The 72,089-nt window shown below is 42.0% G+C and overlaps 1 long non-coding RNA gene across 1 annotated transcript; it reads right to left on the bottom strand.

Moving 5' to 3' along the window:
* Positions 31,283–42,957, bottom strand: LOC108636648. The gene is made up of 3 exons (XR_001918507.1): positions 42,748–42,957; positions 39,717–39,759; positions 31,283–31,302 (listed from the first exon to the last, which is right to left on the bottom strand). It is a non-coding gene; the product is annotated as an uncharacterized LOC108636648 (long non-coding RNA).

The raw sequence follows: 72,089 nt of genomic DNA, 5'->3' as shown, positions 1-72,089 counted from the left end.
ACCCCCTTCCCATTGGTCCATGTAGAATGGAAGAAGAAAGAGACTCAGTCCAACAATTTTGAGATGTTTGAGAGAACTATCTACATTATCTGAGATCGGTGACTGTGGCCTGCCAATAGGGTAACTTAGCCCAGCTTTGTTAGGTGGGGTGAGGGATAGTGCAAGGGGCCAACAGTGTTCACAGTGGACCGCATCCAAGAGGACACAACCTGTGACACTCAGACCCTGACTGAAGCCAGGCTGTACCTGTCTCGGGGGTTGGGCCTTCCCGTCAGCCCCCCACCACTGCCAGGATTCAGTTACTGCAGCAGTTGCCGCCAGTTCACACCCTTGCACAGAAAGGAGATAGATGAGCATACTGAAGGTGCTCATTCTGCCTGGAGTTGTCGCTTGGACTCTTTCTTGTTCCTGGTTTCCTCCTGTCTGCCCAGCTGGTATTGTATCGGTGTTTTGATTGGCTCTTAATGAGGCTTCTGAATAGTTCTTGTTATTACACTTTTATGGATGGGCTGTTCCCAGTTCGCTTTTTCTCACAGCTGAGAGCTCCAACCTCCCCATGGGAGTCAAGAAGAGATCAGTGGATGAGCTGCCTGAGTTCCCACTAAGACTGTGGGAAGTCAGAGTCACCTGGCCTCATGGATTGCCTGTCAGAGCCCCGGATCGGAAGGAGACAGAGACCTCTTCCCAAGCTGCCAAGTCGGGGCTCAAAGCTACACTTTGCCCTTTGTTGGGAACTTCTGTGATGACTAACCTTGGGCTGATGACTTTTGTCCCTGGTTGAAACAGAAAAGGAAAGGTCACAAGTGCCTAGAGTAACTCAATGTTGAGTGATGGAATTTCTCCTTCAGCTAATCAGAATTTTTTCCAGGAAGAAGAGTCAGTAATTAGAAAGATACTTTATGTAGTGACTTAAGAACAGAACCCTGCATTTTATATTATTGAACTGTCAACATATGAATGAGGCTCTTTGTGTCTTTTTCAACCTCTGTTTTAATCAGGTAGCAGGATATAATTAATTTCACAGTTCATGAAATTATACAAGGTAGACTATAGCCTTTCAACGAAGCCTTGACTTGAAAGCGTCATGTGTCCTTTGTAGAGAAAAGTGATGGAAAATGTAAGCAGAGAGAGTAGAGCATCTTAGAGATGGAGAAGGGCTGTATGTCCAGTGATGAGCTCGGCTCCTGCTCCACCCTGTTTGACTGTCTAGGACGATGAGCAACCCTGAGCGTGGCTGGCTTCTTGGTGCGCTTAGAAGGCAGAGTTCTGGGTGCCAGAGTGCCAGAGTCCCACGTGGCATGGAACCAGCAGGTTTTCAAGGGGCAGCTTCGGGCTCAGTGAGGATTCCTGATGACCAGGATGGACTGGGAATCAGACAGCTCTCCTTCTTTGGAGGACTCCCAGATTTTGATGTGGCTTTACGAAAAGAAGGGTCTACCCCTTGTAACTGAAACTGGATTCATGCCACCCTGGTAGAATGACAGCTCAGTGTCATGTTTAACTTGATTTAAAGAGAATATAGAAGTTTTTTATTTCTTATATGCCTGGAGATGCAAGCTGAGATTCATACTTTCATTTATAAAATAAGTTGAGCCTTTAGTGTTACCTACTTGCAGAAGGGCCCTCAATAGGAATGTTGTACATTGGTAATTTTATCCTTAAAAAATAAGAGTTTGATTTTTTTATCTTGTTTTAGCTGAAATGCCAAATTTTCTTCGAAACCCCATCGACTTTAGCCCACCAGTTTCCTCTGTCCATGGAATTCTCCAGGCAAGAATACTGGAGCTGGTAGCCATTCCCTTCTCCAGGGGATCATTCTGACCCAGGGATTGAACCCAGGTCTCCTGCATTGCTGGCAGATTCTTTACTGTCTGAGAGCTCGGGAAGCCTTTTAGGCACTATGTCAGTATATGATTCAGGTGAAAGTGTAAATGTCTTACATTTACACTTGGTTGGCAGTGTTGGTTGGGTTGGTTGCCCACAGAGTTGGTGGGCAGAGCCCTTCTACTTGGCCTGTCTCTCACACTGATTTGGTATAAGTGAAGCCTGTGGAGTACGAGGGCTCTGACCTTCAGCTTGGAGCCATCCTGTGGGTCACAGGCTTGCTGTGATAAGTAGGTGGCTGAGATATCAAATAGCTGACTTCTGGGTCATGCGAACCTTCCTAAGCATTTTCCTCAAGGTCCTTCATCACGTGGCCCATTCCTCTCTGACAGCTCTATCCTTTGCTACTTGTATCCATCTTTGCATTCTGAGGGACAGCCCTGGTGTCCAGCTTAGTGCCTGGCGCAGGTGGGTACTAAATAAATGAAAATCAATGATGTAATACCTATCATATGAGAGACGTCATCTGGCAGCCCAGATTATTCAGGGAAATGGAATAAAACTTGGGGGATGACAGAGAGAGAGACAGAAAAAAAGTTAAACTTTACTTTTTTTTTTTTTTTTTACTCTTTTAGCTAAGGATGACATCTACACAGTTATACCCACATTGGAATTTAATATACAAAAGCTACTTGCATCTTTCCCTATCCCTCTTCCAACCTCATAGGGCATGGCTACACGCACGTGCACACGTGTTTAAAACCAACTGAGGGATAGAGAAGTCAGAAAGAAGGTGATCAAAATATTGCTAGCAATGCTAGATCAGAGAATGTGTTTTGAGTATGTTTCCTCCTCCTCGTCCTTAAATCTTGACTTTGGAAAGAGCTGCCTTAGCTCAGTAATTGGGCTTGTTTAACCAGCCAGCTTAACCTCAGGGCTCCAAAATCACTGCATATGGTGACTGTAGCCATGAAATTAAAAGACGCTTACTCCTTGGAAGAAAAATTATGACCAACCTAGACAGCATATTCAAAAGCAGAGACATTACTTTGCCAACAAAGGTCCATCTAGTCAAGGCTATAGTTTTTCCCGTAGTCATGTATGAATGTGAGAGTTGGACCATAAGGAAAGCTCACCGCCAAAGAACTGGTGCTTTTGAACTGTGGTGTTGGAGAAGACTCTTGAGAGTCCCTTGGACTGCAAGGAGATCCAGCCAGTCCATCCTGAAGGAGATCAGTCCCGAGTGTTCACTGGAAGGACTGATGTTGAAGCTGAAACTCCAGTACTTTGGTCACCTCATGCGAAGACTTGACTCATTGTAAAAGACTCTGATGCTGGGAGGGATTGGGGGCAGGAGGAGAAGGGGACGACAGAGGATGAGATGGCTGGATGGCATCACCGACTCGATGGACATGAGACTGGGTAGACTCTAGGCATTGGTGATGGCCCAGTGACCAGGGAGGGCTGGCGTGCTGCAGTCCATGGAGTCTCAAAGAGTCAGACACCACTGAGCGACTGAACTGAACCTCAAGGAATCATGGCCATAGCACACCTGGACCTCAGGGTGAGAACAGAAAGATTTGAGTCTTCAGAGCTACCTCTGGGCTCCAGTCCAGATATACTTCCATTTGGAGCCGATGCAAAGTACAACACACACACACACACACACACACACACACACACACACACACACACACACACACACACAGAATGAGAAAAGAGAGACTTCTCAGAGAAGTCTTTCCTACTCCTTGCAGTTTGGGGTGGGAAGTAGACAGTTAAGGATGGGGGAACTACTTCCTAGTATTTATGATGGGATAGTAGACCTCAGTCTGTGGAACAGGGGAGAAAATTCAGAAGATATCCTTAAGAGTCATGTCCCACTACATTAAACCCTGTTGCATTCATGAAAGGCCCCACGTGGATCTTCATGTCAATCAGACATCTTGAAACGTGGCTTGTATGTTTATTGACTGGGACAAGCCCTAAGCTCATTTCTGGCAAGGCGACCATACTTGGTGGGTACTGCACAATGGACGAATTCTACAAAAATGAAGCAAAACTAATGCAAAAGATATGAGGACTGTGTTTACAAATGTATAACGAAGCTGTACATTAAATGCCCTAAAAGAATTTGGCTTTAGCCCTAGTGTATACAGTTAAACCCTAGTATACACCAAACATGATATGTATGAGTAGAAATTAAGAACTGTAAACAGATGGGCACAGACGAAACACAGCTATGCGAGTGAAAAGACACGGGGCCAAACAGCCTGTTAGGTCTAGGAAAAGCAATAACACAGTTAAAGATCAACATATAAAATTAATCATCCCGTTCAGCACCCCTGCTAAGTAAAGTCTTTAACGCCAGCAGTTTTCAAGGGGAGAGGCCAATGGAGACTATAGTCTGAGACGAGGTTGAGGGTAATATAAAAAGAACCTGGGTTGGGCAGGTTCCACAGAGAATGAAGACAAAGGTGTCAGTGATGGTTCATAGGGAGATAAATGGTGTGCCAGCCAGACTCCTTGGTTGCAAGCAGCATCCAACTCTCTTGGAATAAAAGAGAATTTTTGTAATTCATGGAAGCTTGAAGAAGTAGATTTGGCAAGCAGACAAGATTCCAAGAACGTCTGGAAGCCAGGCGGCAATAGCAACCCGACCAGGGTCACAAACCACCCTTGCTGGACTCGACTGCAGCGGAGGCGTGTGGCTTTCACTGCTGTTGGTGTTCTGCACTGTGGGTCATCACTGCCAGTAGCAGACACTGAGCTTAAATGCCGTGGATCTGTGTGACACCATAATTAGTTCCACCATCACTTCTTTTTAGCATCTCTTGCTTCTGATTTCAATTTCCTAGTAAAAATGCGTCTTTGGCTCAATCTGGGTTATAGGCCTGTGCCTCTGACTGTCAAAGGGAGAGTAGACATTTCCCTTCATTTGCTATTAAGAAAACATGCCATAGGAAATGTTCCCCACTTCCTACCCACCAATGGAAGGAGGACTGAATGATGGGCTACTCTCCTGCCCTAAACACATTCACATATATAACTAATGGAATGTTAATTGTCTCTTGAGTAGATTAACATTCAAGTGCCAAAATTAAATGCACATCTGAAAGTATTTAGGTACCAGAAAACAAACAAGCAAACAAAAAAAGTTTTTCTAGTCACAAGAAGTAATATTTAGTTAGTTTTATGATCACTTTTTAAAATTAAAAATCAAGTTATATGTCATCTTATATTGACAATTTACAAACTACCTTGCCTAGCCCACACCTTCTCTCTTATTATTTCTTCTTTCCCTTTTCTACCTATTTGCCCTTGCAATTGTCAACATATATACATTATATGGGGAGTTAGGCAGTGGCCAATAGAAGTTACTACAGAAAAAGAGAGAAAAATCCAAATGGAGCAATGACAAAGCTTACTCTTTTTGGACACATATGTTGACTCATATGCTAACAGATAGATTGTGCTAGTTATGCCTGCTAAATAAAATATCTGAGATAATAATAATAGATAGTATTTATTGCGAGCTACTGAGTCAGATGCTTTGGATATATTATCTTGTTCAATCATCATAGCAACTGGGTTGAAATTATGATTACCATTTTACAAAAGAAGAAACTAAGTCTTAGAGAACATAAATGACTTTGGTGAAGGTTTTAAAATTGAGCAAATGGCAGAACTGAGGCCTTAACCCCTTGCCTATGTAACCCAGAAAGTCCTTTCAGTCCATGCCTCCTCTGAGTTTTAGCACATTTGAATGGACCTGAGTCAGTGCTACTTCGATAGGTGTTGGCTTCCTGCACAGGCGCATTCCTTCAAAGATAAAGGCATTGCTGTGCTCACAGGTTTCTTGGCAGGAGAATGGGAATCTCAGCTGCAAACTGAAACTGAGGATTTGTTTTAGGAAGTGGAGATTGGCAGAAAAGGGAGAAAGAGGGTCTTGAGTTGCAAGAGGCAAGCACTGGCTGGATAAGACTGCCTGGAAAAGCAGTGCTTTTTCTTGTAGGATGTCTTGGCCAGTGAAAATAATTTGGGCCAGAGATGCCTTCTTCACAGCACATGGACACTCATGGCCTGCCCAGTATAATGTGACACAATTTGCCTTTATTTGATGGTTCTTTCTACCTGTAGGATGTTTTCCAGGCTTTTTTTTTTTTTAATTCAAGCATTGATTTTATAATTGAAAGAGAAAAAAATCATGACAATTTTGCCTTGGCATTGGATTAAAAAAATATACCCAACTTCTGTAAGTAAAAATAATCAGAGCAAAGCTTTAAATTGTCAAAGTGTGATGGAAAGACTTTATCAAGTAATAGTCAATAGAAAGTTAAGAATCTGTCTGAGTGGTTTACTCAGTGTCGCTTCTTGCCATCATTTTGAAATTTTTAAACCGGCGTAGTTCAGAAGGCAAACCCAACGCCTTTTGGGGAGATGGAGCCACATTCTTGCTCTGGGTAAGGGTCACTCTGCAGGAAGGCAAAATACTTGTAGGTTTTGCCTCTTCATTTTGTCCTCACATTTAGAGTTACAGTTGTTACAAAATTCTATATTTGGGATGCTTTTTCTGTAATTTTATCATTTGTTAAAAAAAATCTCCAAGCTGAATTGCAGCTAAACTGGAAGTACAAATAAATTCATAAACATCAATATGCACTTCTTATTAAAAGTTCCAAATGCATGTAAAACCCATTCAGTTCAGTTCAGTCACTCAGTCGTGTCCCACTCTTTGCGACCCTATGAATTGCAGCATGCCAGGCCTCCTTGTCCATCACCAACTCCTGGAGTCTACCCAAACTCATGTCCATCGAGTCGGTGATGCCATCCATCCCCTGTCATCCCTTTCTCCTCCTGCCCCCAATCCCTCCCAGCCATCAGAGTCTTTTCCAATGAGTCAACCTTCGCATGAGGTGGCCAAAGACCCATAGGTCTATACTATATACTATGTGCTAAGTCACTTCCTCACGGAATGGGTGAATTTAACTCAGATGACCATTATATCTACTACTGTGGGCAAGAATCCCTTAGAAGAAATGGAGTAGCCATCATAATCAACAAAAGAGTCCCAAATGCAGTACTTGGATTCAGTCTCAAAAACGACAGAATGATCTGTTCATATCCAAGGCAAACCATTCAATATCACAGTAATCCAAGTCTATGCCCCGGCCAGTAATGCTGAAGAAGTTGAAGGTGAATGGTTCTGTGAAGACCTACAAACCTTCTAGAACTAACACCCCAAAAAGATGTCGTTTTCATTATAGGGGACTGGAATGCAAAAGTAGGAAGTCAAGAAATACCTGGAGTAATAGGCAAATTGGGCCTTGGAGTACAATGAAGCAGGGCAAAGTTTTGCCAAGAGAACGCACTGGTCATAGCAAACACCCTCTTCCAAAAACACAAGAGAAGACTCTACACATGGACATCACGAGTTGGTCACTACCAAAACCAGATTGATTATATTTTTTGCAGCCAAAGATGGAGAAATTCTATATAGTCAGCCAAAAACAAGACCAGGAGCTGACAGTGACTCAGATCATGAACTCCTTATTGCCAAATTCAGACTTAGATTGACAAAAATAGGGAAAGCCACTAGACCACTCAGGTATGACGTAAGTCAAATCCCTTACGATTATACAGTGGAAGTAATAGATTCAAGGGATTAGATCTGATAGAGTGCCTGAAGAACTATGGATGGAGGTTTGTGACATTGTACAAGAGGCAGTGATCAAGACCATCCCAATAAAAGAAATGCAAAAAGGCAAAATGGTTGTCTGAAGAGGCTTTACAAATAGCTGTGAAAAGAAAAGCAAAAGGCAAAGAAGAAAAGGAAAGATATACCCATTTGAATGCAGAGTTCCAAAGAATAGCAAGAAGACATAAGAAAGCCTTCCTCAGTGATCAGTCCAAAGAAATAAAGGACAACAATAGAATGGGAAAGACTGGATATCTCTTCAAGAAAATTAGAGATACTAAGGGAACATTTCATGCAAAGATGGGCTTGATAAAGCACAGAAATGGTATGGACTTAACAGAAGCAGAAGAGGTGGCAAGAATACACAGAACTATACAAAAAAAGATCTTCATGACCCAGATAATCACAAAGGTGTGATCACTCACCTAGAGTCAGATCCTGGAATGTGAAGTCAAGTGGGCCTTAGGAAGCATCACTATGAACAAAGCTAGTGGAGGTGATGGAATTCCAGTTGAGCTCTTTCAAATCCTAAAAGATGATGCTGTGAAAGTGCTGCAGTCAGTATGCCAGCAAATTTGGAAAACTCAGCAATGGCCACAGGACTGGAAAAGTTCAGCTTTCATTTCAATCCCAGAGAAAGGCAATGCCGAAGAATGCGCAAGTTCAGTTCCATTCAGTCGCTCAGTCATGTCCGACTTTTTGCAACCCCATGAATCACAGCATGCCAGGCCTCCCTGTCCATCACCAACTCCCAGAGTTCACTCAGACTCACATCCATCGAGTCAGTGATGCCATCCAGCCATCTCATCCTCTGTCGTCCCCTTCTCCTCCTGCCCCCAATCTCTCCCAGCATCAGAGTCTTTTCCAATAAGTCAACTCTTCACACGAGGTGGCCAAAGTACTGGAGTTTCAGCTTTAGCATCATTCCTTCCAAAGAAATCCCAGGGCTGATGTCCTTCAGAATGGACTGGTTGGATCTCCTTGCAGTCCAAGGGACTCTTAAGAGTCTTCTCCAATACCACAGTTCAAAAAGCATCAATTCTTCGGCACTCAGCTTTCTGTATAGTCCAACTCTCACATCCATACATGACCACTGGAAAAACCATAACCTTGACTAGACGGACCTTTGCTGGCAAAGTAAACTACCGCACAATTGCACTCATCTCACACGCTAGCAAAGTAATGCTCAAAATTCTTCAAGCCAGGCTTCAGCAATACATGAACCGTGAACTTCCAGATGTTCAAGCTGGATTTAGAAAAGGCAGAGGAACCGGAGATTAAATTGCCAACATCTGTTGGATCATTGAAAAAGCAAAAGCGTTCCAGAAAAACATCTATTTCTTCTTTATTGACTATGCCAACGCCTTGGACTGTGTGGATCGCAACAAACTGGAAAATTCTTCAGGAAAATTCTTCAAGGTCAGGCCACCTGACCTGCCTCCTGAGAAATCTGTATACAAGTCAAGAGGCAACAGTTAGAACTATACATGGAACAACAGACTGGTTCCAAATCGGGAAAGGAGTACATCAAGGCTGTATATTGTCACCCTGCTTATTTAACTTATATGCATAGTACATCATGAGAAATGCTGGACTGGATGAAGCACAAGCTGGAATCAAGGTTGCCGGGAGAAATATCAGTAACCTCAGATATGTGGATGACACCACTCTTATGGCAGAAAGCGAAGAAGAACTAAAAGAGCCTCTTGATGAAAGTGAGAGAGGAGTGTGAAAAAGTTGGCTTAAAACTCAACATTCAGAAAACTAAGATCATGGCATCTGGTCCCATCACTTCATGGCAAATAGGTGGGGAAACAATAAAAACAGTGACAGATTTTTTTTGGGGGGGGGGCTCCAAAATCACTGCAGATGGTGACTGCAGCCATGAAATTAAAAGACACTTGCTCCTTGGAAGAAAAGTTATGAGCAAACCTAGACAGCATATTAAAAAGCAGAGACGTTACTTTGCCAGCAAAGGTCTGTCTAGTCAAGGCTTTGGTTTTTCCTATAGTCATGTATGGATTTGAGAGTTGGACTATAAAGAAAGCTGAGCACCGCAGAATTGTTGCTTTTGAACTGTGGTGTTGGAGAATACTCTTGAGAGTCCATTGAACAGCAAGGAGATCCAACCAGTCCATCCTAGAGGAAATCAGTCCTGACTATTCATTGGAAGGACTGATGCTAAAGCTGAAATTCTAATACTCTGGCCACCTGAGGCGAAGAACTAACTCATTGGAAAAGACCCTGATGCTGGAAATGATTGAAGGTGGGAGGAGAAGGGGATGATGGAGGATGAGATGGTTGGACGGCATCACCGACTCAATGCACATGAGTTTGAGTAAACTCGGGGAGTTGGTGATAGGGAAGCGTTGCTTACTGCAGTCCATGGGAGCATAAGGAGTTGGACATGACTGAGTGGCTGAACAGAACTGAAGTCATTTCAGTCATGTCCAACTCTTTGCGACCCCATGGACTATAGCCAGCCAAGCTCCTCTCTCCATGGGATTCTCTAGGCAAGATTCCTGGAGTGGGTTGCCATTTCTTCCTCCAGGGGTTTTTCCCAACCCAGGGATTGAACATACGTCTCTTACATCTCTGCACTAACAGGCAGGTGGCTTTACCACTAGTACCACCTGGGATGGATCTAGGTACTATAATGTTACTATAATATTACATACAAATTTAAATCTTTTTTCCTCTCTAGAGGAACTACAATCTTTGAATAAGATGGAAAGAAAAAAGAATAAACTGATTATAAGACTTGAATAAGATGACACTTCTCAGATGTTTTCTGCCTATTAGGATTTATGTCTTGAATATTCAATAATGTAAATGTATCACAAATCATTTAATAAAGGGAAAATTACTAGTTATTTTGCCACTTTAGTAACTCAAGCATAGTAATTGTTTCTTTTTCATATAGAATCAAAGTATATCTGAGTTTCTTTAACTTTATGTCATAGACATTTCCCAGGAATATGTAAAATTTTGAATTACAGTTTTATTGGTTGCATCAAATCCAGTTGAGGGGTTATGTCCCAGTTTATTTAACCAGCTTCCAATTTGAGAACTTTAAAACTGTTTCTAATTTTTCACTATTATGGAAGGCACTATGATAAATCTAGTTTTCTATTTAATTTTTTCCACTTCTGCCCTTTTAGGGAACTAGTTCCGTAAAATAAATTTCCTGGAATTGAGTCACTTGGTCTTATGAAATGAACTATTTGCTATTCTTGGTAGATATTATAAAATTCCTTTCCAAAAAAGTTATCGATTTACATTGCCACCAGCATTGTTACTGTAAGCCATTTTTTATTGCAAACTTAGCAGCAGAAGGTGTTTTATGTCTTTTAAATTGAGGTTCTTTAGGGGAGATTTCTCTGAGTTGAAGTGTGGCTAAAACCCACTGCTTGGCTATTGTGTGAACTCTGAGAGTCTATGAACTCATAGCAATGCAAACTGAGGATGTCAGAGGCCTTTTCAGTTTGATCTGTCTCTCTGTGGCAGGTGTCGGATTATTACGCCCATGCCAGTGCTTTGGGGGACACAAATGAGTAGAATATGTTTGTCAAACATGTCAGTCAGAATTCCCATTAGACTTGGCCACAAAATGTGGACAGAGCTGGAATACAAAGGCCTAGCTTTTTGCCTGCCATCCCCTGCAAGGCTGGGGAGCCCATGAAAGAAAGGGCATCTCCTAGGTATGCTGCAGAGACTCTCTGGGTTCCAGAACTTTGCTTGGACACCTGGAATTCAAATTTCCACCACCGCTGAACCGGAATAAACAAATGTACCCTAGGGCCTCCTTCTACTATTTCATTCTCTGAATGTATCATTTGTAATGTTGAAATGTATTCTACTGGAACACCATTGGACTTGAAAGTTGCCAAGGCATTGGAAACCATCTGGTTCAGACCCCTCAATCAAAGAGGAGGAAACTGAGGCTCAGGGAGTGGAAGGTTCTAAAGCTTAGGTTTCTTCATTCCCAAAGTCATGGTGGAACTTCCCAGGTGACTCAGTGGTAAAAGAATCCACCTGCCAGTGCAGTAGAAGCAGGAGACTCGGCTTCGATCTCTGGGGTGGGCAGATCCCCTCGAGGAGGAAATGGCAACACGCTCCAGCAGGCTTCTCAGGAAGATCCCATGCACAGAGGAGCCCCATGAACTGTAGTCCAGGGGGTCTCAAAGAGCTGACCTGGCTGAGCACACACTAATGTCACAGTAATGCCCATTTTCTCTATGCGTTATTTCTTGATGATGAGATATTTTCTTACAAAAACTGGTTCAGGACTCTCGTGCTAAATTAATCCATTAGTGGACTCATCCTTGTTACCAGTGACTGTTTCTGGTGTATCAGGCAGTAACTGTAAAACATGTGCTGAGAAATAAGGGACATTAATCTCAGGGATTCGGTATAGCTCAGTTACCATGAAGGTAACGTTTGTGTAGCGCTCACCCTGTGCCAGACTCTCTTCCAAGTAATTGTCATGAACAAACTTATGTACTTCAACAGCTTTCTGAAATATATTTTATCATCATCCTTATTTTGTAGAGAGTTAAGTTGAAATTGGTTTTTAAATAGTATATTAAATAATATAAGCTAAATTAAGCTGCGATAATAAACACCTGCAGATCTCACTGACTTAGAACAGTGAAGCTTGAGAATAGGCTAAAGGAGTCCAAAATGGCGGTGGCTAAAAGACAAGGAAGGGAAAAGCCCACGAAAATAGAACAGAAGAAGGTCAAAGGAAGGTCCGAGGACTAGAGTGAGGACTTCAGGTAGAACAGCACTCCTGACTAAGCCCAAGTTGCATAGGGCAGGCCCAGGGGGAAGAAGAAACATAAAAAGAGGAGCCAAAGGGCCTCCATCTCTCTCCCCCAACCACCCTGCGCGCTGGGGCGTTCTTCTCTTCATGTCTTTGGAGCCTTCTCTTCGTGTCTGGATTGACGTGCCCTCACACCTTGAAGATGGATTTTCCTGCTATCTTCTAAATAAAATCGAGCTGTCACGCTGATTTGTCTAAGAGCTATAACACGGTCCATTCAAGACCTGAGAGCTATAACAAAGTCTGTCCAAGATCCGAGAGCTGTGACACGCCGAGGGGGCTTTAATGTCCGTCACCCCAAATCTTTGTTGTGATGAGGCAGAAACCGAGGAGCACACGCTCGCCTGACGTCTATGATGCCGTGATTCGGGTTTAACCTGGCTGAAATAACCTCCGCGCAGAAGAGGCCAAGCACAGCGGGAGCCCGACTCAGCGAAGCTCCCGCGGTAGAAGCGGAACGCAAAGGAAACCCAACGCAGGGGAAGGCCCATCATGCTGGAAACCGGGACAGCGAAAAACAAACTGAACAGAAAGCTCACGCGGCTCAGTCTCAGATTCCAGACCTCTGGTTAAGGAACATGGAGCTGGTCTTACCCAAATTAAACCAGTCAAGACCATGGATTGAGTGACTGTTCAATAGATGACCTTTTGACATCAGAGGGCCAAAAACGTCACCCTCAGATCATGTTGCTGCTGCAGCTGCAGCTGCTGCTGCTGCTGCTGCTGCTGCTAAGTCGCTTCAGTCGTGTTCGACTCTGTGCGACCCCAGAGACGGCAGCCACTAGCTTCCTCTGTCCCTGGGATTCTCCAGCCAAGAATACTGGAATGGGTTGCCATTTCCTTCTCCAATGCATGAAAGTGAAAAGTGAAAGTGAAGTCGTTTAGTCGTGTCCGACTCCTAGTGACCCCATGGACTGCAGCCTACCAGGCTCCTCCGTCCATGGGATTTTCCAGGCCAGAGTACTGCAGTGGGGTGCCACTGCCTTCTCTGCAGATCATGTTAATGACACCATTTTCTGAACATACATCCCATGAAGCAGCATGTAACTCAGATACATCTGTGCAGAACCCCAATTACTTTACCTTTTAACTTCAGTCATCTTTCCCCACACCTCAGACCACCCTCCTTCCTTATCCCACAAGTATCTTGAGCCCCTCACCTTCATGAAAGTGGATTTAAGACTTAAAGAAAAAAAAAAAAAAAGAACAGTGAAGCTTAATTTCTCATAAGTACATGTGCATTGTAAGTTTGTATGTACACATATCTACTATAAAATACATGTATCTTATGGATATCTTTTATATATTATATTTCGTTATGAAATATGTATGCATTGTATATTTTAGATATTTACATGTATTATACTGTATTTTACATATTGCATATCATAGCTTCATTTTAGATGCTTAGCCCCTGCTTGTTTCAACATGACCACCAGAACTACAAACTACTGAATCTAAATGTTCAGCTATAATTTTATGTTTGAGTTCCAGGTTTGTATCTGTAACTTCCTAATGACCATCATCACTGGAATGTTCTGCAGGCACCACAAAATCAGCACTGTTTCTCCCAGCCAAAAGCAGGTGTCAGGTCCCCCCAGCTCTTCTGTTCTCCAGCTTTACCTATCAAAACATCTCAGTTGCCATTTTTCAAGGTACTTTGATACTTTCCATTTTGAATAGAGGGCTTACTTCCCCTATAGCTCAGTTGATAAAGTATCCACCTGCAATGTGGGAGACCTGGGTTCAATCCCTAGGTTCGGAAGACCCCCTGGAGAAGGGAAAGGCTACCCACTCCCATATTCTGGCCTGGAGAATTCCATGGACTGTATAGTTCATGGGGTTGTGAAGAGTTGGACATGACTGATGGGGTTTGTATAATATTATTCACCCCTCCCCTTTTATTTATACTGTTGATGTTATAACTCCACAAATAAAAATGAATTCTTTAGATTTAATTGTGATTTTTTTCTACAATGAATTAAAAGCATTGAGCATTTTCCATTTATACAAGCCAAGTCTGATATTTAGAATACTCAGAAATGCTCAGAGATGAAGTAAAAATATCCCCAAAGCCTTTAATACACGCTTCAGAAATTATTACAGGATAAAGAATACCTTCCTCTTTTGATAAATAAGATAGTTTTGCTTTCATCCTTATTATTTACTTAAACAACTGGTTTATATGTGAATATAGGGCTTCCCAGGTAGCACCAGTGGTAAAGAACCTGCCTGCCAATACAGGAGACATAAGAGATATGGGTTGGATCCCTGAGTGGGGAAGATCCCTTGGAGGAGGGCATGGCAGCTCACTCCAGTATTTTTGCCTGGAGAATCCCATGGACAGAGGAGACTGGTGGGCTGCAGTCCATAGTGTTGCAAAGAGTCAGACACAACTGAAACGACTTAGCGTGCACACAGAGAATACATGTAGTTTATTTTTCTTCAATAGGTGTTTGACAATTTTTTTTTAATTGGCTCTTAATGTCAGGGAAGCTATTGAAGTAGACAAAATCCAACCACTTTCAGAGATTATCTAAGTTTTTATCTTTATTTCTTTTTTAAGTTTTACTTCCTTTATTTGGTGTCAAGTACTCAAGGATTTGTTATAGTTTTCAACTGTAACATATACTGCATCCCATTGTACAGTTTGTATCTTTAGAATAACATTCCTTTTACCTTATAGAAACTGTGCAGGGAAGGACCACATCTTTCTTGTTCATCACTGTTGCCTCAGTAATTAATATAATGTGTGGTACATAATGGGAACTAAATAAATATTTGCTGAATTAAAAAGTTAAACACAGTGGAGACCTTAGGGCAGTGACTGTATAAAATTTGCTTCAGTTTTGTGCACAGCAGTTATTCATGCTCAAAATATCACAGATTACTATAATTGATCTAAAAGCATTGGTGGTAGGGCGGGAAAAAAGAGATTTTGGATCCATTTAAGAGGTACAGATGACACCACCCTTATGGCAGAAAGTGAAGAGGAACTAAAAAGCCTCTTGACGAAAGTGAAAGTGGAGAGTGAAAAAGTTGGCTTAAAGCTCAACATACGGAAAATGAAGATCATGGCATCTGGTCCCATCACTACATGGGAAATAGATGGGGAAACAGTGGAAACAGTGTCAGACTTTATTTTGGGGGGCTCCAAATTCACTGCAGATGGTGACTGCAGCCATGAAATTAAAAAACGCTTGCTCCTTAGAAGAAAAGTTTTGACCAACCTAGATAGCATATTGAAAAGCAGAGACATTACTTTGCCAACAAAAGTCCGTCTAGTCAAGGCTATGGTTTTTCCAGTGGTCATGTATGGATGTGAGAGTTGGACTGTGAAGAAAGCTGAGCACCAAAGAATTGATGCTTTTGAACTGTGATGTTGGAGAAGACTCTTGAGAGTCCCTTGGACTGCAGGGAGATCCAACCAGTCCATTCTGAAGGAGATCAGCCCTGGGATTTCTTTGGAGGTAATGATGCTAAAGCTGAAACTCCAGTACTTTGGACACCTCATGCGAAGAGTTGACTCATTGGAAAAGTCTCTGATGCTGGGAGGGATTGAGGGCAGGAGGAGAAGGGGATGATAGAGGATGAGATGGCTGGATGGCATCACTGATTCGATGGATGTGAGTCTGAGTGAACTCGGGGAGTTGCTGATGGACAGGGAGGCCTGGCGTGCTATGATTCATGGGGTTGCAAAGAGTTGGACACGACTGAGCGACTGAACTGAACTGAACTGAAGAGGTACAGACTGGTAAAATTTAGTGAATGATGGGAAGATGGGGAAAATTAGGGGAAAATAAGAGCCTAGTAGTGTCTGCTTTGAGTGACTATGAGTGAGTGGTCATGGACTGTTCATAATAGTCTATTCCTTAGCTTTGTTAATAAAGTTTTATTGGATTTGTGCCACATGCATTCATTTACATGTTTTCTGTGACTTATTTTACCCCACAATGGCAGAGTCAGGGAGTTCTGACAAAGACTATATGGCCCACAAGGACAAAAAACCAACTGCCTGGCACTTCAATAAAAAAAGATTGAATCTTGCTCTACAGTATATGGATTTTTTTGGTCATTGTTGTTATTATTAGTGAAAAGAAAGTCACTCAGTTGTGTCTGACTCTTTGTGACCGCATGGACTATACAGTCCATGGAATTCTTCAGACCAGAATACTGGAGTGGGTAGCCGTTCCCTTCTTCAGGGGATCTTCCCAACCCAGAAATCGAACTGGGGTTTCCTGCAGTGCAGGCAGATTTTTCTGTTATTATTAGAAGGGTGGCTATTGGGGCAAATAACTTATCTTTATCAATATGCTGAATTTGTGGCGCCTGTGGAATATTTCAGTGAGATTGTTCATCAGGAACTTGTAGATGCAAGCCTGGACCTCTGGCATGAAATTCTGGCTAAACATACTGGTATGTTTACCTCCTGCAGGGGATCTTCCCTGCACAGGGATGGAACCAGGGTTTCCTGTGGCTCTTGCACTGAAGGCAGATTCTTTACCATTGAGCCACTGAGCCACTGGGGAAGATGGTACTGTTGGTGAGACATCATGCTGAGATGTAGCTTAGGCGGTGAATCAGCAGGGTTTGATCTCATCCTGTATAAGTGCATGAAAAGGCCAGGAGCGGATACAGCACATTAGCTTCCTCCTCCAGAGTGCAGTGCAGGGGGCCTGCTCAGCATGAGGCCCAGGCAGTCTTGTGTTGGCTACCACCCGTTTTCTTCAGAGCGAGCAAGGCTGCTGCACATCCTCACGATCAGCCCCACGCTGAAATCAGAAGCAGTCCTTTCAGTTTTCCAGTGCAGTTCTGCCAGCCCAACCACAGACCATCTCATACTGGTTGATTAAGAGGAGGAAAAACGAAATGTTGGTTATGATTTGAAAATGATGCCAGCCCTGGAGATGTGCAGCTCTGCCGTAGCCATCAGGGTCAAGGCTAACAAGGCAGCGCATGTCCTTTCCAGGCTGTTTTCCAGCTGGTAAGTGCATGTCTGTACTGCATGCGGTACAAAGCGCTCAGCCTAGTGCAAGGACAGTTTGTTCCAACAGAGTTTGTAGGCCAGTTCCAACATGCCTTTGAATCCTCTTACTTCCGGAATGATTCACTTCCATTTCCCCTTTCTCCAAGTAGGGGAAATAGCAATCCCTCTTTCTCATCCTTGGTCAATGTTGAAAGAATGAATATTTTGAAGAAGATGGAGAGTGTACAACCAGATGGATAGTGAGCTTCTGAAGGGAAGTTGCTGCTGCCTTTATAGACTGGAAAAGTAGCAGAGACTCAGGTTGTTGAATAAGTGGGTTTTCAAGGAATAATTTACTCCAAATGTTGTATAGACTTTCTAATGTGGTGATCCATACCACAGACATTGACTGTCTTAAAGAAGCAAGATTATTGGCAACTGTGATAAGATGGCCCTTTTTTTTCCCCTTAGCCACTGGAGATAATGAGCTTCATGCATGCAACTGATTTTTGTTGGTGGTGGTGGTGAGCTTACCTTCAGTTCAGTTCAGTTCAGTCGCTCTGTTGTGTCCGACTCTTTGCGACCCCATGAATCGCAGCATGCCAGGCCTCCCTGTCCATCACCAACTCCCGGAGTTTACCCAAAGTCATGTCCATCGAGTTTACCTTAATAGGTGGGAAATCCTGCTAATATCTCTGAATTTACTCCAGTACACATTCCTGAGCTGTATTTCTGGAAATGTTGCTTCAGAGCACACGTGTTTGAATTTTTCCAATTCCAGCAGAAGCCATTATGTGCGATAATGCAAAGTGCATTGAAAAGTGGGTGGAACAAAAGGGGAAAGAAAAAGACCCTCAATACTATGAGCAGATTTTCCTCCAATCTTGTTATTTTTTTAACCTCATTAAATATTGTTGAATTTTATTTTTAACCTTGAATTTCCATACTCCTTTTTTGGATTTCACGTGTATGTAAGCACGTGCCCATGTGTGTATGAATGTAGTTATGTCCGAATGTGTATATGTATCTATGCACCCCTGCCTGGCTGGAGTAAATTTCTGAGTCTGTGTGCGGGTAAATGTGGGTGTATTTTCCTTGTGGATATGCTGTTCTGATGGAAGGAAATCTTAGATCCCACAAGAGCCACATGCCTATCAGAAGGGATCTTTGTTACGTTTTTCAGCACATGCATTTGCAGAATTAAAGAGTGTAGGCACCAGGACAACCACAGAACCCTCTGTGAACTATTCTGGGTCTCCACAAAGACCTTTAATTTTGCTATTGTATTTAGAGACGATGCATGGCTTTTCATAGTTGCACATGGTTATCTGCTCAGAGGTCTTGAAAGATAGACTAACACCTAGCTGAGATCAACTCAAAGGCTAACCTCGCATCCACCGAACCTTAGTTGAATAATACATTTCACTCGAGAGTTTTGTTTGCTGTTTGTTTTCTTCCTGGCTCACTCTTGGCCCAGATTCAAGATAAACTTTGCTGCCTTTCTGCCTGCTGTGCTTAATTTTCTGTGGTACCTAAAATGCTGGATTTGTAGCCTTTTTCGTTTGGCTGTGGTTTGGCTTCTCCTTTCCAATTCAACATTCAAGTTTCCTTTCTGTGTGCAGGACTCAGAAATGTTTCACTTGAGAGTTTAAGTTTCATGATTTTAATTATTCACATCGTCTAAACTTGGCTTTGAAATCAACCATATCAGGCATGACAATTCACCCAACAGTCTGAAATGGAATAAAGAAAGCAGAGATGAGGGGACATCTGGTGCCAAACCTCCCCTGCGAGGTGCCCATATGTTTATGAAGGGGGTGAAGGAGGTGGAGGGGGCTTGGTTGGAAATGGGAGAGCGAACATGTATGAAGCACATACGATGAAATAAGCGCTAAGTCTGAGATATATCGTATGCACCTCACTGTCCCAAGAATCCGTTTGGAAGTAGGAACTTCCCAAATTATTTTTCAGTTCCTGCTTGCATTTCTATACATGTGTGCTCTAGGCTGGATACTGTAGTTGCAGTGGGGTTAATGAAAAATATTACTCTAACACTGTGAGTTAAACAAAAGTGTGTGTGTTGTGTGTCTTTCTCTTTCTCCGTCTCCCTTTCTCTCTCTCTCTCTGTCTCTCCCTCCCTCCCTCTCTCTCTCTCCCTCTGTTATCCAGAAGTTTTTGTCTCTCTGGGTGTTTTCTGCATCCCATTAACAAATGCCACCCTGGTTTTATGAACTGAAGCTAAAAACTGCCAGCTCAGGTTTTGGGGTTTTTTTTTTTTTTTTGGCTGCCAGGTTTTTATTGTTCAACTGTTTCCTGCCCACGATGTGTGGGTTCTTTCTATAATGAAGCAACAGTCTAACATTAAGGATAATACAGTGTCAGGTTCAGAAAGTTCTGTAAACACAGATTTGAAACTATAATACCCAGGAGAGAGAAGCTTCTCCAGTCTCTTCCCGTCCAAGGCTTTTTCATTTTTCAAACTCTTCTTTAATAAAGCCACATGCTATCAAGACACCAAACATGAGCTTTTCTGCATGGGAGGGTCAGTTCAGTTCAGTTCAGTCACTCAGTCATGTCTGACTCTTTGCGACCCCAAGAATCGCAGCACGCCAGGCCTCCCTGTCCATTACCATCTCCCGGAGTTCACTCAGACTCACATCCATCGAGTCAGTGATGCCATCCAGCCATCTCATCCTCTGTCATCCCCTTCTCCTCCTGCCCCCAATCCCTCCCAGCGTCAGAGTCTTTTCCAATAAGTCAACTCTTCGCATGAGGTGGCCAAAGTACTGAAGTTTCAGCTTCAGCATCATTCCTTCCAAAGAAATCCCAGGGTTGATCTCCTTCAGAATGGATTGGTTGGATCTCCTTGCATGGGAGGGTAGATGCATGTAAAACTTACTTGTTTTATTATAAAGGTGTAAACGTGTTGGAACAAGAAGGCAGTAAAAAATAAAACACGCATCACCTAATCAACTGGAAAGAACTCTACTACATTTTCATGTGTTTCCTTCCCCTCCCTCCATCCCTTCTCTCCTTCCCTCCACCCCTGTCCTCTCGCCTTCCCTCCTTCCTTCTTCACTTCCTCTCCTTTCCACTCCATCCCTTCCCCTTCCCTGTTTTCTTCCTTCTTTCCTTTCTTCCTCTCTTTTTCTTCTTTTCTTTCTACATGTTGTAAAAAAACAATGTAGCCCCTGTCTTGGACAGAACAACTCGAGATTCAATTATAAAGCAAAATTGCTTCACCTCTTCCATTGTCTTTTTACAATTAATTAGAAGAAATAGTTCTTCCTCTGCCCTAAACTAAAAGACTGAGGAATCTCATGGTTATCCCTAAGCGGTAGAGAGCTGATGGTCTCTTTTTCAACAAACACGCAATTGCAATTCAGAGACTACAGTTCCATGTCCCTTATGGTAATCAAAGCTTTGATTTAAAATTGTCTCCTGCACGTCCCTAGCTAGACCAGCTGCCACTGGAAACCCTGAAGAAGGCAAAGAGGGTGCAGTTGACTTCCACTCTCAGTTTTTGCCCTTCGCTTTTGTTCATTTCTGACCTTTCCAGGGTTGGAAGTCAGGGGAAGAAACAGAAGTTCCTTAGTGACTGTCAGTGTCCAAGGTGGACTTCCCACTCCCTGGTCAGGCAAACGCTGAAATCGTTGCTCTCAGTGACCTTTAATGTGTTCCTTAAGACAGGGCTGTCGCCACGTGATGCTCCCTGAGGTCTTCTGTCTGCAGTTTTCTTGTTGCTGGTGATGTCCTCTCCTTCTCCAACTCATGTTGGCTCTTTTCTCAGTCCCTAGTAATCCAGCAGTGCCTTCAGCTTCCCTCTAGTGGGACTGTCTACCCTCCAGGAGTCTTGGTGAGTAGGACTCCAACCCCACACTGGTTCTCTCACTCCCTCTTGATAGTTGTTCGATGAGAAACACACGTTCTTTGCTCCTGCTGGAGTGCTTGCCCTCCAACACAGCCTACCACCAGCAGAGCCAGCCATGCTGGCCCCCTCCATTGAGATTTTCCACTGTGTCTCCCAAAGTCAAGAAACATACGTCAAGTTTCTGGGTGGTTCTGTTGAAACTCTTCTCAGTAGGCTTGAGAAGAGTTTCAGGGCACTCTCTCTCCAACACACACACACACACACACACACACACACACACACACACACACACACTTTGTTGACACACATGGAGAGTACTCACACCACAGCAGCAGTTTTCTCCAAAGACATTCTCCATCAAAGTTCCTCTTTCTTAATTTTCAAAACTGGATATTTTCATATTCTAAAGGTGAATAGGGATTTAAAGAGTAACAGCCTTTTAAACAACCATTTCCTTTAGAAATTTGCATCTAGACCTGGAATCTCACTTTGAAATGTTGTATCTGTCGAATCTTAGTAACAATCAACTCTCATGATTTAACATTTTCACCAGTTTATATTATCCTTGTTTTCAAATAGCATTTATCTTCATTATGATCCTATAGCATTATTTCCCAAAATTTTATTTTTAATGGTGTTTTAGTACTAAAATGAGTTTCCTATTGCTGCTGTTATAAATTACCACAAACTTTGTGGTGTAAAACAACAAAAATTTATTGTCTTGTAGTTTTGGAGGTCAGAAGTCCTAAATCACTCTCAGTGGCCTCAAATCAAAGCATTGGCGAGGCTGTGGCTTCTTCTGAAAGTTTCACAGGACGATATGTTTCTTTGCCTTTTCCAGCTGCCTACAGTCCTTGGCTTGTGGCCCTACATTACTCCAGTTTCTGTTTCCATTGTATTGCTTCCTCTCTCTCTCTGCTTCCACTGTCAGATTGCTTGCTGTCACTCTGAGTCTTTTGCCCATACCTCTGTGATGACATTGTACCCATCCAGATAATCCAGGATAATCTCTCCATCTCAATATTCTCCACCTAATCATATCTTCAAATTTCTCTTTGCTGTAGAAGGTGACATATTCATAGGTTCTGAAGACTAGGACCTGGATGTTTAGAGGGGCAGCCAGGGGTATTATTTCATGGACTACACCCACATTTTGGATGTCTCACAATTTAATTAATTTTGTTTTCAACTCTTTTTAAAAAATATTATTAAAAGTGCTATAGTGAGATTCCTAATAAATGAAAACCTTTTTATGAATTTCTCTGATGGTTTCCTCAGTGTAAGTTCCTAGAAGTGGAGTTAATGGGTAAAAACATTTTGAGGACTTTTGATTCACCTTGCCAAAATCCTTCCTAGAAACATTTTGTAAAATGTTAACTGTTTCATATATAGAAGTCATGCCCTATTTTCAAGATAGTTTAAACATTTGTTATCATTTATTTTTAAATAATTGTTTTCTTTGTTCCACTTAGATCTGTAAAATATGGAATTTGAACTGTTGGCTATGTAAGCTGAGGATCATAAGTATTTTTCTCCCCATCCTTTTAGCCATGTTCCCTAATATATTTTGGTGAATATTATTGAATTTTATTGCTTCCTTTGCTGTGTAGTAAGTCTTATACTATTTTATGATTGTTCTAGAACTTTGTTATTTTTGACTGATACAGCTGTCTAGTCTTATGACAATATGTTCCAGTTTTAATGATAATAGTATTATATATGCTTTGATAGGCGAACTGTATCTTATTTCTCTTGTTTTAAACTTGTTCTGCACTATTTTATTCCTTTAAGTCATTCTCTTCTGAATAACTTTACACTCATTTCCCTAATGTAAAAACTATGATCATAATAATCTATGATTCTGATTCTGATATATTATGATAGAATACTATCATAGAATATTATGATTCTATGATTATGATAATCTGATATATTTATTTAGGAAGATCTGACATCATTGTTCATTCATCTCATCTGGAAACTTAAAATATCTCTTGATTTTGTAAAATTTTCTTTTGAATTTCTATAAAATTTTAAGTTTCATTTCCATAGATTTCACAATTTTATTAAAGCTATCTAGGAGTATATTTTAATATGAATATAATCAATCTTTTCCACTACATTTTTAAAATAGACATTATTGCTAACTAGAAAAGTTATTGATTTTATTTTTAATCTTAATTACCAATTTACTGGCTAATTTACTCAGCTCTCTTACTAGTCCTAATAGTTTTCCCCTGACTTTTTTCCTTTACCTTGACAGTATGTAGTCAATCATTTAAAAATAATAATTCTATGTCCTTCCCCCAAGATTCTTGCTTTATTTTTCTGATTCTTGCTTTATTGTATTGGCTAAGGTGTCCAGAAAAATAATAAATGTTAATGTAATTGATGGTATCCTTGTCTTTTTAAATTAATACATGAATTTTAATGTTTCTGGCATTTCACCATAAACCTGGACAAAGTAGGTTTTCTTCTCATAGAAGCACTCAAATATTGTTCTAATTACATACCCTAAATTTCTTCATTAGAATTATTAGAAAAATGTATGTCAATAGCCCAGAAATATAACAGACAACTTTTGTGCATTTGCAACAGCATTTTAGGACAAAGAAAAAACATGTGCTTTGGAGTCAGGGCACTTGGGTTTGAATGTTTGTTTTAGCACTTACTGGGTGGACAATTTGCACAAAACACTTTCAGCTTTTATTTCTTTCTTTTTTCAGTGTAGGTGATAATATTCCTTTATAAGACTGTACTGAAGATTCAATAAGATATCGGAAAAATACCTAGAGCAGTGCCTGGTAGACAGTAGGGTCTGGGCACGGAAGGTATCCTGTGTACATTGTTTTGTTCTGTAAAACATGGATTGCAAACCTGCAGAATGAATTTTAATAGAAAGGTGAGACCTTGCTGGTGGCCTCAATGGACTTCGTCCTCTGTGCCTGCATGCTAAGTCGCTTCAGTCCGACTCTTTGCGACCGCATGGACTGTAGCCCACCAGGCTCCTCTGTCCATGGGGATTCTCCAGGCAAGAATACCGGAATGGGTTGCCATGCCCTCCTCCAGGGGATCTTCCAGACCCAGGGCTCGAACCCACACTCTCTTACGTCTCCTGCTTTGACAAGTGGGTTCTTTACAGCTAGTGCCACCTGGAAAGCCCTTGTCCTCTACTTACATACAAACTAAACGGTTAGTACAGTCTCTCCTAGTTGGGAAATTTCTGAAAATTCTATTACTCTCTAATTAGAGCCACAATAGCACCCATTTCTCAGATTCTGGGGCATGTGGCTGTCAAAGCAGTCCTTGACCCAGTAGGATTTCTGCAGAAGGAAGAGGAGAAGCCCCTGGGAGCCTGGGTAGCAGCTGTATTTTCCTCGCTGGCCCCTCCTCTGGGAGAACTGCGTGTTGTTGCAGTTGTACTGTACTGTTCTACCGCATGGATTCATAGTTAACATTTTTCTTCCAGGCACATTTAAAACATTTGGCTCACATCCGACTTGAGCTGTTTTATAAGGGCAATAACCGAGACCAGGGTGTGCTCTTGTCAGCAAGCAAAGCACGCAGCAGAGGCTGCCAAAGAGTTTCCTGCTCAAGGGGCCACCCATCCTTGGCTGCAGGACGCATGGCTGGAGCTCATGGCAACTTGCACACAGCAAGAGCTGGAACTTTCTGTTCTCAGGGCTCGTGCTTTGGATTCCATCCTTCAGGCCTGCTGCACTGATCAGTGGAGGCTGTTGTGTTTGCGCTTATTTGGGACTAGCTCAGAACACATGTCACAGCACTGGTTCAAGGCTTAATTCAAAGGCTTGGATCTGGGAACATTCTCTTTAAAGACAAGTGAGAGTTAGCTAGCAGACACAGTTCCCACGAATCAGCTGAAGGGGAGACAGGCATCCCTTCAGCCCACTCTCTGTGAATTAACTTCTGGAATGGGCAGACAGCATAGATGCCAAGTGGAAGGTTCCAACACTGCCACCCCACCCTCTTTGAAGTCCACCTTGGCAGGAGCTGATCTCTTTTCATGTGTTATTTGTTGCCAAGGACTGTGACGGGGAGGACCTTAGCAGATTGCTGAGGCTGTTTTTTCAGGATTTCCTTTGATTGGAAGCTGTTGGCTGTGCCTTCTGCCACTGGCTCCATCACAGAGCAGAGGGCTCGGCATGTCCCCCAAGTGACAGCTGCCTTGCCAACACAAAGGAGGTGCTGGCTGTGAAAGGGCCTTGAGCTCTAAAGAACTGCGCAAGGGATGGGATATTGTTACTGCTTCCTTTGCCAGTAGGGAGGCAGTATAATGTTATGAGTAGAAAGAACAAAGGCTCAAGCCCAAGAGATGCAAGCTGAAATGTCAGCTATTTCATTGATTCGCGGTGTCCTCTTGACCTCAGTCTTCTCATCTGTAAAATGGCCATGAAAACATTGACCTCCCGCCCCTCTCCCAGAACTTTTAGTCAAGAATTAATAAGATAGATATGTAGAGTGTTTAGCTCCTTTCTTCTGAATTCCAAAGTTAGTCTAGAAATTTTAATGCAGTCTGGGTTGCTCTTTATGTTGTGCAGTCGCTGTCAAGTTCGACTTTTTTGTGACCCCATGGACTGCAATGTGTCAGGCCTCCCTGTCCTTCACTATCTCCTGGAGTTTGCCCTTAATACTCTCTTTATCATCTTCATTTATTCATTATTCAGTCAATCAGCATTCAATACAAAAGTTGGACCGCTTAAGTGCCTTTAAAATTTTAGGTGATGTTCTTTCTAAGTGCTAGGAATAAAAAAAAAGTACATATTCAAGACATGTCTATCTCAAAGATAAAAAAATGAAAATGACATTAAAAACGTAAAGGATATTGTGATGGTTGAAGATTCAGGAAGTAAAGGGTAAACAAAGGTATATACCTTTATATGAAAATACTTATACAAATTTATGGAGTAACAGAGATTTTATGGCAGAACGGACATTTAACCAAGGGATGACATCAGTAGATAGAGAACAACATAACGTATTTCAGAATTTAGAGACAAGGACCCTTTGAAACGTGATTGAGAGTGATTCACGCTTAGAGATGGGCAGTCAGTCCAAGGGCTGCTATGGAAAGGATAAAATGTCATCTTATCAAAGAACACAGGTAATGAAATTCAACCAGGTCTTACTCAGCTGAACTGCCTTTGCCAGTTGGGTGCAAGGATAGGCTTACTCAATCATGGCCTGCCTGAAAGCTGGAACTGGGAGTGGACTGCAGAAGGATAGATTCTGTCTCCTTATCCTACTTCTGTAAGACCTGCTTCTGTTTCTCTTTGACTATTTCGTTACTGCATTCACCCAATCTTTAGGTTGAACAAAGGATTCCAGGCTGAGTTAAGACTCTGTAAACCATTGCAGTGTACCCTATTACCCAGGAAGAAGTTTTCTGAAAGATGAGTTTCATTGCTGGTAACAGGAATTTGCATTGTGATTTACAGAATTTCCGTTTCTTCTTCTTTGCCTCCCCCTTCATTGTCGGAGGATACCTGTTGTCCCAGGAGCTCCTTGAGAGCAGGCACTTTGGCTAGTCATCATTTTACCCTGAGTAATTAGTGGAATACTGGACAGACAGTTGCTATTCATGTACTACTCAATACTGCCATCCAAATGATCACTTTAGTATACATATTTGACCAGCTACTTGCCCAATGCTACTTAATATTCTCCAGTAAAAGCTTATAAAGGGTCTGGCACTGGGTGTGGGGATGAGGAAGGAATATTAAACACAGCAGGAGACTAAGAAGGAACGTCTCCTTTCCTTATGATGCAAGTTGCAGTTTAATCTCAAAAGAATTGACCGGACAGCCGAGGTGGACAAGGAGTATACCAGGAGGAGACAAAGGATGGACAATCATTCTAAGTGGACAATAGACGTGGTCTTCCCTAAGTTTTCTGCTCCTACTCACAGAATTTACATATTTTCATCACAGGTTCCTGAAAATATTCCGAGGAGATAAAGATGCTTGGATATTAATCCTTCTTTCTAGTAAAAAGTCTTTTTAAGGAACTCTACTGGGGCCAGAACAATACCAGAATACCCACTTTAATAACACCTTTTATTAGGGAAAAGTCGTGGGAACCCAGGATGGCATAGAATGCTCAAACCAGATTAATAAATAAAAATAAATGCATAGAATGCTCAAACCAGATTAATAAATAAAATTGCTAAGGTCACATTTATGCCTCAGGAAACAGAACTTACATGTTTTCATCACAGGTTTCCTGAAAATATTCCGAGGAGATAAAGATGCATGGATATTAATCCTTCTTTCTAGTAAAAAGTCTTTTTAAGGAACTCTACTGGGGCCAGAACAATACCAGAATATCTGCTTTAATAACACCTTTTACTAGGGAAAAGTCGTGGGAACCCAGGATGGCATAGAATGCTCAAATCAGATTAATAAATAAAATTGCTGAGGTCACATTTATGCATCAGGAAACAAATTCAAAGAAAGGAAATGAGTTGGCCAAATTCTCACAGAGGTTATTGCCTTGGATCAGGGCCCATATTCTTAAACTCCTCATCAAATACTGTTCATACTAAGATCATGTGTGAAATGGCATCTTTTATCTAATTTAAGCTTGAGTTGATCATAATACTGTAGTAGAACAATTTACCCAGTTTATAAAGAAGGTACCTGAGTCTTGCAGAGATTATCTGAGCCTTTATGCCTTCAAGGTCATTTAGGATCAACTCATTCTTTGATTTCACCTTGAATGAGTGTCTCATAGTTGTCTCCTTAGTGAAAGGACAGTGATAGTGATAATAGGAACACTCTTCATGTTCCTGCCATTCCGTCTCAGGGCAACCCAGGAAATAACCCCTGGCTCTCCACCATTTACATATCGTATGTGGTATCAGGCATAATGATTGGCATTTAATCCTCTGACTAATAGACTCCTGAAATTATCTGGGGGAAAATACCATTAAATCTCTTCTTGCGTAGATACTCAACTTGATATGTAATTTCTCTGGATTTAAATCACAAGTATAGTATCCATGTATATTAATGTATATTATTTGAAGTTGAATCAACCTGATCAAAAAGACTATTCCTTTTATAACTTATGATTGATAACAATTTTTTTTGTCCCATCTAATTACTGCCCTTATCAATGTAATAAGAAAGCAATCTACAAGTGTACAGCACTTGAGTGTGCATTGCCTAATTACTCATCAAGTTAAACTTTAATTCTTGGAGGCCATCATGGATACCACAGGAAGTGATTTTGGAAATCAACTTTTTTGCATGATCGTTATTTGTCAGTAGTGGCTTTGTTCACATCAACACCATATCTTACAAACTAGAAAGGTAGTCAGAGCTGGATGAATGTGGAGGAAATGTGATAGCCTGATTGTTTTCAGTATCTGTGGGTATGAGGCACTGGAGGGTGAGAGAGTAAATATGTACACGACCATGTTTATGAAAAAAAGTAGCAAGTCAAATAAGAGGAAGAATTTCTTCTGCGTTAGGTGGCCAAGATGAGGTCAGGGTCAATATTGGTGTTGGCACTGCCAAGTTCAGGTTTTGCATGAAGCTAATTTACTCAAGATGTATTGGTGACAAAAGGCTTATCAAACACAGAATGTTTTATTACATAGGTTGGTTTGTTTGACAAAAGTGACACCCATCTTCTTTCACAATGCTACTGCAAAATTTATATCCGGCCTTGCAAAATTTTATATTGACAGCCAAGACTGAAGTATGCAAATTTATTGAACATTTGACATGCTTCTCATCACTTAAAAAAAAAAAAAGGTGTTTCTTTTCTCAGGAAACAGGGATGTTTATTTTTATCCCACAGAAACAAAATGTATTAATATAATAAAGGCTATGTAGATATATAATCTGGGAGTTCTAACACATATTTATTGAATCTGACAATATTTTATATACTAAGAGAAGTACAGATAGTGTTGTTCTGTTTTTACTGTTTGGTAAATTAATATATAATGAATTTGAGATACTTATCAACTTTTTCTATTATTTTGTGTGCTAAGTTGCTCAGTTGTGTCTGACTCTTTTTGACCCCATGAACTATAGCCTGCCAGGCTCCTTTGTCCATGGGATTTTCCAGGCAGGAATGCTGAACGAGTTGCCATTTACTACTCCGGGGGAATCTTCCTGACCCGGGGATCGAACCTGTGACTCCTGTGTCTCCTGCATTGACAGGTAAATTCTTTACCACTGAGCCACCTGGGAAGCACTTCCAGTGGCATTTTCTGTTACTTTAGGCAACTGTAATAGGCAACCATCTGGTAAAGCCAACCAGCATTAAAGCTTGGAGTTCTAAGAGACCAGCTCAGTAGAACATTTTATGGGTGAATTTACCCGTTTATAATTTATTTGATGTATTTATTCATTCAGTTTCTGCCAAATTTCCCATAAAAGTTTTGCCACCAAAAGCCTTTGAAAAAGAGGGAAATTTTAAAAATGTTAACAAAATTCTATACACAGGCAGTTTCTACAGGTGAGGACCAAACTGAGCTGAGTCTTTTGTTAGTTAATACAAAAAAAAAAAAAAAAAGGAAAGGAAACAGAATGTAAAACAGAATGTATCATCACTATCAGAATAAGAAGTGTGCCTCTACATAGGTTGTGACAAAATTTTCCCACGCAGTAAACCAAAAGAGAAATTCATCTACTGTTTTATGAACACACACACAGAGGACATTTAAATAACAGTCATTATTGTCCACAGAACCATTGAACCAACTATGATACAAATGAGAGGAGCAATGAAGTTCCTTTTTGTATTATTCCTTGAGTTTTCAAGGGTAGTGACTGGTCACAGAAAGGTTAAGGTAATTTGTAGCTCATTTCCAGGCTTTACAAACAGTGAAATACTCTGATTAAAAATGATGGCACTTCCTAAATGAATTGCCCTTCCATGAAGATTGGCTCCTAGTGGGAGAAGTTTCCAAATTACTTTTAAGGTGACTGACCAAGAAGTTCATTCGCAGCCGTATTCTCTCATATGCTCTGTGTACCCCCCTCTGATGAACTCCTACTCATGCTGAACCAGAGCTATCACAGCTTCCTTAGAAATCTACCCACCTGTTGAAATTTTAAACCTGGGCCACACCAGTCAACTCCATTTATTCCTCTTAACTGCAGGCCTTCAACTGTTTGGAGATGGCGGTCATGAGTGGTAGCTCCAAATTTCTGTGTAGACAGGTTTCAGGCGGGGTATTCTGATTGCTTAAGGAGCCAGAGGACTTGGAGCACTACATTTCTGTGGCAAGCATGCTATTCTGACGTCTTCTGTGTGTTGATTTGTGTTGATTTGGAGATGGAGGTGTTATGGAGATTAGGGGTTGATCCTTGATTATTCTCACCCCAGCCTTTCTGTCATCAAGAGGGTTTGGAAACATACAGGCAGTGCCTACTGACCTATGGGCCCACTGGTATATGGGCAAACAAATTAGGATAACTCTACCCCCAACTCCTATCTCTCAGCTACCTGAAGAGAATATCAAGAAAGGCACTTCTGCCTGACTTCATATGTGAAGACAGCTTCCCTCTAAGCCCATGTTGCATCCGAGGGAAGTAAGTGGCTCAAGATTCAAGTGTGCCAGGTTAAAAACCAGCTAATAAAGATTGTTTAGGCAAAAGGGATGGATGGGCTGGCACATAGCATCGTTATGCTCGCGTGTGCTTCTAAGAGACATCTTATCTTATGTGGTTGAGCTATATCACAAAACCCAGGTTTATGTATAGTATTAATATAACCTCTTTGTATTAGGGGTGGAGGAATGAGCTAATCTGATCTATGGCATGTTGACTCTGGAGCATCAGTGTCTTCCTGAGCCTGTTGTTCATTTCAGTTCAGTTCAGTTCAGTTCAGTTCAGTCACTCAGTTGTGTCCATCTCTTTTCGACCCCATGGACTGCAGCATGCCAGGCCTCCCTGTCTATCACCAACTCCTGGAGTTTACTCAAACTCATGTCCATTGAGTCGGTGATGCAATCCAACCATCTCATCCTCTGTCGTCCCCTTCTCCTCCTGCCTTCGATCTTTCCCAGCATCACGGTCTTTTCAAATGACTCAGTTCTTCACATCAGGTGGCCAAAGTCTTGGAGCTTTGGCTTCGAGTCTCTGAAATGGGTAACATAATTCCAGTTAGATTCTTTCTGACCTCTCAACATCTTCCCTGACAGGAATGCCAAAATCTACAATCATAATATTGACAGTAACCATCTTTTACATCTCTCTTGTTTGGCAGTGATTGAGGAAACTTGACATTTGTTCCTTACAGCATTCCTAATATGGTGGCATTAAAAACCCTATTTTACAGCACACAAGACTGTGGTTCAAATAGGTGATATGATTTGCTTTCAGTTGTATAGCTAGTAAGTTTCTGTAGCTTTGGGCAAGTTTTGACTCCTTCACTTACAGATGGGTCTTTTAAGGTGGGTGAAGTTCAAAGACAGTAAATGGTGACTGAGCTTGAGAATGGAACTTTCTCTGTGAAGGAACAAAGGGGTTAAAACCTGAGGCCAGAAAGAGGAGGTGAGGCAAGAAGAGGCAGAGAGAAGCTGCTGCCCTGGGAAGTGATTCAGCACTGTCTGGACTCACTCTTGACTTTCTCATTTTCCCGTTCACTGCTTGCTCCTCTTAGACCTTCCTTAGCAGAATTAAGTAAGGTTAGAAGCTCTTGTCCTGTCTTCAGAAGGTCTGGGTTGGTAGACCTAGATTAGGTCAGCTCCAGGCTTTGGGGAAAGCCCTTTGCACTTGCGTTGACCTGCTTTCTCTTCCTGGGCTGCCTTTTCCTCTGCAGAGGAGTGCTCAGATTTGAGGAACTAAGGTACCAATTTAGGCAGTGACATGGCTGGTAAAAGTTTAACAACAAAAGGATATATAAGACAAGAGAAAAGAAAACCAAGTCCCGATTTATAGCATTTGCCAAATTCTGTGGTGTGAATATCTTTATCATGACCGATATCAAACAACCAACTTGACCTCAGTTGACTCACAGAATTCCTGAAAATTTAGCGATCTGTCCACACAAAGCCAGAACAAGCTTCTCCAGGACAACACTGGTTAGAAAAATGGCAAAGGAAGACAGGAAACTGGCTAAGGCATTTTCCATGCAACTCAGCCTGGATCATCAAGGAACTACAGAGATATTAGGCCTAAGTGGCATAGTTACAAAGACTGTGTGTAGCTTGGACTCTATCCTTGGGATATTTATTTGCCTTAGAAACTGCAAGGCTGACAGGTCAAAATAGGATGTCCAGAATTCTCTAATATTCTTATATTTCTCTCACTCTCAACAGACATCTGTGTATGTGTGTGTATTGGAGATCAAACCAGTCTATCCAAAGGAAATCAACCCTGAATATTCACTGGAAGTACTGATGCTGAAGCTGAAGCTCCAATACTTTGGTCACTTGATGCAAAGAACCAACGCATTGGAAAAGACCCTGATCCTGGGAAAGATTGAGGGCAGGAGGAGAAGGGGACGACAGAGGATGAGATGGTTGGATGGCATTATCGACTCAATGGACATGAGTTTGAGCAAACTCCAGGAGATAGTTAAAGACAGGGAAGCCTGGCTTGCTTCAGTTCATGGAGTCACAAAGAGTCAAACATGACTTAGCAACTGAACAACAACAAAAACGTTTGTGTATATGTATGCACATATCCTCACAAATATGCAAACTCCCCATTGTATGAACCCAATTTATAAGCTCCAACCTGAGTAAAGCAGATGTTGAGACACTGGGCAGTAATGAAATAGCCATGTATTTGATTCCCAGCTCTTTTACTTAGTCAAGTTGCTTAAGCTCTGTCAGTTTCTTTATATGTAAATTAGGGATAGTAAGTACCTGGGCTTCCCTCATAGCTCAGTCGGTGAAGCATCTACCTGCAATGCAGGAGACACAGGTTTGATTCCTGGGTCAGGAAGATCCCCTGGAGAAGGAAATGGCAACCCACTCCAGTATTCTTGCCTGGAGAATCCCATGAACAGAGGAGCCTGGTGTGCTACATCCATGGAATTGCAAGTATCAGACACAACTAAGTGATTAAACCAGCAGTAAGTACCTGATGGGCTTGGTCTAGAGATTAAAAAAGATAGTAGTGGTTTAAAATTTGTTAACATCCAGTAAATAGTAGCTGCAGTTTTTCATCACATACCCACTGTGACAAATTCTCAGCTGTTATCAATCAACATCTTTCCTCCCTGTCCTCTGTGGACACTTCAGGAATAAGCTGCAAAGTACATGATGGCAGAGTGACATTTATTTGGTTCCTGTTTAAACTGAGTGATAGGGGTGTTGATAATCTTTGTGCATTTTTTATTTAAATAATTTTCCCACACATTCAAATAATAATAGTTGTCACCCTTTACAGGCCTGGGAACCGAGCTTATCTGCTTTGCCACAAAATGGTACCTGCCTGAGTAAACACAAATACAGAGTGGAGAGACCAAGTCTTTGCTCAGCATTTGTAACCTAATTCGCTAAAGCAAACAGATAATATGGCCACCAGGCTTAGCCTTCCAGAGCAATTTTAATCACAAAAGCAATGATTTATAAGTCTTTAAGATGCAAATAAAACATTGTTAAATTGTCCCAGGGGGTATCTTAAATCCTTAAAGAAAGAACTAGAGTGTCAGTTAATATGGACACGTATTTAGAATAGTTCCTGAGAACCAAGGATAGACGCTAACGTCTAATCATTCTCTATAACTTGATACATTTATTTTTTAAAAATTAGTTTCCGTTTTTATCAATGAGAGTCACACATGTAGCTTAAAGAATCAAATAATTCTACTCGCAAGTATGTACACTCATTCTTTTAGTATATTCTTTCATGTTTGCTTCATGTCATCTAAATTACATGCTACTTAATTTTTATTTTAATTTAGGGATTGTAAATTAACTTCCAATTACGGAAAACGAGGACTTAAATCTCTTTCACCCTCTGCTACATTTAATCCAGGCACACTTTTAACTCCTTTTTGAGCCCAAGATAACTGCTCTAACAGTTATGCTCTAACTGTGGTCTGACCAACTTTCAGTATTTACATTTCGATGATTATATAAATATTATTCAGAGTTGATTCATGTTATGTATTTCTATTCCTGCACAATCTTTTGGTCTTCCAAAAACTTTTCCTTTTGGCTTAAATTTCTACACACATATCACTAATTTATCCCTCAATTTGTCTCAAGTTATGACTACTCTCTTAATACGGTCTAATACATTAGCTAATACTGATTTCATCTTGAAGAAATACTTCAGAGTCCCCTGAAGTTCTCTCATGTAGACAGGTTTCTCTCCAGACCTCTTGCATGATTGACACTCTGGGACCCTCACCTTTCTCTTGGTGACTCCCCTTTGCCAGTCTCCCATGGTGGATCCACTGTGCCCTGGATTCTAGTTCTTCCTTAATTTTCTCTCTCTTGGTGATGTACATTCTCAAATAGCTTCCTGAGGTGTTACAGTCGGTCATTTTTTGGAGACCTTTTAAGTTTGAAAAGGGCTTCCCTGATAGCTCGGTTGGTAAAGAATCCGCCTGCAATACAGGAGACCCCAGTTCAATTCCTGGGTCAGGAAGATTAGCTGGAGAAGGCGTAGGCTACCAACTCCAGAATTCTGGCCTGGAGGATTCCATGGACTGTATAGTCCATGGGGTTGAAAAGAGTCAGACACAACTGAGTGACTTTCACTTAAGTTTGAAAATATCTTTATTTTACGCTCTCAGTTCATTGATGGCTTGGCTAGGTATAGGGGCTGCCCTGGTGGCTCAGATTGGAAAGAATCTGCCTGGAATGCTGGAGACCTGGGTTCAGTTCCAGGGTTGGGAAGATCCCCTGGAGGAGGGAATGGCTACCTACTCCAGTATTTTAGCCTGGAGAATCCTGTGGACAGAGGAGCTTAGTGAGCTACAGTCCATGGGGTCATAGAGAGTCGGACAGGACTGAACAATTAACACTTTCACATTTGCTTGCCCAGGTATAGCATATTCATCAAGAGATCAATTTTGAATCAGTTCAGTTCAGTTCAGTCGCTCAGTCGTGTCCGACTCTTGGCGACCCCGTGAACTGCAGCACGCCAGGCCTCCCTGTCCATCACCAACTCCCAGAGTCCACCCGAACCCATGTCTATTGTGTAGGTGATGCCATCCAGCCATCTCATCCTCTGTCATCCCCTTCTCCTCCTGCCCTCAATCATTCCCAGCATCAGGGTCTTTTCCAATGAGTCAGCTCTTCGCGTCAGGTGGCCAAAGTATTGGAGTTTCAGCTTCAACATCAGTCCTTCCAAAGCACACTCATGACTGATCTCCTTTAAGATGAACTGGTTGGATCTCCTTGCAGTCCAAGGGACTCTCAAGAGTCTTCTCCAACACCACAGTTCAAAAGCATCAATTCTTTGGCACTCAGCTTTCTTTATAGTCCAACTCTCACATCCATACATGACTACTGGAAAAACCATAGCCTTGACTAGACAGACCTTTGTTGGCAAAGTAATGTCTCTGCTTTTTAATATGCTGTCTAGGTTGGTCATAACTTTCCTTCCAAGGAGTAAGTGTCTTTTAATTTCATGGCTGCAATCACAATCTTCAGTGATTTTGAAGCACCCCCCAAATAAAGTCTGCCACTGTTTCCCCACCTATTTGCCACGAAGTGATGGGACTGGATGCCATGGTCTTAGTTTTCTGAATGTTGAGATTTAAGCCAGCTTTTTCACTCTCCTCTTTCACATTCATCAAGAGGCTCTTTACTTTTTCTTCACTTTCTGCCATGAGGGTGGTGTCATCTGCATATCTGAGGTTATTGATATTTCTCTCAGCAATCTTGATTCCAGCTTGTGCTTCTTCCAGTCCAGAGTTTCTCATGATGTACTCTGCATAGAAGTTAAATAAGCAGGGTGGCAATATACAGCCTTGACGTACTCCTTTTCCTATTTGGAACCAGTCTATTGTTCCATGTCCAGTTCTAACTATTGCTTCCTGACCTACCTACAGGTTTCTCAAGAGGCAGGTCAGGTGGTCTGGTATTCCCATCTTTTTCATAATTTTCCACAGTTTATCGTGATCTACACAAAGGCTTTGGCATAGTCACTAAAGCAGAAATAGACGTTTTTCTGAAACTCTCTTGCTTTTTCCATGATCCAGTGGATGTTGGCAATTTGATCTCTGGTTCCTCTGCCTTTTCTAAAACCAGCTTAAACATCTGGAAGTTCACGGATCACGTATTGCTGAAGCCTGGCTTGGAGAATTTTGAGCATTACTTTACTAGCATGTGAGATGAGTGGAATTCTGTGGTAGTTTGAGCATTCTTTGGCAATGCCTTTCTTTGGGATTGGAATGAAAACTGACCTTTTCCAGTCCTGTGGCCATTGCTGAGTTTTCCAAATCTGCTGGCATATTGAGTGCAGCACTTTCACAGCATCATCTTTCAGGATTTGAAACAGCTCAACTGGAATTCCATCACCTCCACTAGCTTTGTTCATAGTGATGCTTCCTAAGGCCCACTTGACTTCACATTCCAAGATATCCGGCTCTAGTTGAGTGTGAGTGATCACACCTTCATCATTATCTGGGTCATGAAGATCTTTTTGTACAGGTCTCCCGTGTATTCTTGCCACCTCTTCTTAATATCTTCTGCTTCTGTTAGGTCCCTACCATTTTTGTCCTTTATCGAGCCCATCTTTGCACGAAATGTTCCCTTTGTTATCTCTAATTTTCTTGAAGAGATCTCTAGTCTTTCCCATTCTGTTGTTCTCCTCTTTCTTTGCATTGATTGCTGAGGAAGGCTTTCTTATGTCTTCTTGCTATTCTTTGGAACTCTGCATTCAAATGGGTATATCTTTCCTCTTCTCCTTTGCTTTTTGCTTCTCTTCTTTTCATAGCTATTTGTAAGGCCTCCTCAGACAGACATTTTGCTTGTTTGCATTTCTTTCTCTTGGGGATGATCTTGCTCCCTGTCTCCTGTACAATGTCACGAACCTCCGTCCATAATTCATCAGGCACTATGTCTATCAAAATCTAGTCCCTTAAATCTATTTCTGACTTCCACTGTATAGTCATAAGGGATTTGATTTAGGTCATACCTGAATGGTCTAGTGGTTTTCCCCACTTTCTTTAATGTAATTCAATTCAATTTTGAATATATTGCTCAATTTTATTCTTGCTTTCAGATGTGCTTAGAAAAGTGTGCTACTTTGCTGGTTGTTGGTTCTTGTTATTTAGACATTTTTTTCCCTTGCTGAAAGGTTTTAAAGATTCTTTTTGTTCTCAGCAATCTAAGATTTTGTGTTAATGTGTTTTAATATAGATATACTTTCAGCTATTATGCTGAATCCATTCAACCTGAGAACTTCATCCCTCAATTCTGAAATTTTTTCTCGATTTATTTCTTTAATGATGTCTGTCCTTCTATTTTATATCTTGTTTTTTCTGAGTTTCTTGTTTTTCAGATGTTATACCTTATGGAATGACATCTATTTTTCCTCTTCTTTTATTTATTTTTCTTTCTGGACAATTCCTCGGATTTACCTTTAATCCCCTCATTTAATTGTTTTTGGTTTATACTCTCATTTAAAATTTTTTCCTATGTGATTTTTGTTCTCATTTCTTATATATTGTTCTTATTTCATTGGTGTAAATTCATCTTCATCTCTTAGAAAAAAATTGATGATAATTTTCTGAAATTTTCATGTCCCTGCTTAGGCTACATTTCTTGTTTGCTTATTAATTTGATCTTTGCACTTCGTGTTAGTTGCTTTCCCCAAGTAACTCATATTTAAGTGTGGGACACTAAAAAGCTCTATGTACATGGGAGGATGTTCCATGAGTTTCAGCATATGTTTTTCTGTTTGGGCCATCTCATTCCCTAGTGTTAGTATTTGTAGGCTTCTTCCTCTCAAAATGATCAGATTCCCCAGTGAATTTCCCTCCAACCTCCTTCCTGGAGAATACAAGCCTAATTGTTGCATCCCAGAAGCCATATGAGGGAAAAGTCTGAGTAACAACATGTATGTACATTTGTAGTCAAATAACCCCTTTTCAGATGGCACCCACTTTTCAACTCTGTGCAGCGTTCTCTAATCTTAAAATGTGCTGTTTAGTCTCATCAAAGAAAAAAGGCTCCAATTTTCTGCCAGGTGAATATTCTGCATGGTGAAAGGAAGGGTATCTCACTGATTTTCAAATATGCTTTCAAGCAGTCCTCCTGTATTGAACTCTCTTTACAGAGGTACCTAATGCTGCCAAGCCTGGACATTCTGCAGCTTTCTTTACTGCTGGCTTATAATTCAGCTTAACTGGGACTGCTAATTCAGTCCCATCTGCTTTCCATCTTCCAAAAAAAGTATTTCTGTTTTCTCCTGTTTTTATCCTTGTGGATTTCTGTCTTTATTTCTCAATCCCTAAACTTGTACAAGGACTTCCCTGTAGCTCAGATGGTAAAGAATCTGCGTGCAATGCCAGAGACCTGGGTTTGATCCCTGGGTCAGCAAGATCCTTTGGAGAAGGGAATGGCAACCCATTCCAGTACTCTTGCCTGGAGAATCCTATGGACAGAGAACCCTGGCAGGCCACGGTCCATGGGGTTTCAAAGAGTTGAACACGACTGAGCGACCAGCACTGCTGCTCCTAAACTTGCCCAAGTGGAGTTTTGAGACAGAAGGAGAGGAAGACGCGCGCACGCTCAGTTGCTCAGCCGTGTCCGACTCTGCAGCCCCCGTAGCCTGGCAGGCTCCCTCTGCCCAGGGGATTTTTCCAGCAAGAATACTGGAATCAGTTGCCATTTCCTCCTCCAGGGGATGTGTACAATTTATAATCAAAGCTTGTATTTACATCTCAAATAATTTTCCCTCAGTTGTAGTCACTGTATTTTTCCCCTACCTTATTTTAATCATTTTTTCCCACTATATCATCATCTTCAAGTCTGATTAAACATGATGTGTGAAGTAGCTACTAGGAAACAGGCACTATACTGACTGTTGTAGATACACAAAATCAAGAACACGACTCCCCCTTGAGAAGTTTTGGTGATACTGATTGTACAAATATCAAGTTATTTTGAAATAGCCATTCTGCTGAACTTAAATGTATATACCAGTTTCATCTTGATTTTCCCATCTCCCTTTTGGTTAATATAAATGTTTACAATTTTCCCTGTGTCTTCCAATGGCAGCAATGTGCAGATAAGGCCCTTTGCTTTTGTAGTCCGTATATCTTTATGTTTCACCTCTAGGATCCATCAGCCTCTCTGTCATGCCTTGTTCCCGCTTCATCCCTATCATGCACTATACCTAATGGATCTTCTTGCTGCTTTCCTTTTTTTTACATGACACACAATTAGCATACTTACAACATTTAAGAAAAATCCTTTCATTTTAAAATATGTAGTCCCTTTGTTGCAAACTAAGATGTAAAGAGATGGTCCTTGCTTAATGGAAGCGCTTGCTTTGTTAGAGAGATGGATATGTAACCAATAATTTCAAGATAATATATCATGTGCACTACTAAATGCGATTAGAAATGAGTTACTCACTCTTCAGATGAAGGAAAACTTCCTGGAGATGGTAGCAGCTGAGCTGTTTTGAAAAAAGGAATAAAAGTTGATCAGGAACTTCCTGTAACACTTGATCGGGTTATATTCCTCACTATGTTGAAAGCGTATTAATACAGGGCCAATGTTTGGATCACTTCTTGAATGCTTGAACTCTGGTGTGCTGCAGTCTATGGGGTGGCAAAGAGCTGGACACAGTTTGGCAACTGAACAATAACTTGAATGCTTCATATCGAGAGCAGTGCCTAGCACATGGTAGAAGCTCAATAATTGCTGTATGATACAAAGATAAAGTGTAGAAGTCTGAGTTAAATCTATACTGTGCTCAGAACTTTCCCTGAATTAAAGACAAGTAGATTAGTACATAAGACCAATAGTACAACCTGACTTTCCTATTACAATTTTGATTAACTAGCAAGTTATTTACTATTTTATCCTTTTCTTAAAAAAACATATTTTTTTAAATGAAGTATAGTGGTGATTTACAATGCTGTGTTAGTTTCAAGGGTATGCATGTGTGTGGACTGTAACCCCCCATGCTCTTCTGTCCATGGAATTTTCCAGGCAAGACTACTGGAACGGGTTATCATTTACCACTTTAGGGGATCTTCCTGACCCAGGGACTGAACTCGAGTCTCCTGCATTCACGGGTGGATTTTTTTTTTTTTTAACCACTGTGCCACCTGGGAAACCCTTCAAATGTGGGAAACAGCCTATAATGGAAACAATATATATTTTTAAAATCCTATTTACTTTTCCAAAATTACCTTGCATGTACCCACTAACTTGATTGGAGATATTATACTTGATAAAACCTTGTAAGATAATCAGCTATTTCTCCTTCTCCAAAAGAATTCTATCATTGTAATTTTCAAACAAACAGAAAAATTTAGTGCTTTAACCCTAGACTCAGAGCAGACACAGTCACACTTTATCTCCTGTGATCCTCACCACAGCCCTGAAGTGCAGAACCTCGGGTTACAAATGAGGAAACTGAGGCACAGGAAATATAAGTTCCTTGACAAGGCCACATGAGTAGAAAGTGGCAGAACTGTGATTCTCTGGGGGCAACCCCCAGAGTAGATAAAATGTCTCTAGTAAGCTCTTATCCATGCACATGTTGTTGTTTAGCTGCTAAGTTGGGTCTGACTCTTTGAGACCTCACAGGCTATAGCCCACCAGGCTCCTCTGTGAATGGAATTTTTCCCAATAAGAATACTGGAGTGGGTTGCCATTTTTCTACTCCAGGGGATCTTCCTGACCCGGGAATCGCCTGCTTTGGCAAGCAGATTCTTTACAGCTGAGCCACCAGGGAGGCCCTGGGTAAGCACATACTTTTACTTATCCCACTTGCAATGGTAAACACATATGTTGCTATTAATTGAATTTGATTCATTTCTGCCTTCCCAGGGCCTCCCAGGTGGCTCAGCTGTAAATGCAGAAGACCTAGGTTCCATCTCTGGGTTGGGATGATCCCCTGGAGGAGGGCATGGCAACCCACTCCAGTATTCTTGCCTGGAGAATCTCCATAGACAGAGGAGCCTGACTGGCTGCAGTCCATGGGGTTGCAAAGAGTTGGACATGACTGAGCAACTAAGCACTAGCACTAGAACAGTTCCCTGGGGTCATAAACTCTGATTTTAGCTTACTGTTGTATCTCCAGCACGGATCCAGGTAAGACAAAAAGCTCAATAAATATTCATTCAGTATATTCAATCAATGAATCCAGGTCTCTTTCTCTATCTGACTTTCCATTTAGAGATTTTCAGTTTCCGCGGGACTACACTTCTCCAGTTCTCTGGAAAGTTGTGTTTAAGCTGGCCAGAGGACAGAGGTGCTGACCAATTGTGTGTAAGTTGACCAAAGGTGTCGTATCTCTCTAATACAAAGGAATATCAAAGTTCAAGCAATTTACATTTCTTCCTCATTTGAGTTAGAAGACTACAACTTGTCCTCAAATCTAATGCAGTTAAAGGAAATAGAATTTATGATAAAAATGGAGGTTTTAAAAGCATAAGAGTAAAGGGAACCCTGGAGTATTTTTCCATATCTGTTAAAATGTGACTAAGAGAGGAACTTCCATACTTATCATTTAAATTTTAAATCGTCTTTAATTCCTTGTATACAGCAGAGGAAGAACTGGGGATGGAAACTGGAAGGCAGGTATCCAGCCCCAGCCTAGGCCATCTGAAGACTTGTAGGGATAGTTATTTAGACACATCTCCTACTTTAACCAACTTTCCTGGTGGCCCAGCTGATAAAGAATCTGCCTGCAATGTGGGAGACCTGGGTTTGACCCCTGGGTTGGGAAGATCCCCTGGAGAAGGGAAAGGTTACCCACTCCAGTGTTCTGGCCTAGAGAATCCCATGAACTGTATAGTCCATGGGTTTGCAAAGAGTCAGACACGACTGAGCAACTTTCACACACTTTGATAAGCTCACTTTTAGATAAACCTTATATTGCAATGTGCCTTCTGCTTGCCTTCACTCTCAGTATTTTAACTGAAACTCTGTTGTATAGTTGCTCACTCATGTCCAACTCTTCTTCGACCCCATGGACTGCAGCCTGCCAAGCTCCTCTGTCTATAGGATTTTCCAGGTAAGAATACTACAATGGGTTGCCATTTCCTACTCTAGGGCGTCTTCCCAACCCAGGGATCAAACCTGCGTGTCCTGCATTGGCAGGTGGATTCTTTACCGCTGAGCCACCAAGGAACCCCTGAAACTCTAGCAGTCAATGCGTGATGCTCTGAAGTGAGGCCCCATTGCGGGCATGAAGGCATCCTTTCTCACTAGCCGCGGTCTGTAAGTGCTACCGTTCCTCCCTCTCATTCCTGCAGAGCAGGGTGAGCATCGGAACAACGACAGGAAAGGAGAGAAATTGTCGGCAGGACTCTGGTGGCTGCCCTCTGGAGCTCTCAGAATCGTAGGTTCCCAGAGATTTCCCTCCTCTGGCTTCCTTTCTCTCCTGTCATGTCACAATTATGTATTAGCATGTAAAGGTCTTGGTTACCTTGTTCTTGGTCCGATCCTCGTCTTTTGCTGGTATTTGCTGCAAATTTTTCTTGTTTTTGCACATATGTTTTGGCCACAGTCTGTGCTAAGTACTTCATCTGGATTATCATTAACCTTTATAGTCATCCAATGAGGTACTTCCACTGCGTTATTATCTCTATCTTACAGAAGAGGAAATGGTTTAGAGAAGTGATTTTACTTATCCAAGTTAAATAACAAGAGTTAGAAACTGCACCCCACTCCAGTACTCTTGCCTGGAAAATCCCATGGATGGAGGAGCCTGGAGGGCTGCAGTCCATGGGGTTGCTGAGGGTTGGACGCGACTGAGCGTCTTCACTTTCACTTTTCACTTTCACGCATTAGGGAAGGAAATGGCAACCCACTCCAGTGTTCTTGCCTGGGGAATCCCAGGGACAGGGGAGCCTGGTGGGCTGCCGTCTATGGGGTCACGCAGAGTCGGACACAACTGAAGTGACTTAGCAGCAGAAACTGAAGTCATCCACAGAAACCATGATACCGGAGTCCACATTTTAAAACCTATATTCTGTCTCAGGGATGATTTTTTTACCTGGACAATCACACCATTCTTCTATCTGTCTTTTTGACTTCAATCTGATTCCCAATATTCCAATCTCTAAATGAATTTTTACAAAACTTGATTTAGTACTCCTTAAATATATGCAAACATAAAAGTAGTTATTAATTCTTTGTAACTCGTGGCTCTTTTAAAACTACCAAACTTAAATTATATGAACAGTACAATTCAAATTGAAAACTTTAGTGAGATATAAGGTGTGTTGAAAATTAATCAAGTGTGTAAGTTTCACAGCAAATTTCAGAGAGGAATCTTTCACTTGCTGGCTACTTGATTATTTTGATGTTGGACTTGATGACCCAGAGTGATTGATTTCATCTCAGATCTGACCAACCCCCTCCTGCCCCCACTCACCTGGGCTGTAGCTCTTGGCTTCAACCCCATAATTGCAGTCCCTGTCCACTTCTTTGCACTTGATACTTGAGTCGTGACACATGGCAGGGAGTTCTTACAACATGCTTTTGAACACACACTGTTTCTTCTGCCTTTAATGACCATCCATTATGCCCACATGAGCTGTTAAAAAACCCTTTTAACCTGTCACCTCCTCTGGGAAGCCCACCTGGGCACGCCTGGAAGCTCTTACACCCTGGACTAATTGTGTACTTTGTACATATTTGTGGAAATTGAACTCATCTTAGGAAATGATTGGTTTGGGGCACCAGTCTTTCCAGTGACCTGTGAACCTCTCAAGGGCAGGGGCAGTGTAAGAAGTGTGGTCATTTCCATCCCTCCATTACAGATTCAGAGAGGTAGCTCGACTTGCCCAAAGCCACTCAGCTGGGTCTCCCGCTGTAAGGCTCCAACAGCCTGATTATTGTACAAAGACCCAACCTGGTGATTTCTTTTCCTGAAACCGGGGTTTCAGATGGTGGTCTGCTTCTGCCATGCTTGTTTTCCCTGGTGACTCAGCACCTGAAGGGAGAGCCTCAAAAGGCCCAGGTTCTCTCCTTGCTGCCGGCAATTTTATGTGGTATCTTGAGCTAGTCTCTCTCTCCGGGCCTCAGTCTTTTCATCTGTCAAATGAGGGTGTTGGGCCAGATGGCATCAAGCCTCCTTTGATTCATTCCAGTGTGTGTGGTGGCTCACAACTTTGTCATGCCAACAACTCAAACTGCCAGGAGAGCTGAGCCAGGCAATGGCAACGGGCAGAGGAAAGAATGGCTCCTTCACACAGGCCATTTGTGTGGGGTGAGTGTTAATCACTGGAGGAAATTGACTCAGGGAGATAGCACCTTGGTATCAGAGAAAGCCTGGCTCTCGGTGGGCAGCCCCTACAAGCCTAGCTCTCCTTGCCAAGGATGTTGGGCTGGGCAGCCAGCCTTCCTGCCACTCAGCGAACATGGCATGAGGCCCAGGACAGGCCACTGTGGGAAAGTACAGAGCGGAGTCAGGCTCTGGGGACTCAGAGAGCTCAGACAGGCGCTGGGACACCGAGGCAATCAGACCTCAGGCTCAGTCACTCTAACAGAGAAGGACAGTGTTTCCCCCAAGAAGCACTCCGCGATTTCCACAGTGCCTGGTTCCCTGTCCTGTGCAGGGTTCTCTGTCCTCCGTCCTGTGTCCTCCTTTGCTGAGTCAGGGGACACCCAACACTGGTTCCATTCTGCCTGCCATTTCCCTGAAACAAGGGGCACTGGACAGCAAGCAGTGAAGCAGCTTCAGCCCACCTTCAGGAGCTGCACCACGTTTTCCCAGTTCTTCCTGCTGCTTTTGCTGGTCCTACTTCCCCTTAAGCTTCATACCTTAGCCCAAGAGTCACCTCCTCCAGGAAGCCTTCCTTGACTTCCCAGTTTAGGTTGGGCAATGAATCCAGCACTTCCTTTGACCTTGGCATTGTCACTCTGCTTATTTCCAGGATTCTGAGAACCTTGAAAAAAGGAATCATTTTTTCTGCTTTCACTCATCCATACATGCGTGCTAAGGCTCTTTGTGACCCTATGGACTGTAGCACGCTAGGCTCCTCTGTCCGTGGGATTCTCTAGGCAAGAATACTAAAGTGGGTTGCCATTTTCTTCTCCAGGGGATCTTCCCAACCCAGGGATCGAACTTCCGTCTTTTACTTCTCTTGCATTTGGCAGGCAGATTCTTTACCACTAGCGCCACCTGGGAAGCCCTTCACTAATCCATAGTTTAAGCAAATATTCACATGTGCTTCCTCCCCAAGAGATACAAAATCTTCAAGGAAAAAAAACTCATAAATTGTCCCCAGTGTCATGATACCGTCTAGTAAGGGAGTTAAAAAGATCATTGTCTAGTACATGAAAAGCTGAAATGTAAAGATGCTTGGAATGGCAATTCCATGGCACGCTGAACAGCAGGAGAATTTGATATAGTTAGGGAGGGCAGAGGAAGCCTTCCCAGAGAAGTGCTGATGGAGCTGAAGAAGAGCTAGGGTTATAGGCAAGGAATCAAGGAGGTTCACCCATGTCTCATTGATCCCTGTGTCCCAAGTATATTGCAGGACCTGAAAGTTACACAGTAAATGTTTATAAATACTGAAACCACATTGTCTACGAAGTTGGCTCTGAGGCTGAGGTCCAGTCCTAAGGCAAGGTCAATGCTTTGTTCCTCTGTCTTGTAACTGCCTTCAGTAACTGTTTTTATTTCGCTGTCATTCTGAGAAATGTCTTGCCCAAACTACTTACCCTCAAGATCCGCATTCTTTGATCTAGCCCTGGACAAAACCCCTGGCTGTACTGTGCGCTGCAGACTTTCATATGTCCTCTTTCTATGAGGGTGGGGTGGGGGTCTCCAAAAAACCACCTGCACCTCGGATTTCTAAGTTACCTGGTCTTTCACGCCTGTGCCGTTTGCCCAAACCATCTGCCTCTGCCATCATGACCCCAGGCATTTCAGTATTCAGCTGGCCGCTTGGGCTCCTGTTTCTGCCACTGCCTCCCAGTCTCCAGAGAATGGGATTCGTTCTGAGGCCCTGACATCCTTGATTCATAGCAGCAGAACAGCCATGCCCAGTACCCTCCAGGGATACTACCCAAACTTTCTTAGTATTGGGTTCATCACAGCCAAAAAGACATTAAGTTAATCAACTCTTTTTTTCCAAACTGGAGCCACTGTGATCAAGATTGAAAATGTGCCCCCATTGTAAGTGGCTACTGTTTCCAATTACATATGTTTCTCCCAGCCACCATGCAATCTGTTCACTTCATGCTGGCTTGCGAGAGCTGTTCACACCAAACCACTGACAGCCACTATCTAAACTGAAACCATCTGCTTAGCCATTTGCCATGCACGGCTGGGTCTTGCAGGCTTACCCAGTTGAAGCCCTGTGGAGCAGTCCATAAAACCAGCGTGAACTAACGCAGCCTGTTTTTATTAAATGTCTTGCAACTGATGAGAAGATGGACAAGCCTGTCTGGCAAGGATAATGGCCAATCCTCAGAGCATCTGAAGTCTTGGATAAATGCCAACAGCACCCTGCATCCCAAGACCATCACACACTATTTCAGGAGTGTGGTCGTGCTTAGAAACAGTTCGTCTATAAAAGCCTTTTTAAAGATTTTGTGGTTTCTCTTCTTTCTTGTGAAATAGAGTTTATTGGTGAATTCTTCAGCCATAGCTCTGCTCCTTCTGTTCTCTTTGATATTACTTAAAAAATGCAGAGAGAAGCAGATAAAAGTGGCTAAGAGCTTTAGTGGAACACGAATATCCGGGGATATCCTTCATTGCTATTACCACCTCCAAAAGCTTGGGGTGGTTAGGGTTTCTCATATTCATATGGAGTAAGAGTCGGGTTATTCATAACATGAAGGACTCCTCACGCAGTTTGTCTGAAAACCTTGACCAAGGTTGCGAGGCTCCAAAGGAGAAGATATCTTGAGCCGCTCACACCAGCCACATCTTTGTGACTGGAAAATTTCCAATGCACTGGAGAGAAAAAAATCAGAGGTCAAACCCAAGGGCACTGCCAATAATTGGGAAAAGTCAGCATATTCCGGCTGCTCTGATTTCAGTGTCATCAGCTGACTTTCTGATATTTTGGCCTCCCAGGTAGGAGAACTATTTGTGAAGAGCTCCAGAACAAATGCAAGCATTCATCCCACTTGATATTTCATACTGTAAAGTAGTGAAATGGCATAGGTTTCTATTATATATGTATATAATATAAATATTATATAAAACCTATATATGTTTACTTATGTATATATGTGTCCATACAAGGTTTATATTATTATTTAAAATTTTGTTCAAAGTAAAATGATTTTTATTAAAAAATTTTTTTAATTTTAATTGGAGGCTAATTACTTTACAATATTGTATTGGTTTTGCCATACATCAACATGAATCCACCACGGGTGTACATGTGTTCCCCATCCTGAACCCTCCTCCCCCCTCCCTCCCCGTACCATCCCTCTGGGTCATCCCAGTGCACCAGCCCCAAGCATCCTGTATCCTGCATTGAACCTGGACTGGCGATTCGTTTCATATATGATATTATACATGTTTCAATGCCATTCTCCCAAATCATCCCACCCTTGCCCTCTCCCACAGAGTCCAAAAGACTGTTCTATACATCTGTGTCTCTTTTGCTGTCTCGCATACAGGGTTATTGTTACCATCTTTCTAAATTCCATATATATGGGTTTATTTAAAATTTTTAATGAATTCAGAAGAGAGAGTTCAAGCAAAGAATGATATGCCCCTTCCCGTCTGCAGGATATATTCAAAATGTTTAACATTAACCACTCAGTCATGATGGATTCTGGCTGGAAGCAAGTTGGTGGCTCATACTGGCATGTTTAGGCTGAATAGCAGTGCTGCCGTGACAGTATGGTACATTCTGTTCGTTCAAAATTAGGTGCATGGAAGGTTGTTAACTAGGGTCACATCCCTTACCTTTCCTGATCTGATCTTTAAGATCACATCAAACACTGCTACCATCAGCACTGGTTGTGCGCAATTTACTTTTGTACTCGCTGTAAGACCACAGTCAGGAGTCTATGCCACACTGATCACTCACCCAGCTGTCACCTGTTGTCTGACTCAGACCCATCAACCCCTCTGGACTCCAGAAATCTAAAGATGCGGATAACATGGTCCCTTCCCCCAAAGCTCACACTCCAAGGATGAGAGACTGTCCTCTGTTATTCAATATTACTCACATGAATTCCTAAGTAAGATGTTTGTTTAAAAAATGCAGCCGCAGGGGAAAAGGGAAAAGAAAAACCCAACAAAGCAAAACTACAGCAATCCCCAAAGACAAACACGTTTATCTTCTTCAAGCAGCTTTTATAGCTTTTGCCCCTCAGATAAAAAGAGCTACACAATTTTATATTCTTGTTTTTCCCACTGCTGGGAAATGCAGAGCCCAACATGGTGCTCCACCACATCAAGGAGAATTACATTTTCCCTTAAAATTCCCAGTCTTCTTTTTTCTCATGTTTTTGGTTCTGCTTTACTGCTTATTCTCTTTAGTGAATTTCTATATGCCTGGCCCTTATTGTAAACGGACTTTAATCCTTATTGAATAGAACCTAAAATGACATAAATGCATTTTTGTAAGTATGCATTTTAAAATAAATACATCTTTAAGGGCTTAACTTTTTAAAAGCAGTTTCAGATTTGTAGCAAAATTGAGACAAAGGTATCGAGATTTCCCAAATGCTCCCTTTTCCCTGCTCAACACATACGGCTTCCCCCATTATCAGCATATCCCACCGGAGTGGTACATCTGTTACAGCTGATGATTCTACACTGATACATGATAATCACCCAAAGTCCATAGTTTACATTCAGACTGGTTCTGGCTGTTATACATTCTATGGGTTTGGACAAATACACAACATGTAGACACCATTATAGCATCATATAGAGCATTTTCACTGCCCTAAAAGTCCTCTGTGCTGCACCTAGTCATCCATCCGCAAACCCTGCATTTTTAAAATTAAAAATGTTTGGTTTATTCTCACAAATTTTGTTTGGCCCCCCCAAAATAGGAATTCCAGTTTTTGAAACTGTGAGAAATAGAACACCCTTTGCTCATTCACACCATCCTCTCTGACCTTCCCCTTCTCTTTTCACATTGCTTTTTGAGCTTATGAGTTTGTTGATTGGAGAATATTAATTCATTAGAGGGGCCATCTGGCCTATTTGTAGGGAAAAAAATGATGGCTTATTGTTGATTGGATTTCCCATACAAAGAGACACATGGTTGTTATTTCATGTCATAAATGAGGCTCCTTTTGCAAAGGATGAACCCTATAGGACTAAGAGTTGGTCCAACTCTGTGGCCACATTTACCCGGACACCCAGGGCACTTGGTGTCTTGGCTGCCACTCATACTCAGCCTCTGCTTTCCCATCATATGTGCCAGCCCCACAATCATGTATCTTTCCTTTCTTGGCATAAGCTGTCAAGGATAAAAATGGTTGGAATTCCCTTTGGCGATGTCCCTGTTGGGTGCCAGGCTCTGTGCAAATACATTCACACATGTACTGTCTGATCCTCACACAATCTCCTGATAGTTAGTATTAACCCTGTTTTGCAGATAAGAGAAGGAGGCTCAAGGAGATTAAATGCAGCTGTTAGGGAAAGAAGTGGAATTTTTTTTAACCCTTCGAAGCCAGGGCCTATTTTAATGTACCAGGAAAAGTTAGGCTAAGAAGAGGCATACTGTCACCAAGCCTCAAGTAGACCTGAAGACAGTGGAGGAAATAAATTATGGAAGAGAATAGGGGTTTAACAGGGTCATAGCAAGAAATTTCTTTTTATGGTAATGGGGTGCACCCTTGAGTGCTTGCTGCTTCGAAATAGAAACTGGAACAGAAAACAGTGAGGCCTTGGTCTAGGCTTCTCTGATTTGGCTTATTTTTATTTTCTGCATTTGACCTTATCTCTGATCTCTGGGTATTTCTGTTTGTGGGTATATATATATATATGGGGCTTCCCTGGTGGCCCAGAGGTTAAAGCACCTGCCTCCAATGCAGGAGACCCGGGTTCGATCCCTGGGTTGGGAAGACCCCTGGAGAAGACAATGGCAACCCACTCCAGTACTCTTGCCTGGAGAATCCCGTGGACGGTGGAGCCTTGTAGGTTACAGTCCACGGGGTCACAAAGAGTTGGACACAACTGAGCGACTTCACTTTCACTTTTCATAGCTGACTGAAAATATTTGTGAGTTTCAGGTATAGAGCAAAGTGATTTGGTTTTATATATTTATATACGCACACTTGTGTGTGTGTGTACTCCATCACTCTGTCATATCTGATGCTTTGTGTCCCCATGGACTGCAAGCATCTCATCCTCTGTCGTCCTCTTCTCCTGTCCTCAGTCTTTCACAGCATCAGGGTCTTTTCAAATGAGTCAGTTCTTTGCATCAGGTGGCCAAAGTATAGGAGTTTCAGCTTCACCATCAGTCCCTCCAATGAATATTCTGGCTTGATTTCCTTTAGGATGGACTGGTTTGATCTCCTTGCTGTCCAAGGGACTCTCAAGAGTCTCCTCCAGCACCATAGTTCAAAAGCATTAATTCTTTGGCACTCAGCCTTCTTTATGGTCCAGCTCTCATAGCTGTACATGACTACTGGAAAAACCATTGACTATATGGACTTTTGTTGGCAAAGTGGTAGCTCTGCTTTTTAACACACTGTCTAGGTTTGTTATAGCTTTACTTCCAAGGAGCAAGGACCTTTTAATTTCATGGCTTCAGTCACAATCCGCACTGATGTTGGAGGCCAAGAAAATAAAATCTGTCACTGCTTCCATTTTTTCCCCTTTTGTCTGACATGAAATGATGGGCTGGATGTCCATCTGATCTGAGTTTTGTTTTGTTTTTTTTTCATGTTGACTTTGAAGCCAGCTTTTTCACGTTCCTCTTTTACCTTCATCAAGAGGCTTTTTAGTTCCTCTTCACTTTCTACCATTAAAGTGGTATCATCTGCATGCCTGAGGTTGTTGAAATTTGTCCCAGCCATGTTTCCCCCCGCCACCCCCGACCCCTGGCAATCTTGATTCCAGCTTGGCATTTAGCCAGCCTGACTTTTTGCATGATGTCCTCTGCATGAAAGTTGAATAAGCAGGATGATAATATGCAGCCTTATTATACTCCTTTCCCAATTTTGAACCAGTCCATTGTTCCACACCCTGTTGCTTCTTGACTCACATGCAAGTTCCTCAGGAGACAGGTCAGGTAGTCTGATATTCCCATCTCTAAGAATTTTTCAGTTTTCTGTGATCCACATAGTTAAAGGGTTTCACGTAGTCAATGAAGCAGAAGTAGATGTTTTTTTTTCTGAAATTTCCTTATTTTCTGTATGAGCCAATGAATGTATGATATTTGATCTCTGGTTCTTCTGCCTTTTCTAAAACTAGCTTGTACACCTGGAAATTCTCAGTTCACATACTGGTGAAGCCTAGCTCGAAGGATTTTGAGCATAACCTCTCAATCATGTGAAATGACTGCTTTTGTCCTTGGGTTCATTATTATCTAGGAGAAGCAACAAATATGAAGAATTATGGTATCTAATTTAAAAGTGTTAACCTTGAGCTGAACACGGGGTTAAGTGTGTTTTTTTTATCAGTTATTTCTTCTACCAATGCAATGTAGTAGGAACTATTTTAGTCCTGATTTTAACGGCATTTATATTTGCTTCTTTTTTGCTTTTTGGTGTTATGTTTTATTTTTGCCATTATAAGTGAGGCTGAGATGACCATTTTTGCCTACATTGCAGAGAAATTCTTCAAGATGACTTTCAGGAAATGAGAGAAGTTAGTCAATTCTTGTGAGCAGTTTTAAAGCCTCTGATGCAGACTACCCAAGTGCTTTCTGGAAGGTTGTACCAGTGTCCCCGAGGCCAGTAGGGCATTTGCTTGCTGGTTTCTCCAAAGCCTGCTAATACAGTGATGTATCATGAAGAGACTGACAGAAGCTTATCTTTTTAGTGAATCTGAAAACAAGTTAGAAGGCCTCTGGCCTGAGACCAGAAACATGGCCTCTGCTCTACGATTCATCCCGTGTGACTTCGGATTAGTGCTTTTGCCTCTTTCTGGATCACAGTTTTCCCAAGTGAAATGGGGGAGGGTGCACAGATGACCATGTAAGCTGTTCCAGCTCAAATTTTCCTTGACATTTTGGAAGAATATAACTTGTCTTTCAGCAATAGGTGGCTCAGAACTTAAAGTGTGATATTTTCATATATATATTTATAAAGCAGCTAGTAAAATTGCTTTGTAGAGGCAGGCTTGGATTTTAATCCTGTCTTCACCATTCACTATGTGGGAGATCATGCAAGATCATCTCTTTCTGAGCTCTGGTTTCCTCATCTGTAGGAGGCAGATAACACTGTCACAGGGCTTTTAGAAAGGTTACATGAGATAAAACATATAAAACAGGGTACAAATCAGGAGCTCAATAAATAATAGTTCTCTTTATGGACGAAACTGTGATACTTCCTTTACCGCCACTCTTTTTAAAATATATGATCTTGTTTTCATTAGAAATAATTCAGTTCAGTTCAGTTCAGTTCAGTTGCTCAGTCGTGTCCGACTCTGCATCCCCATGAATCTCAGCATGCCAGGCCTCCCTGTCCATCACCAACTCCCGGAGTTCACTCAAACTCATGTCCGTCGAGTAAGCGATGCCATCCAGCCATCTCATCCTCTGTCGTCCTCTTCTCCTCCTGCCCCCAATCCCTCCCAGCATCAGAGTCTTTTCCAGTGAGTCAACTCTTTGCATGAGGTGGCTAAAGTATTGGAGTTTCAGCTTCAGCATCAGTCCCTCCAATGAACACCCAGGACTGATCACATTTAGGATGGACTTGTTGGATCTCCTTGCAGTCCAAGAGACTCTCAAGAGTCTTCTCCAACACCACAGTTCAAAAGCATCAATTCTTCGGCACTCAGCTTTCTTCCCAGTCCAACTTTCACATCCATACATGACCACTGGAAAAACCATAGCCTTGACTAAACGGACCTTTGTTGGCAAAGTAATATCTCTGCTTTTCAATATGCTATCTAGGTTGGTCATAACTTTCCTTCCAAGGAGTAAGCATCTTCTAATTTCATAGCTGCAGTCACCATCTGCAGTCTGACACTGTGAAATAGTTATTTTATACATATTATATGGTTTTAGCTTTGTTCAGGTCTAACTGATGTTCAGGTATAATTGCACACAGTAAATGTATGCATCTTTTTTGTTAAAGTATAGCTGATTTACAATATTATGTTAGTTTCAGATAAGCAACACAGTTATAACATTATGGACAATATTCCCTGTGCTGTACCTGACAGCCCTGTGTCTTATTTATTTCATAACTAGTAGTTTGTACCTCTTAATCCCCTTTACCTATTTCATGTATCTTCTAAACCTTCTCCCCACTGGCAACCATGACCCTGGAGGGTATGTTAAGTGAAATAAGTCAGGCAAAGAAAGACAAATACTGTATGTTTTCACGTACATGTAGAGTCTAAAAAAGAAATATGAAACAAACGACAAATAGAAAAGAAACAGATTCATAGATAATGTTTACATCTTGATGAGCTTAGACATAGGGATACATCTGTGATACCATCACCACAGTCAAGTTACCATCATCTCCAAAAATGTCCTTTGTAAATGGTAAGAGCATTTAACATGAGGTGTATCCTCTGAACATATTTTTGAAGTGCACAATACCATATTGTTAACTACTGTGTTTACAACAGATCCTCTTCCCACTCTGAAGAATAAGGGATTCTTTGTTTGTTTGTTAGCTTCCACATATAAGTGAGATCATGCAATATTTATCTTTCTGTGTCTTATTAAAGCAGCTCTGAGTAACTCTTCAAAGATATTGTGCCCCCAGAGGGCTCCGGATTCTGGTTTGTTATCTAGGCATCTGCAGTTTCCAGCATCCTTCAGCTTAACCTCTCATCCCTGAGCACCATGCATTCAGGTCCACGTGTTTTCAGGTTTAAAGTGGATTTGAGAGTTCCATGTGACATGTTAACTAGAGGCACCGTCTCATGGATACAGATCTGTTCTGACGTCACGGGTTAGCATCAGCCACTTTGATGTTACAACAGTTTACTAACCACTCTGTCAGTTCAGGGAGCTCTTTGAGATAAACACTTGATTGACTGGATGATGAATTCATTCTGCAGGTTTGCATATGTTCACCACACATTTGCCAATGTGGCCTTCCTTGGGTAACAGAGTTACCAAGATGAATAAGAGTTAGTCCCCTCCCTTTGTGGTTTCCAGACTAGTGGATGAGAGGCCCCAGTAAACAAATAATTATAATACAATGTGGTATAATCACCATAATTGAAGCAGATGCAATGAGCTTTGGGAGCACAGAGGAGGGAGTGATTCATTATGTGGGGCAAGAGAAGTTGATCCAGGCTTCCCAGAGGATGCGTCATTTAATTTAGATCTTGAAATCCGAATAGAAATGTGTTAAGTAGATGATGAAGAATAGGATGCTTGAGTGTAGCAAACAGTTGGAAAAAGGCATAGAGGTTTAAAATAAAGAGTTTAGCCAGTCTGTGGGGAAATCAGATCGGAAGTGTAGTAGGAAATGAGACTGATAATGTAAATTGGGACTATATCATAAAGGATTCTCAATGCCAGGCTAAAGGGCTTGGCTGTTGCTGTGTGCTATGCTCAGTTGCTCAATTGTGTCCAACTCTTTGTGGGCTCATGGACTGTAGCCCACCAGTTTCCTCTGTCCATGGAATTTTCCAGGCAAGAATACTAGAGTAGGTTGCTGTTTCCTTCTCCAGGGGATCTTCCTGACCCAGGGATCAAACTTGCATCTCTTGTGTCTTCTGCATTGGCAGGCAGATTCTTTACCATTAGTGCCACCCGGAAGTCCCTAAAGGGCTTGGATACCATTGTGCAGAGTTATAGTGTCTACTATGGTATCCATTAAATATGTATGGCTCTTTAAATATAGTTAAACAAAATTTAAAATCTAGTTCATTAGTTGTACTGACTATATTTCAATGCTCGATCGGCTCATGTGGCTGAAAAAGTGAAAGTGTTTAGTCACTCAATTGTGTCCAACTCTTTGTGAGCCCAGGGACTATAGCCCACCAAGCTCCTCTGTCCACGGAATTCTCCAGGCAAGGGTACTGGAGTGGATATTCATTCCCTTCTCCAGGGGATCTTCCTGACCCAGTGATTGAACCTGGGTCTCCTGCATTGCAGGCAGATTCTTTACCCTCTGAGCCACCTGGCTGCCATACTGGATGGCACAGATACAGAGCATTTTCATCATTGCAGAGAATTCTATGGATCCCGCTAGGAGCTAAAGAGCTTCTTAATAAGCGTGAAATAGGATAGTGAAAAAACTGGCTTGAAACTCAACATTCAAAAAACTAAGATCATGGCATCCAGTCCCATCACTTCATGGCAAATAGAAGGGGAAACAATGACATTTTATTTTCTTGGGGTTCAAAATCACTGCAGATGGGAACTGCAGCCATGAAATTAAAGGATGCTTGCTCCCTGGAAGGAAAGCTATGACAAACCTAGACAACGCATTAAAAAGCAGAGATATCATTCTGCTGACAAAGGTCTGTATAGTCAAAGCTATGGTTTTCCCAGTAGTCACGTATGGATGTGAGAGTTAGACCATAAAGATGGCTGAGTGCCAAAGAAGTGATGCTTTTGAATGATGGTCCTGAAGAAGACTCTTGAGAGTCCCTTGGACTTCAAGGAAATAAAACTAGTCAACCCTAAAGGAAATCAATCCTGTATATTCATTGGAAGGACTGATGCTTGAAACTGAAGCTCCAATACTCTGGCCACCTGATAAAGAGAGCTGACTCATTGGAAAAGACCCTGATGCTAAGAAAGATTGATAGCAAAAGGAGAAGGGGGCAGCAGAGGATGAGATGGTTAGATAGCATCACTGACTTGACGGACATGAATGTGAGCAAACGCCAGGAGATAGTGAAGGACAGGGAAGCCTGGAGTGCTGCAGTCTGTGAGGCTGCAAAGAGTCAGACATGACTTGTGACTGAACAACAACAAAGAGTGAGAGATGGATTTCAAGGGGACTGTCAGGGATAGATTTGTCTGTAATATGTAGAATGGGTTTCAGGAAGGTAAAAGCAGAGGCAGGGAAAACAGTGAGCAAGCTGTTACAACATTCTAGACAAGAACTAACGAAAACTGAATTGGAGCATGGACCATCACTATGCAGGAGGGAACCGAGACGATCTTGCAACTCATGAAATGCCAAGAAACCAAAGACCATGGTAATCAGCGCAGTTTGCCTGTTGGGATCTGACGGAGTTGAGGGACATACCTGTCTCATCTCTGGTCATGAGCTCCTTTTGGCTCCAAGCCCCAATCCTCAAGCTTCTTCCCTGGCTCTGGAGGTATAGACAGACTTTCAAGTGCGTGTGAGCTCCCTGGAGTCTCCCTGCCCCTGCTTGCCTCTGTTTTGGCATGCTATTGTGTCTTAATCAGATGAGTATCTCCTTTGGCGCCTTCTCTACCCATGGTGACCGGAGTTTGGAACAGGAGCGTTATATGGCCATCCCACACGTCTGTTTTGCTCTGAGTGTCTGGGTTCCATGGTTATAACACAGAAAGGCAGTGGCAGATTGATGATAAGATGTGGTTCCTAGTCTCCTCCCTGCCTGATAGGATCTCTGTTAACCATAAACAAATTACTTCCATTCACAGCTGACAGGAGGAAGAACTGAACTCTGCAGGGAGAGTTGCTAAGTGTACTGTGGTAAGGAATGTCAACTATTTTCTATGAATCAGTGATGCTCTCAAAGACAGTCATGGTGCCATGGACAGCTTACCCCACCCCAGGAGACAGGGCCTCACTGTGGCCTCTTCCTTGCCATGTTCCCCTGGCTCCGCTTCTTACATCATGGACAGTTCTTGCTGTCATTCTCTGTCTCAGTCCTTTCCCTGTCTGACGAGGGCTGTTGAAGAGCACGTATGAAGCATACTACTCCTAGAGAAAGAAACAAATTCTCTGATGGTAAGCACTGATTTTCTGAAACCCTGTTTGTTCAAACTCATTCTTCAAGGCCCATCTCAAGCACTAACTGCTTTGTGAAACCTTCAGATACCTCTTCCTGCTCCAGTGGACTCTGAATGCAAATCTCTTTGGTCCACACCAGCTGTAGCTGAATAATTATGTTCCTGCCCGCTTCTCTACATCATGAGTACTTCTCAGCATGATTTGGCTTAAATCAAGTTGCACATGAAGGATGTGCCCAAAATTCCATTCCATAAAGGTTCACTGAATCATACAGGTTATGATGTGTAGTCTCCAATATATCTGGTAAAAAGTAAGTCAGGAAGATCTGAGAAAGACTTCAGATAGGAAGCTAGGGAAGAAAGTAACTGTTTATGTTAGGTGTTTTTGTTTATTTCATTTATTTCCTTTATTCTTTCATTCATGTGTTCATTCCACTACTCTACAAATGTTTACTGAGCCCCTGCTGATGGCCAAGCAATGTTCACATAGAGAGCTTAATAAAATTGAGTTCAGAAACTCATTGGATCATTAAAGTTTTAAGTAAATAATGACAATCTGTTGTGGGAACCACTTTGCATGAGGGCCAGGCCAAGTACAGGTGAAGAAAATCAGGGAGAAGCCCTTGCTCTGTTAAGTGAGGAGCACAGACTCTGGAGTTCAAATTCTGGCCCCATAAGTAGTAGCTAGCTGGCTTTGGGCAGTTTATCTTTTTGCTCCTCAATGTCCTCATCTATAAAGTGGACAGGGTTTTTCTGGGGGGAAGTATGATGACATTTATAAAAGTCTTGACACAATGTCTAGAACAGAATAAATGGTCAATTGATTTTTTTTTTCCAGGCCTTCACATCTGTCAACCTAAATGATCAGGACCATTTCCAACTTCTCTTTGCTAGAGATGAATGAGACTGAATATGTTGAAGAACTTGAGACCAAAGTAGAGTGCTCAGATGTCTCTGATATCATGTTTTAGATGAGTTAGCCTTTGACCTTTCTAATGCATATTCTTCTAGAATTGGCTGCTAGAAGATTAACTACATGAGTCTGATTATATGTCACTTTCCTGTGAGACAGAAAACCATGAAAAATCAGAGAACTATAACTGTTTGGGGCTGGGATTGGTGAGTAATTTTTCACAAGCTTTCTTTGTAAACATAATTTTTGAGAAAAAGTTCTGTATGGGGCCATAGAAATTTTTTGGAAAGTACTGATAGTATATTCTCCCTCTGGAAAGCACATATACATCCAGATCATGACTGTGATTACTATTGTCATTATTAATCCAACAGGGAGTTAGTGTTATCATGGTTGCAGAAAATGGTTATTGATGTCTAGAGTATTGGTCAAAACAGGGAAAAGAAGCCGCTGCCACCTGTATCTTCAGAGAGGCAGACAGTAAAACTGTGAGATACCAACAGTCAGGCAATACTGCCATCTTTTTCCTGGTGGAGTGAATAAAAGACTGGCTAGTTCATATGCTCTCTGACTCGTTCCTTTGCTCAGAATGAAGACCAAGAGAGACCATGTCAAGTTTTGATAACTGTTTCAAAGAGGCAAGACAAGGCCATTGGTGGCAGGAGAGAGGGAAGATTCCTCACTGGCCTTTTTCTTCGAAGCTCTTCTTGGTCCTTGTTGATTGAGAACAAGTATCCTGGACATTCAATAATCTGTTTGTTTAAAAAGGTCTCGTTTCTAAACCACTGATCTAGAGCAGTTGGCTTTTCTCAAACACGCTTAGAAATTATCCCTCCAAGCAGTTGCTTTAAGATAAGGGGAAAGGAAACTATGTTTAATGGATCCTTTGCCTCAAAATAATGGAGTATCTTTATATTTCATTCAAGCAATCAAAAGCTTTTCTTAAAAAAAGATATGTTGGGGAAAGCAATGGTAGGTGCTTTTACTAGCTCAAATTCTCCTGATTTTAAGTTATAGAAATCTAACTCAAGAGTTGAAGTGAACATACCTTGGTTATGTAATTAGGAGGGGGAAATGGTTTAGGAATGACTTGAAGGTGCAGAGTATAATTTATTTCTCAGTTTATCCATCGTTTCTTCTCTGCTGGATTACTATGGCAGGATATTCTTGAGGATATTCTTTTTTTTTATTGGAGGATAATTGCTTTACAACATGGTGTTGGTTTCTGCCCTATGTCAACATGAATCAGCCATAGGTGCACATGTCCCCACCCTCCTGAGCCCCCTTCCCCTTCCCCTCCCCACCCCACCCCTTTAGGCTGTCACAGAGCACCAGGCTGAGCTCCCTGTGTCACACAGCAAATTCCCACTTGCTATCTGTTTTACATATGGTAGTATCTACGTTTCCTCACTATTCTCTCAATTCGTCCCACCCTCTCCTTCCCCCACTGTGTCCACGAGTCTGTTCACTATGTCTGCATCTCCTGCAGATAGGATCATCAGTACCATCTTTCTAGACTCCATGCTGCTGCTGCTGCTGCTGCTAAGTCTCTTCAGTTGTGTCCGACTCTGTGCGACCCCATAGACAACAGCCCACCAGGCTCCCCCATCCCTGGGATTCTCCAGGAAAGAACACTGGAGTGGTTGCCATTTCCTTCTCCAATGCATGAAAGTGAAAGGTGAAAGTGAAGTCGCTCAGTCGTGTCCGACTCTTAACGACCCCATGGACTGCGGCCCACCAGGCTCCTCCATCCATGGGATTTTCCAGGCAAGAGTGCTGGAGTAGGGTGCCATTGCCTTCTCCGATCTAGACTCCATACTCATGCATTCATTTTGAATGAATCTATATTTGTGAAATATATAAACCTTGACGTTTCCATCAGATAAAAACCTTGAGTTTCCATCAGCTTCTGGGATGTTTCCATTACATGTCTCTAGACAATGAGTGCAGCTATTATAAGTTGATGGCTGAGTCTTTGAATTTCTTCTGCCAAGGTGTCCACTTTCTGCTTCAGTACTTCCTTTGTCAAGAAACACATTCCCTTCTGGGGTAGCTAAATGGTTTTCCTGAGATTATTTGTTAGAGAGCCTTTATTCCTTCAGCCTAGTCAATCTCTTTTCTTCAATATGTGTTCTGTGCTTAGTCGCTCAGTCGTGTCCGACTGTCTGCAACCCCATGGACTGTAGCCTGCCAGGCTCCTCTGTCCATGGGGATTCTCCAGGCAAGAACACTGGAATGGGTTGCCATGCTCTCCTCCAGGGAATCTTCCCAAAGGGATCGAACCCAGGTCTCCCACATCACAGGTGGCTTCTTTATCATCTAAGCCACCAGGGAATATATTCTTCAATGTATTTTTCTCCAATAATACCAGCATGCATCATTCATATCGTTCAGACTAGAACTTTCAAAGCTCAGTATATTTGCACTGATTCAGTTTGATTTGATTCAACTAAAATTTGCTGAACACCTTCTGAGTATATGGAACTCAGCTGGATTTGGGGAATATAGAAGTAAGTACAAGATACCACTCTCAAGATTTTGTGCCATAGATTGTAGCATGAATGTAAACTTTTTGAATCATACAAACTTTGGAATGAAACAAAAATGTATATGAAGTATAAGGAAGTTGTCAGGTGTTTTTTAGGTACTGGGAACACAAGGATAAGTAACATATTGCCTCTGTTCTCAGGGAACTCCAGGACTAGAGGAGAGCACAAAATCATTATTTATTATAATAGAATTATTATTATTATCATATAATTAATGATGGGATTCTCTGGTGGCTCAGATGGTAAAGAATCCACCTGCAATGCAGGAGATGTGGGTTCAATCGCTGCATCAGGAAGATGCCCTGTTGAAAGGTCTGGCAATCCACTCCAGTATTCTTGCCTGAGGAATCCCATGGATGGAGGAGCCTGGTGGGCTACAGTCCATGGGGCTGCAAAGAGTTGGACATGACCGAGCAACTAACACTTCTCTCTCTTCTTATCATTAATGGTACATTATATTATTACATGAAATATCACATATTCTCAAAATAAATTATTGCTGATTGAGAATATAACTGTATTATATAAAACTATACATACGTAGGCTTCAACACTGGGGATGGTGACTGCACTGATTCAATGGACATGAGTTTGAGCAAGCTCAGGGAGATGGTGAAGTACAGGGAAGCCTGGCGTGCTGCATTCCATGGGGTCTCAAAGAGTCACGCGTGACTGAGCAACTGAACAACAACAATTTCCTGGGAGTTTTTTCTCCAGAAGTTAAAATATTAACACATGGAGAGAAGCAACCTCTCTCCTGGCCAGAGGGGGCGCTGTCCAGCTTTAAGCCCTTTCTCATGGAAGCAAGGATCTCTGAGACTGTCCCTGCATGATGCAGAGGGGTGGGTCTCCTTGTCTGGACCATTTGGCCTGGATTTTACATTCCCCAGGATTTTAGTATCACAGGGCTGGGTGGGGTTGAGAGGCCATCAGGACAACATTTTCTTGTTTTAATTTCCCCAGAGGCGAAGAGTCTACAACTTTCTTCAAAATATTTTCAAGTCTCTCAACATCATTTAAAAGGAGCAGTTCTTCAGTGGTGCAGGTGGAATTGGAGGCAGAACACTTTTCTGTTGTGCTGGGCTCTCCTTTGATTTGCAGGATATTTATCCTTCTTGATCTCTGCCACTAAATGTGAGCAGAGTCCTCACCAGCCATAAAAACGGCCAGAAATGCCCTACCCTTCGCTGAACACCCATCCCCAGAGGAACAGTTCCGGTCCCAATTTAGAACCATTGGATGATGCTACCAAAGTTGGTTTGCTTTGTTTTTTAAACGTTTTATTTTGTATTGGGGTATAACCGATTAACAATGTTGTGATAGTTTCAGGTGAATAGTGAAGGGACTCAGCCACACATATACATGTATTCATTTGCCCCAAAACTCCCCTCCCATCCAGGCTGCTACATAACATTGATCAGAGTTCCGAGTGCTACTCAGTATGGCCTTGTATATCCATTTTACATATAGCAGTGTGTACATGTTCATCCCAAGCTCCCTAACTATCCCTTCCCTCCATCCTTATCCCATCCAGCAATCGTAAGTTTGCTCTCTGAGTCTTTTTCTCAAACTTGGTTTTAATTGAGTCTCAATAAGTGATTCATTCATGTAAATCTTGCAAAAACAAAGCACCTAAAAATGCTATAGTGCACCTTAAACTGTCACAAGCTGTGAGGACAGAGATGAGTAAGACACCCACTGAGATCTTACCCCAAGTAGGAAGAAAAGATAAACACAACTGTTGACGTAGTTGCCCATTCATTTGAAAATAAGTGCTGAACATCTGTTTACCCTGCTCTGGGAACTGGGACTCCAGCAGTGTTCCACATACACGGAGCAGAATGGAGGGCAAAGACACTGTGAACTCAGAGGGGAAGGCATCCTTCCCGAGGAGATCTGGAAGTTCCCGAAAAGTAACATTTCAGGTGATACTTAGAAAGACTTGGGTGGTTGGAGATTGCTGATGCCTGGGGTCAAACAACCTAGGTGGAGAAAACCACACCTGGAAAGTGACTTGGCAGGTGACCTACCTTGACTATAATGATAAGAGAAAACATGAGTGTGAAAGGTGTCTGGAAACGTGAGAGGAGAGACTGTGAACTCTTGGAGAATTTAGTTTCCAATGTATTGGCCCTTGAAGGGATTTGTTTCTCTGAGTAACATAGGTCAGTTTCCTGCATTATTGGTTTCTTTGTACCTATCTTCCCACTTACATTTCATGGGATAACTTTTTGCTTACGTGTGTCTGCTTCAATAACTTGTAAGCATAAGAGAGCAAGATACCATTTTTGATTTTGCTCACTTTGTTGCTGCTCCAGCATTCGGCACGTAGCTCTTCAAGGGCTCAGCGGCTAAATGTGTACATGAGCGAATAGGCTGGCTTCCTATGTTATGGGACTTCATACGTCATGCCTTGGGATTTACATGATCTCTACCCATAATGACTGATAATGACAAAAAATGTCGAGAGTAATACTTTCACTCCAACCTATCGTTAACTCCAGTCTATCTTAGTCTGAAAAGTTCTGGTCAAGAAAAAGTCAGTAACAATTTTTTAAGGCTAGAAATTTAAAATGTAGCTTTTGAGGGAATTTTGTTTTTCTTCTGCAGTGTTGAGATTTACTGTGTGCATGAGAGCTTACATGCACACTTGGCTCCCAAAGGATGCTATCACTGACTCATCCAGGAGAGATTTTAAAATGTGGTTTCTAATCAAATCATCTGTAGAGCCATAAGGTGCTTCCTATGAATTCTGTGGTAATTAAGATTCCAGCATGAGATATCAGTCATTAGGAGCTTTTCTCATAATCCTGTCAGTTCTCCTGAAAATAGAGTCTCCTAAGTCATCATTCAGCCACACTGATTTATTAAAATTCAATGACCTAGGGCCACAGTTAGGATTCCATACTGATGAAATGCTTTCTGGTAACTCCTTTTCTCTGGAGGCCAGAGAGTGAATTTACATTTATTAAGATCAGGTCTTGGTTGTTCCCAAACTTAGAAACAAGATGCAGTATCAGCTAAAAACTAATACCCAAGGTCGACCTTGGTGTACCAGTTCCTTAAACATCCTGGGCCAGAAGAAATTTTAAAAAAAGAAAAAATTTAGGAAGCCAGGATCCAGATCTCTATTCAGGCCATTGAGCAAACTTTCCACTGATCATCCCATCTTGCAAGAGACAGAAGAGGCTGGACATGTCAGTGACCTTCGGCCAAGAACAGAGGATTCCAGCCAGAAGGAGGGGCACATTACTCAAGGACTGCCCTCCCGTCTGCAAAGCAGCAGGAATAGGACCCAGGGAAATCCCAAGCTCAGAACAAATGAACAGGCTGATGGAGCAGAGTTCCTACTTGTGCCGCAACTGTTCAGTATCATCTGTGTATCCTTCTGGCTTCCTTCTCTCCTGCTCAGCTTCAGGCTCACCTGCTTTCCCTGGCACCTTATGTCTTTTGCTTCAAAGCAGTGTCTTCCTAGATACCTTGTCTTCTTCCTGAGTAAAGACCACAGACCCAGCCAGACATACCCTCCAGCATTCACCAGGAGCAGATGTCCTGTTCATTCTTCCCTGCACCGTCGTTGCTCCCTGACTCCCCACCTGCACACACCAGCTGAAGAATCTTTATTGTATCTGACTTCTGGAGACATTCCTCAGCCATAGCAGATGTGTATTAATGAGATGGGAGACATCCACTGTGTTGAAACAGATCAAAGAACTTACTCTTCTAGGCGGATGCTATTGAGTGTTCCCTCCAAACCAACCTCGTGGCATTCAGGGTGAACTTCCTGAAATGTAGCACCCTCCATATCTCCTTTTAACGATTTTAGATCTCCCTACAATGCATAAATAATAAAACTCAAACTCTTTAAGCTAGCTTCCATTGACTTTCATCCTTTCTCCCCAGTGTCGCCTTCTATCATTTTCCTTGGCCCTCCCATTCTGCACTCCCATACGTCAATTGTTTTCATGGTTCCTGACATGGGAACCTTTTACATTCCTCTCTGTGTTTGGCCAATGCATTCCGTCTGCCTTAAATAAACTTATACTTGTACCTCTTTGCCCAGAAAACACTTCTGCCCACAAGACACAGGTCTCAGACCCTTTGTCTTCTTCCTCTCTTCTCCATCCTCATCACTCCCAAGTATAGGAATTCCCTTTTCTATGCTATTTGAGCTTCTGATTCCACTTCTGTTTAGTTTCAAATTTTCTGTTAGGGACAAGGAGACCCTGGGATGTCGGATACAAGTATGAGTCTGAAGGTGAAAATTACATTATCAGGATGAGGAAGGGAGACAAACCAGAGTGTGTGGTCACACTAGCCACCCAGTGTGGGTGAAACACCAGTATGAAGACAAGACTCAAAGTCATATTTAAGAGTAATGGCAAAGGGTTCAATTCAAGAGGGTCACATTGACAAGCAGAAGCCAGGTGCCTGGTAGTTACAAGAGGGAGCTATACAAAGTACAGTAAGGATCTAAAGGAGGGAGGTACGTAATTCTATTTGTAGAGGTTGGTCAAGGTCAGCTTTCAAGGAGGAGATGACATTTGAGCTGAATTTTGATGAATTGGTGCTTGCCAGTCACAAAAGGAAGAAAGGGTATCCTAGACCCTTACTATCAATGTTCCTAGTGGCCAGGCAGATAAAGGAACAATCATACCAGAGAAAGAGGGAGTAGCAGCCCTGTTCATTTTCTGTAGTAATGTTATCAATGCAGTTTTGGTAATCAGTTGTTGTTCATTAGCAAATTACATGGAAATAGTGACAAAAATTATCTAGGGCTTTTCTTCTGGTAGATTCATACTCATGAATATATTCTTTCACAGATTCATGGAAGTTTATAAACTGTGATTCCAAAATCAGTGAGGAACCTACTGAGTCATTCTGTTAAGTGATAGTGTCAACTGTTTGCACAGAGATGTGCTATTAGTTATAAAGAATGATGGGCTTTCCTTGTGGCTTAGCAGTAAAGAATCTGCCTGCCAATGCAGGAGGTGCAGGTTCAGTTCTTGAGTTGGGAAGATCCCCTGGAGAAGGAAATCGCAACCCACTCCAGTATTCTTGCCTGGGAAATCCCATGGATAGAGGAGCCTGGTGGGCTACAGTCCATAGGGTTGCAAAGAGTCAGTTACAACTTAGCGACTAAACAACAACAAAGAATAAGACCTGGCACTTTCAGTGTATTTGATAGGTGTTCTCCACGCTTATTTAACTTGTATGCAGAGTACATCATGGGAAACGCTGGGCTGGGAGAAGCGCAAGCTGGAATCAAGATTGCTGGGAGAAATATCAATAATCTCAGATATGCAGATGACACCACCCTTATGGCAGAAAGTGAAGAGGAACTAAAAAGCCTCTTGATGAAAGTGAAAGAGGAGAGTGAAAAAGTTAGCTTAAAACTCAACATTCAGAAAACTAAGATCATGGCATCCAGTCCCATCACTTCATGGCAAATAGGTGGGGAAACAGTGGAAACCGTGGCAGACTTTATTTGGGGGGGGCTCCAAAATCACTGCAGATGGTAACCTCAGCCATGGAATTAAAAGACACTTACTCCTTGGAAGGAAAGTTATGACCAGCCTAGACAGCATATTAAAAAGCAGAGACATTACTTTGCCAACAAAGGTTCATCCAGTCAAGGCTATGGTTTTTCCAGTAGTCATGTATGGATGTGAGAGTTGGACTGTGAAGAAAGCTGAGTGCCAAAGAATTGATGCTTTTGAACTGTGGTGTTGGAGAAGGCTCTTGAGATTCCCTTGGACTGCAAGGAGATCCAACCTGTCCATCCTGAAGGAGATCAATCCTGAGTGTTCATTGGAAGGACTGATGTTGAAGCTGAAACTCCAATACTTTGGCCACCTGATGCGAAGAACTCACTCATTGGAAAAGACCCTGATGCTGGGAAAGATTGAAGGCAAGAGAAGGGGACGATAGAGGATGAGATGGTTGGATGGCATCACTGACATGATGGAGATAAATTTGAGTAAGCTCTGGGAGTTGGTGATGGACAGGGAGGCCTGGCATGCTGCAGTCCATGGGGTCTCAAAGAGTCAGACAGGACTGAGCGACTGAACTGAACTCCATGCATTGTCTCATTTAATCCTCATGGGAAATCTGTAACTAAGGCCTACTGTTACCACACTTTACAGATAATGAAACTGAGGCATAGAGAAAATACATAATTCACCCAAGATCATATGGCACAAGCATTTGAAACTGCCAGGATGACATTAACAGCCCACGCTATTTTATCTCAATTTAATCCCCTCAACCACTTCTGAATAGGAGTGGGTGGAAGAGAACAGTTCCCAGTGCTAAGTTCTTTTCAACTCAAGACAAATGATGAGACTTTAATAGGACCACTTGAAGAACCTGGAAGTATTTTCCCTGTGTTTGGTTGGTGTAGAAATTGGTGTCCCTCCTGCCTGGAAAATCTAGGGAGTAAGGGACAAAGAGCTTCAAGGCCAGAGTCAGGAGAGCATGTTTGTTTTGGCATCGGTCTGTTTTCCTAGGTTGTTGGAGCAGAGGAGTTGTATTTCCTATGGACCAGTTGTGGGCCATGTGGAAGAGAAAATTCTGTGAGGGAGTGTGTGTTGGTGGAGTGTATTGATTCACTCAGTGGTATCATTTTGGGGTCAGAGAGGAAGCTAGTGGTCGTGGTTGGGAGGCTGGGGTCACTAAAAATCCACTGAGGCAAGAGTTGATAAGGATTAGCTAGAAGAGTGCTATACTCTGCCTCCGTCCAATAATGCTGCTGCTGCTGCTAAGTTGCTTCAGTCGTGTCCGACTCTGTGCAACCCCATAGATGGCAGTCCATTAGGCTCCCCCGTCCCTGGGATTCTCCAGGCAAGAACACTGGAGTGGGTTGCCATTTTCTTCTTAAATAGCAAGGTCAAATCTACCTCAAGTGCAGAGGAAGGGCTGTGCATAGTCATCTTTGATAAGTGATCTTAAGAAACTCATTAATAAGTCCCAACTGAAAGGCCAGTTTCCTATGAGTAAATGGTTAATCAATAGCTTAGAAATCATTACTCTGCGGTTACTGTTAATTGTCAGACTTTGCCAAGTCATTTATCTCTCTGAGTCACAGTCTCCTCATCTGTCAGATGGAGATAAGAATAACCCCTCCCACACGTACACACTGCTACATTTAAAGGGTAGCCGACAAGGTCCTACTGTATAGCACAGGGAATTCTGCTCCATGTTACGTGGCAGGCTGGATGGCAGAGGGGTTAGTGGAGAGAATGGATACATGTATGTGAATAGCTGAGTCCTTTCGCGGCTCACCTGAAACTCGCAAAGCACTGTTAATCGGCTATACCCTAAGACAAAATAAAAAGTTAAAAAATTTTTTTCACATTAAAATAGAAGACTAGCCCCTCCCATGCTCCCACAGGTGGGTTTGTAGATGAGGCTAAGTGAGGGGATACTTATAAAGTGGCCAGTACAGTTCAGGCAGCGCTCCTAGTCCCTTGGCCTAGCTATGCTCCCAGACCTCCTTGCCCTTGCTTCTTTTATCTGCACTTAGCAGCTGAATGGTAATCCTACCCCTGTAGCTGCACCAGAGCTGTCATCATGACCCGTGAATGTAGCAAGTCCAAAACCCTGGGGTAAGTCTGTGGGTCTGTGCCTTGTCCTTACCTGCACTCGGGACTCTAAGGTCTGACAGTCGCAGCTCTGTCTAGCTGTCATGCTGGCTGGAGGCCCATGCTGCTTACACACACATGTGCATTTATACACACAGCCCTCTTTCATCCACCACCTCATGCCTTAGGAGGCTCCTGAGAGAAAGTGTTTGACTGTTATCAATTTCTAGGAATCTGTGGGCTGAGAAATCTTTTCCAATCACCTTCTTCTCCCTGCGTGTGTGTACATGTGTGGAGGGTAGTGAGGGGGAGAAGGGTCAAGCAAAATGCACCTACCACTAATCTATGGACCCAGAAGATGAAAACAACTGCCTAGGACAGTCCTACCAGTACTGCAGGGTAGGCGCTCTGTGCTAAAGTGGACATGCTCTGGGACATGCCAGGCCACTTAACAGTCACATGCAAGAGAACCCTGAGGAAAGTACTGGGTGCTTATGTAGAGGTCACTGCAAAGGACAAAAATACCAACACTCTCCATTTCTCCATTCTCCATACATACATGTATATATTTAGAGAGGGGGCTGTCATTGGGGGGGGGGGAAGGACTTGCTGCTGATACAGAATAAGATAATTGATTAAAAAAGAGTAGATGCTAGAATCAGATGTCCTGGATTTGAATACTGACTTGATTGCTGAGTGCCTTTGACAAATCGTATAATCTTCCTAGAACTCATTGTCCTCACTTGGAAAGTGTGACAATAATAATAAATATACCATGGAGTTGTAGAGATACAGGAAATATACAATGATATAAAATTAAAACAGAATGATAAGTGTAAATAAATGTTGGAGACGCTGAGGACTTTTGTAGATAGATGCTGGCTGTCATCCGTATCATTTGTTTTGTCCTCATCTGGATGTGAGCTGTAGTAACTAGATTTGTTAGGTGGTAACTGTATTGGGGTGACTATTAAACTCTGGGTTTCTCACTGTATCCTCCAGATCCCAGAACTTACGTATCTTCCCTGGGATGCATAACACAGAACGAATATTTTTTGAGAGATAACTCTGTACTAAATACACGAAGCCTTCCACTACAGCTGCATATGGGTAGTGTTGTACTTAGCCTCTAACATGGCCCCCAAAGACTCGGTCTTTTGCTCTTTATATCCTTGTGTAACCCCTTCCCACATTGTGCCAGCATAAGTCTGTGTGACCAATAGAATATGGCAGAGATTATGGTATGTCACTTTTAAATTAAATTATAGAACACAATGTGGCTTCCATCTTGAGTCCTCTCTCTTTCTCCCTCTCAGATCTTGCACCTTGGGGAAATCAGATGCCATGCTATGAGAGGCTCCCAAGGTAAGAACCTGAGACCCCTTCCAACCACCATGTGAATGGACTTAGAAGTGGATCTTCTAGCCCCAGCTGAGCCTTTAGATAATTACAGCCCCAGTAGACAACTTGATAGCAACCTCATGAAAAGCTTTGAGCTTGAACCACATAGATGTTTTTGTTGTTCAGTTGCTCAGTCATGTCCAACTCTTTGCAACCCCATGGACTGCAGCACGCCAGGCCTCCCTGTCCTTCACCATCTCCCAGAGCTTGCTCAAACTCATGTCCATTCAGTCACTGATGCCAACCATCTCATCCTCTGTCGTCCCCATCTCCTCCTGCCCTCAATCTTTCCCAGCATCAGGGTCTTTTATAATGAGTTAGCTCTCTGCAACAGGTGGCCCAAGTATTGGAGCTTCAGCTTCTGCATCAGTCCTTCCAATGAATATTCAGGCTTGATTTCCTTTAGAATTGATTGGTTTGATCTCTCTGCTGTCCAAGGGACTCTCAAAAGTCTTCTTCAATACCACAGTTTGAAAGCATCAGTTCTTTGGTGCTCAGCCTTCTTGATAGTCCAACTCTAACATCCATACATGACCACTGGAAAAACCATAGCTTTGACTATATGACCTTTGTCAGCAAAGTAATGTCTCTGCTTTTTAATATGCTGTCTAGATTTGTCATAGATCTTCCAAGGAGCAGGCTACAGTCACCGTCTGCAGTGATTTTGGAGCCTAAGAAAATAAAGTCTGTTACTGTTTCCATTATTTCCCCATCTATTTGCCATGAAGTGATGGGACCAGATGCCATGATCTTAGCTTTTTGAATGTTGAATTTTAAATCAGCTTTTTCACTCTCCTCCTTCACTCTCATCAAGAGGTTCTTTAGCTCCTCTTCACTTTCTATGAAAGTGGTATCATCTGCATATCTGATGTACCACCTAGCTAAGCTACTCCTGTATTCCTGACTCTCTGCAACTGTGTAAGATAAAAGATATTTGTTGTCTTTAGCTACTAAGTTCTGGATTAATTTGTTACACAACAATTGATAACTATATAGGAGGTATGGTGATTCCTGTTAATAGGTGAGAAAATTACAAATCACAGAAGCTAAGTATTTTTTAAGGTCATACAGTTGGAAATACTAGATTTGAACCAATTCTTTTTTACTTCAAAACTAGCATGATCTGCCACTAAATATGCTGCCTTCCCGTGATGAAAATGCACTATTATCCTGAAGAGGGAAAAAATAAACAGAAAAATTAGCCTTTTCATGGAAGACACTCTCTTTTTATATATAATTTTATGATTATTTTAACTGAAGCCCCAGAAAATTATTTTGAGTAATGAGTATTCTAAACTGAATATAAAACACACTTGGTTTTTTATATTCAAGGGAGAGAATCAGCTCATTTTTACACAATTGTCTTGCTACCCACTGAATACCAAGTTCTGGGGACAAAACTGAATGTAATTGAATGACTCCTATTGTCCTGAAGCTTACAGTCTGCTGTGCAAAGTAGTTCAATAGAAGATTACAGTTAGGGAGTTTAGAACAGTAATGGCGAGATCTAGAATCTGGAAGGTTTGGTAAAAAAGCAAAATTATCACTTTGCATTTGTGTGATCTTGGATGAATAACTAATTGCTTACTATGCAAGGGCCTTGCTCAACTGTTCAGATTCATTTTCTCTTTCAGTGCAAAGCTCTTTACATGCATGATCATACATAGCAAGTGTTAAGCTCTTTACAAGAATTATCCCATTTAATCCTCATGAAAATCCTATGAGTAAGTATTATTACCCTAAGTTTGTGGATTAGTAACTATCTCACTGGGTTGCTAAGAGAATTAAAACTTATAATCTGAATAAAGAGCTTGACTTAATGTCCAGCTCATGGTAAATGCTGACTAAGTGACTAAGTTTGGGATATTCCAGAATCAGTCTCTGAGATGAGATTATGTATGCCAGCAAATTGTTCGGAAAAGAATTTAAGAAGCTGTAAGAGAATAACTAAATGAAATGACATAGGGAAAGGAAGCAGAGACTAAGGAGTGTATTAATGAGCAGGTTACTCCTCTGGGCAGTGGGGGTTCAATCCCATCGGGGGACCCCCTAAGATACAAGGTAGAGCACACCTCAGGATTGTCCCGACAAAATTACAAAGATGGGTTATGTGTTTACTGACTGGTAGGCCTCGTTGCTTGAGGGTAATCTTGCAGAGTTTCCAGCTGCCCTGGGTGTAAGTCAAACATGTTCTGCAAGGACGAGCATCTTCAGGCAGAGGCACAGAATCTCTTCAATGGGAGAAACATCTGCAGAAGACTCAGAAATAGGCCCAAGGGGCCTCGGTTTCTAGTGTATGCATGCATGCTCTGTTGCTTCAATCGTGACTGACTCTTGTGACCCTGTGGACT

Source organism: Capra hircus, chromosome 8 (genome assembly GCF_001704415.2).
Source record: "Capra hircus breed San Clemente chromosome 8, ASM170441v1, whole genome shotgun sequence".
NCBI lineage: Eukaryota > Metazoa > Chordata > Mammalia > Artiodactyla > Bovidae > Capra > Capra hircus.
Note: the sequence above shows the minus strand (reverse complement) of the source record. Positions and strands in the feature narration are given on the sequence as shown.